The sequence below is a fragment of the Sinohyriopsis cumingii genome, chromosome 17 (assembly GCF_028554795.1).
Source record: "Sinohyriopsis cumingii isolate HCF-2022 chromosome 17, ASM2855479v2, whole genome shotgun sequence".
In the NCBI taxonomy this organism is placed as follows: Eukaryota; Metazoa; Mollusca; class Bivalvia; order Unionida; family Unionidae; genus Sinohyriopsis; species Sinohyriopsis cumingii.
Genome location: NC_142977.1, coordinates 43,787,782 through 43,856,540, shown reverse-complemented (window position 1 = coordinate 43,856,540; position 68,759 = coordinate 43,787,782). Strand labels below are relative to the sequence as shown.

Here is a 68,759-nt window from a genome sequence, read left to right as displayed (position 1 = left end):
ATGGTCTTGATCACCGCGATGATGTTGCGGATACAGGAAATGATATGTAGGTACCGGGATAATGGAAATTTTGGTAGGAAAAAATGTCAAAAATATATTAACTTATTGACAAAGATACTTTCAAGAATGAGAAACTGTTAATAGAAATATGAAATCCAGATTTGAATGGGGGTGGGGCTTTATATGGAAAAGATGGGCAAATATAATGTCGACAACAATACAATGTAGGATCTATCTGTATCTGCACGATGTCTTGCTAACTGGGGAAATAGCTTTCAAGAAACATTTAATGCAATCGGATCCACCGCGTCACATGTGCGGAAATTACACGGATAAAAAACATATTATTTTGAGATGAACTAAAACAGCAACTGACTGATATAGAATAACCGATCATTTAAGTGATAAAGATAAGAGGTGCAAAAAATAAGTTATACACAAATAAAGTAACAGATAGAGAAATCTATTTTGAATTAATTAATTTCATATCAATGATCATGAAATGTAAAACATAACCTGTATTGAGCTTAGAGGTCCTCAAGAAATTAGGAAAATTCTGGACTGTTCCCTCTGCCCTGGAACCGGAGGGGGATCTGGAGGAGGGCTGGGAGATAGTACCCTGGGAGGGATGCCATAATGGGAGCCTCCGCATCGGGGCCTATCCTGCCTCAGCCTCTTTGGGGTTCCGGGGGAGGGGTTTATTTTTTTCTTCTTTTGTTTCCTCTTTTTATTTGAAACAGAAGGCATTGCAGACATATACTTTAAAATGAACTAATAAAATAACAAACTAATCAAAACATTAGTTAATACGTAGATATGAACTCATTAAGAAGCAAATAATGGTTTGATTCCTATGCACATGGCTCACGCGAGGTCGTATGAATCACACCTGATCTCTACAAAGAAACGACCAAGTTATAGAATATTACGAAAACACGAACAAGGGTTGCATATGCATATCATAAAAGCACGAGGTAGTCAAATATGCATTACAGTCATACCTACAACAAAATAAGATGCAAACTGTATGAAATACAAATGTTGGTACAATATTTTCTCTTTATGTAGACCACCAGCCTCATTACGCTGCCTTATTGTATCTAAATTCCCGATGTCACCAGAAGGACAAAATGTAATTTATCCAGTCCGGTGTTGAAATGGTATACCCCTCCCCCTTCCCAAATAATTAGTTATCACAAATACATTTTTAAAAATGTCACTAAATCACCACTAATAGGCACATTCATAATAATACATATAAGTGTAAACCGTTTTCTTATACGTGGCCCATTCGACACATCGAACAATCTAATGTAGAAAATCATATCGATGTTTACATGAATAAATGTCTTATTCACTGTCCTTCTACATGTCTCGCTATTCTTCGTTTGACCGATTAGTGACAATCATGATAGCGACCCGAACTGAACGAAGTGCTGTCTTGTAAAGTATGCACCTGCTGATATATCTTACGTGATCAGTTTGTAACTTTGTTTAAATTGGTCTTTTTCTTAAATTATTTCACTCTTGTTTTGTGTCTTGAAGGATGATATAATAGTTGCTGGATTTGGGAGATCTGAACAAGAAGCGAAACTAGACAATGAGAGAAAATTGCAAAACTTGTAGAAACGATGCATCGAACGGAATATTATGTTAAATGATGACAAGAAAGAAGTAGGATTGACTGAAATGATTTTCCATGGTCACACAATAACTAATGAAAGAGTCAAAACAGACAAGAGAAAGGCCAAGGCCATACACGAAATGTCCACACCAACGAATGTATATGACGTGAAGAGGCTATGTGGCATGGTGCAGTATATGGCAAAATTTCTTCCACACCATGCAAATGAACTGGAGCCGATTCATCAAATCACACGTAAAGGTTCTGTCAGGAATTGGTCTGAATAATGCGAGGCTGCTTTCCAGAGCATTATTAAGAAAAGGTTGACCGAAGCACCTGTGCTGACATATTTCGACGTAAACAAAGAAGTCGTACTACAAGTAGATAGTGGCAAGAATGGACTGGATGTTGTCTTACTTCAGCATAGTAGACCAGTTGAATTTGTGTCGAGGGCACTGAAATCATCCGAAAAAAGTGAGCGGAAATTGCAAAGGAAGCTCTTTCGATGCTTTATGGTTTAGAACGTTTTGACCAATACACATATGGAAGAAAAGTCATAATACAAAATGACCACAAACCGTTAGCTGCAATACTTAAGAAGCCTTAGAGCAAGCCCCAAAACAGTTACAAGGTATTATTATGAAATTGTTTCGATACGACATCTAATTTAGATTTGTGAGAGGAATAAATCTTGTTATCGCTGATGCCTTAAGCCGAGCGTATCTAGAGACTGTGGACATAGAAACTGGACGAACAAGGATCCTGAACGTTATGTTCGACAACTTCCCAGATGCGAGACTACAAGAAGTCAAGAAAGTAACTTATGCAACAGAATACTGAAGTCTAGCCTGAAGCTAGAGACAAAGTGCCATACTCAGCGTCACCATATTTTGATATGCGGGATGTCCTTAGCGTTCAAGATGGAATAAGTGTCAAAGGAGAGGCAGTTATAATTCCCGAATAATTGAGAAAGGATATGAAGACTCGTCTTCATAGTGCTTATTTCGACCACGATAGCATGATGAGGCGAGCTAGAGAAAATATATGCTGGCCTTGAATGGCAGGAGATATTAAACAAATGGTTGAATCATGTGACTCATTTGAGGAATGCATATATAGAAACCAAAGAGAGCCGCTTTTACAGCACAGTGACGAAGACGCATCTTTGAATAAGGTAGGCATGGATCTATTTGAAATCAAGGGTAGACAGTATCTTGGTGTGACCGACCATTTTTCAAATTTCATAGAAGTGGACTACTTAAGTATGGCAAGTTGTAGTCAAATTGTAACCGTACTGAAGAAACAATTCTCATGATTTGGAATTTTTACCAAAATTATTTCAGATGATGGACCCCAGTTTGCAGGAAAGGAGTTCGCACATTTCATTCGAAAATGGAACATTAACCACAGACCATCAGCCCCAAATTATCAGCAAGCAAACGAAGAGGCTGCATCTGCTGTTAAAGTCATTCGGAATATGTAGAAGGAGACATTCATATATGGTAGAGATCAATATGAAGCCTTGATAGTTCTCAGAAACACTCCGCTACTGGACTTAGTCCGACTCAAGTGTTTTTCGGAAGAAACACCCGATCAGTGATCCCATCAACAAGTGATCTGAATAAGGAACCAATAATTAACTACCGATTAGCGCGAAAACGCTCGATAAAGAAGTGGTATGATAAGAGATCTCGATCCTTACCACCAATGAATATAGGAGAGTCCATATGCTTTAAACACAAGGAAGGAGAAATTGGAAACTTGGTAAAAACAAGGAAAACAAGGAAAGACTAAGTGAACGCTCATACATCGTTGAAAGTCAGGATGAAGGAATATATATAGACTGAATCTGGCGCACATATGACCCACAAAGATAAAAGCATACATCCGGGAGACTTCACCTTTATGTGAACCCGAGAACACTGATGTAGCGACAAATAGCCACAAAGATCAGACAATTGCAACACCAAGTGAATCAAGTAGTTCCGGAATGTCACCTTCAGAGAATGTTAAAGATGAAGTATTGCCAAATTCAGATATAATGACAACGACAGCACCAAGAGTAAGCCCCAAGATAAACATCAGGGAGTACGCTTATCTGAAAGCCTTTGTGTGCTTCAAGTGAATTATTAACTCTTAAAATACAGACCCTAGTTAGTTAATTTGACATTGTCTTGGTTAGCGAATGTGAAGTGATGATCTGATAATAGATTCAGACAGCAATGATTTAAAGTTCAGCTTTCCATATACACTATATGTCTAGCATGTCCAAAGTTTTTGTATTAATCAATTAATAAAGTAGAGATAATTAGTTCTGTAAAGGAAAGGGGATGTTGGATAAAATTAATGTAGCATAATTTCAAACAGAGCATAGTATATTCATTCCGTTTCTCAGTGTATTCACATGACTGATATACGTTACTAGCCTACGATGGAATGTGTAGTATGTATATGATGACCTAATACAAGTTGTATTGCTCTGCGAACAACGTCTGGATTTATCTGCCTGTTAAGGAGATGAATGGTATGTCCCCTATTAGTGGACAATATATCAACATTGCGGGAAGTGCCTTCTCACACTCTAGCTGAAATGCATACCGCAACTAGAATAGTTCTCTTATTTGAAAATAAATTCATCATACATCCCATTTATGCATACATAAATGGTTTATTTAAGATAAGTAGGCAAATACAACTGTTTTTTCGTTATCATAAGACGAGTATTAAAACGAAAGACTGATGTTACCCTAAGATACAAACTTTGGCGAATTAATAATTACAGAAATACATGCCGTAAAAGTTGTGATGAACAGAAGTAAATAATGTACTTTTCGATATGGAAGCTTGTGTATTCTTATAATATGACTGTCAGTCAAGGGACCGAGAAGACAAATATGGCAGCCCCCGTCATTTGGCATCGTGATGTTTGCCAGCAGCATTGTACGGAAGGCTATATATGAAAAATTTAACGCTCGTTGCATTTTGATTAGTCTTCAAGCGATAAGATAATTACCGTACAGTAGCTGAATACTATCCCAATGCCGTGATCTATTGCGCGTAAAATATAATAACTTATCGTTTATTTTAGCTCAGGTAAATACATGTTCCGAAAAACAGAGTGTACCTGAACTTTTAAATAACGCTTTTAATAATATATAACTTTATTCTCAGTACGTATTATTTGACCTTACAACATTCACCCACCCTTAAGCCAATTCGTATTACCAGTAGCTCTTAAATGATAAAGTAGGTTTATTTATTTTAAGTTTTCTATTGTAGATAGCACGGCTTTGAGAGAGAGAGAGAGAGAGAGAGAGAGAGAGAGAGAGAGAGAGAGAGAGATGTGATGAAGGGAGTGGGTGAGTGAGATGTTTGCCAGTTCTTTTGATTTTCTAGCTGCAGTTATGCTGGATGTGCTGAGATAACTAATGTTTTCAGTTACAAGTAATCGAGTCGAAAACATTAATTGTGGAGACAGGAGATATTCATTATCAAGCAATATAACTTCAACTATGATGGTGTGAGACAGACATACATGAAAACAGTGAAATTGAAGTTTCAATAATGAAGATAAATAATACGTATTAGAAAGTATACAATCATACAATGAAGTCTTTTTGGTGCATTTTATTTCCCTTCCACCATGAATTGTTCTGCTTCGTGGTAATTGTGAGGTAAACATCTCGACAGTTGGGTTTCAAATGGTGTGACCATGTGACATCTGGCCAGCTGTGCTTCATTAATGAACGTTTGATACAACTGATGAAACAAACGTGTCAGTAAAATTGATTGCATTAGTATACTGTCCGATCTAAAATGAGAGTTATGACCTGAGCAACATCTGGTAAAGTAGACAGACTTCGTTGCACTGTTGGTGAACAAGTCAGTCGGTGACTCAAATATATAATTAATAAACAGCTCCATGGAATACGACGTCCAGGACCTGAACTAAGCACACATGCTCCTAGTAGTGATACTAACATTTCTTAGACTACTACAACTACTAATATCACTAACAGTTATCTAATGATAATATTTGTCATTCTCACCAATATGATCGATTAATATAGCTGCAAACACCCATATAGCAACTTAAGGTCTCTCCAACTTTGAGAATACACTATATAAATCATTCTGAGAGAGAGAGAGAGAGAGAGAGAGAGACAGAGAGAATAGAGCTATTTTGGTATATGCTAGCATCAACATGTCCTTCCAAACAACATGATGAATTTTATCCTATCTGTCGGCCTAACTCGCTAAAATTTCAGGTTAGCGCCATTAAATGTAGTTAAAAGTACACTATTAGTTTTAAATAATTCGTGTGAAACGAATTACATACTGTTAGCTACATTTCATGACGCTGACCTGACTTTTACTGAGCTAAAGATATGACAAAATCTGCAATGTTGCGTGGAATGAACTGTGTCAGAAAACACTGTTCCAGGCACACAGATTATATACATCACTGACTATAAAAATAACAAAATCCACACCCTCTCGAGCTACCGCAAAGAATTCGTGTTATATGAGCCCTGCTTTCTTCAAACTTTGCCAAACACCCCAAACAGCGGCGTTTGAATCAAACATTGTACACAAATGAAAATTCCAGCACCTACCAATAAGAGTCATTTATTAATCAGCCCAAACGCTATTCCACAATAAGACTTCCATGTAGCGTATTGAACCAGTAATAGCAACACTTGCCATATTTCCCCGAAAGAAAATGATAATTTCCAAGAATATCATGAATTAGGTATCACCTCCATCACTACACAGTTATAACTGTACGGTAGTTTGTACCCAGTAATCCAATGTACCTTACCTATTACTGATACTAAAGTTTCTTAGACTATCACAACTACTACTACCACTAAGAGTTATTTTATTAAAAAACTTGGCATTCCCACCTATATGACCGAGATTATTATTATTATTATTATTAGTAGTAGTAGTAGTAGTAGTAGTAGTATTGTTATTATTATTATTATTATTATTGTATATGTACCAAATATTCTGTTCACACTTAATAAGAAAAAAGGTAAATAGAAAACAATAAAGAACAACTAATATCTGGATAAGCCAGTTCGTGAACTCGCCATAATACAATAGACAGTCGGATTGTGTAAGATTATTTGGATAAACAGGAAAAAGAAGTTGCATATGGCTGCTTTTAATGACCCATGATAAGATTCTTTTCCGACTTATATAGACTCAATTTCATATTGCATGAACATCTACTTCTATCTAAATCCGGGGATATAATTCATAGCTCTTCTCATTGATTTCTTGGCCATAATGTTAAGGCGGATTGTCAAATTATTTGAATCCGTGAACTAAAACTAAACTTCTGCATCCAAATATTGTTTTACCGCGTTTTACTTTTCCTTTCGTCTTCCTTTTTCGTTTGTTTACTTACTCGTTCTCTCTTCTATTGCATGTATATCTTTTGGATATGAACAACCTTTATTACTAAAAAAAATGCCCATTATTCACATTTGAAAAGTACCAAAATCATACTTAAGGTTTCAAGTGAGTTGACTCCTAGAACAGAATGGTATTTATGGCTTGGAACAATATCACAACATGCTTGCACTGACAAGCGTTATCGCAACTAGTGCGTGCTATTCTTCGACAGCATCTAGGACATACACAAACCCTCAAACGAATTCAAATGTACACGTGTTGGACAGAATTTGGATAGCTAGTTATATTTATGGCACAGATTAGCTTCCACGTTTGAATAACTGAAAAGAAATATTTCATTTTCTACCTTTTAAAAAAAGAACAATGATTTGACAACATCCCCAATAGGATCACTCTATGAATTGTTTATCTCTTCTTCTTTGTACCAACCTACTGATCAACTTACGTATCAACGTTTATCTTTCACTTTCACTCTTGATCCTAGTCATGAATGTTCATGTACCTTTAGTCGGCATGAACCTTCATCGACCATGGAAAAGATGATACAGTGAGAAATGTGGGGAACGCTAAAGAAAATTGACTTGATCGAGTATTTTTGCTGATTATTGCGATTTCATTTGACCCATTGGTACCAAACTCATGGAACTTAAAAAATCAGGACAATATTGGTCGACTTTGGCTCAAACCTTCACAATAATATAATCCAAAATGTTATTGAATGTATTTACTATGATTCCAAAAGTAGTGATTTAGTCCGATATTAATAACGAGCACTTTTTAATTCCAGTGAATGATTTAAATATATATTTTCTCTGAAATTAAAACTGTACACAATAAGACTGATTTTACTTCGCATGGAAAAGGTAAGAATGCGTCTTTCCTAATTAATCAACCGTAATATAAAACCTAAAACACAAGATGAGGACCAGGATGTGGGTTCAAATTTCATTTCCAAAAAATTCAAAGTTATAAACAATCTTATATAGATCTCTACTACTCTATCATCTTAGGAACATTTTTATAAAGGTTACACAATATTTATTTTTAGAACATTGAAAGGTTTCAAGGCTGTATTGAGAACACGAACTTAGTATAAAAAATATCATGCGTGACATTAGACATGTAGGCTTAACTCCTATCCTGAATTAACGATATAGGTCAATCGCACAATAGAAATTAAATTTCTATAACATTTAATCAATAACAGAATCCAATACACAATACAAATTAAATATACATAACATTATCAGGACAAACGGATTTCACTTAATTGTCGATCTTCGCAAGGAGTCTTATGCTCTGTAGCAGAAATTACGTGGGTTCTAGTACAATCAAGTGAACTCAGTTTGCGATCAACGTATGCCATCCAGAGTGATTGAAATGAGTCCTTTCCTGGTTTGTAGCAATGTGTTGGGCATATATATATATGGTAAATGATTGACCTTCTGGTGTGAAGTCATTCGTCTCTTTTCTGCAAAGCTCCAGTAACAGCATTACAGCCTTACTCGCATTTTCAGATACATGTTTAATTTGTCACTTTTGAAAGTAAATGTTCCGAAATTTATTTGAACTTTCCCTTGTTTACTTATTATCCTTGCTGAAGCGCATCTGATACTTTACTTTCAAAATTTGCTTGTATATTCAAAACATTCGCTCCATGTCTCATATGCTAATATTTTATCGTGCATTTCATATAGCTCTGGGCTAAAGTCAACCTGTTGTTCTCAATTCATCGACTTACGTGGCAATGGGCTTTCAAGGCCAAATAAAATCACCTTGATGACCTTCTGTTTATAAAATCAAACTTTAAAGCAATCAGCAATACAATATATTGAAGTCATTTTGATTTAGGGTAACCGACTTTACAGTGTGTCGTCTTTTTCATGTACCGTGAAAATTCAGACTGACAGAGGTGATATGTAATTTCAAGACAAGGATCATGAAAGAAAGAAGGAGAAGCAGATATTCAAGATGGTTGGAAAGTTGGTATATACAAAGAAGAAGATATCACTATTACATAGATATGTCGTATTGGTTGCGTTGTTATAAAATAATTGTTCTTTTAAAAGGTATACAAGGAAATCCATGTTTTCAGTGATTCACTCGTGAAAGCTAAATTTTGCCAATGTAACTAGCTGTCCCTACTCCATTAAACACGTGTACATTGGAAGTCTTTTGACTGTTTACATATGTCCTAAATTTCTGCAACGAAGAGCAAGGACTCATATATCGTTTACTGTGATGCACAGCTCTAAATACTAATCTGTTCCAGAAGGAAATCGTTGACTTGAAACCTTAAAGTATGATGTTGGTATTTTTCAAGTGTGGATAATGGTTAAAGTAATAATGGGTTCTTTATGCACACACCTGACCAAATAGTATACATAGATAAAAAGAAAGAAAATGTCAGTAAAAGAAGAGAAAGCAGAAGAAACGAAAAGTTTAAACTCATGAAGGCAATATGTGGATGCAGACGTTTCGTTTTAGGTTCAAATATTCAAATAATTTGACAATTCGTGCTAACATTATGGTAGAGACATAAGCGTACATCCATACATTGTGGTCTAATGACAACATAAAAACCTAGTGAAGCCATATAAGTTCATTCATATCAACTGTTTATTAGTACAAAGTAGGCCCAGAAGAAGACGGTATGGTTTAAACAATATTTACTTCGAGCATAGCGTTATTTACAATATACGTGTTGAGCCAGGTCTGTATTAATACTTTTGACCCATGAAACCAGGAAGACCAGGAGAACCAGGAGGACAAGGATGACATAGAAGACCTTGTACATCATTTTTACCAGTACGACCATGTGTGTTTTATACTTTTAAACCATATATGCTTAAAAGACGAAGGCTTTTGTTGTTGTTGTTGTTGTTGTAGGGTTTAACGCCATTTTTCAGCACACGATAGGCTATACATGGCGGCCAGTATTAATGGTGGAGGAAGAACCCGGGAAAACCCCGGAAAGAACCACCGACCCACGAGAAGCTACTGGCAAGCTTTCTCACATACCCACATTGGCCGAATCCGAGACTCGAACCTACGCAGACAGAGGTCAGATGGCAGTGATCCGTAACGAAGAACGCTTTAGACCACTCGGCCACTCGGGGCCCCCCAAAGACGAAGGCAAAAACATGAATATATAACTATATGTATACACGGACACTAGTGTATGCTGTCCTTTCTAATTCTAATCAAATAATAACACTTATATTCTTAGTGTGGTGGGTGACATCTTTCTCAAGTTTTCTTTGGCACAGAACTACCTTTTAATCAGGCCAGGATCAATAGCTGTGAAATGCATTTGACGGAATTTATTTTACTCATATTATATTAAAGATGTCATTGCAGTTTTCTTATTGATGATGAAGGAAACATTAAAATCCACCGACTTGTATCTGTGTCACAGTCTGCTAGATTGTAATTGTCATTTACATTTCAAATGATAACTACATCAAAACAAGTTATTACTTTAGCTAGAGATAGGTAACCATAGATGCCATAACTATCACATCCGTCTGTCTGCCCTCAAATTTCGCACTTATTTATACTCTTCGGAAAAGAGTTATGTGCCGTAATTCCGACTAATCATTATTTGCCCGGCAACCCCAAGAGGGCGACTTGAGCCGAGCAGATACTGTACCGCCAATGATACAAACATGGACATCTCGCACAATTTAATTAACATTGCTTGCTCGTTTACGCTCTCTTGTCCGTCAAACATAACCGTTGAAACCATAACCAAGGTATCTAGCCATTAGTTAAAAGGTGAACATATACTTGTGAACCTATATAACACTGCAAATATATTGGCTAGCATCAAAGCGAAGATTTAAATACTATGTGTTCAAAACATAATCATATTTATATACAAGAAGGCCAGAATCTACATCGAATAAGGAAAATATCATCCACATTTGAAATTGTACGAATTTAGCGTGCGGAATGGGTCATGTAAGGTAGCGACGGCCGTAGTGGCTGCAGACGAAATGGTAAGTGTCAGTTGATTGAGACATCAAGCTTACTATTCACATGCTAATATGGCATGGAACTTAAGTGTGATAAACGTATTTCTGAATATGAAACAGTCATATAAAGTAAGATTCTAAAGCATTTTATGACGTGGAAGACTGAACTTGACAAACGAAGAATTTGCTACGCACTTTACTGACGACCAAAAATGGAGATACAACATGCAAAAGTACATCTAATAGAGTAAGTCACGCATTTTACATTTCCAATAACCTTCGAATGTTCAAATGTTAATATTTCAGTGAGGCCCAGGGTACTCGTCCTAATAGTTCATGCCATCTCAGCTCTGCTTGCGTGGATTTGAGTCTCTGGTTTAGATTCACTTGGGTCGGTGATTCTTCCCAAAATATTCCGCTTTTCTTCCGCTACTACATATATTGTCAGCAGTATATAAGCATTGATCTTAACAACATGTTTAGTGTACGAAATGGAATAAAGCGAAAATATGTTGCTTGTGTCTCACCATGCTGATACATGCAGTGACAGGATTAAAAGTATTTGAATCTGATTTACCTTTCCAAGAGAAAAGTTGTATTGAGCATGATGAATGTAGAATTCATGTTTATATTTCTATATACACTATGGTCGCAATTCTCTGATGTACGGTTAGATAAATCATTGTAAATGTACGATGAATGATGTATTCTAAACGTCACACGTTTGTTTTTATCTATCAGCAACCTTCCCAGTACAATAAAGTAAGACATTATACAACAACATAGGAAACAAATCTATGTTGATGAATCTTTATTTATTAATAATGTTACATGTTACATTTCCAATCACCTTCACGTGTTCAAATTTCAATATTTCAGCGAGGCCGCAGTTGGCCAAGTGCTCGAAGGCACTCGTCCTAATAGTTCATGTATCTCTTGCGTGGGTAGGCGGAAACGATTGCCACTGTGGCTTCACTGTGGTTGGTGGTTCTTCCCGAAATATTCCTCTTTTCTTCCGCTTCCACATATACTGTCAGCCATGTATATCCTATCATGTGCTAAAAATGGCTCTGTACCCATAACAAGAGCAACAACATGCCTTTAGCAGTTTATAATTATTTATATTAACAACATATTTAGTGTACAAAATAGAATGAAACGAAAGCATGTTACTTGTATCTCGTCATGCTGACACGTGCATACAGGATGTGTTATCTGACTTATTAAATGTCTGCCAATCTGATCTACATTTCCATGAGAGAAGTTGTATTAAGCATGATGAATGTAGAGTTCATGTTTATAGTTGTATATACATTATGTTCGCAATTCTCTGATGTACTGTTAGAAAATATCATTATAAATATACGGTGAGTAATGTATTCTAAACGTCACACGTTTGTTTTTATCTATTAGCAACCTTCCCAGTTCCCTAAAGTAAAGCACATTACACAAACGTAGGAAATAAATATGCTTTGATGTATCTTCGTTAATTAATAATGTTTCAAATGCTGCTCCCTAAACTTAAATGTTCTGGGTGTGCAGAAAAACGTACCAGTGGCTGCATGCCGGTTGAATGTTCTTCCCGGGTTCTTCCTCCACCAAATATACAGGCATCCATATATAGCCTATCATGTGCTGAAAAAGTGGCATTAAACTCATAACAAGAACAACTTATCTGAGAATCAATTTCGCGGTTTGCGAACTTAATGTATTCGCCAAGTAAAGATGTTCTACAGGATCTGCTAAAGTGGCGGTTATTATGGATGTGTAAAGCAGCTTTAATTATTTCAACGGTTGCAGAAGTTTGATTTGTTCAGATTTGGAAACGAATGTTTAAAACATTGGCTCACTATCAACTCGCAGCGATGTTTTCCCATTCATTCTATGCATGACCTATGCTATTTACAATATCTTCGTGAACAACATTTCTAACTGTCAAAATCTCTACCAAACACTAGTGACAGCAATTAGCATTATATGTCATATCATCAATTTGATCTAGATATATGCACACAAGTTTTGGTCTCAAAACCCAACAAACTGAAGCTATCTGCTGCTGGCTATTGAATTATTGTAATTTGCCCCTACAATTAGTATATGATCTATGTTTAGAAAAGATTCAACAGACATGCAACATAATATAACAAACCTCACACAAGTTTACATTATCTATTCAGGTCATCAGTAAACATACATAAATACATACATACATACATAGCTGTTGCATGTTTGTCGAGCAATGAACGCAGGCAGTTATCGAGTTGTTCTTCTGTAGGAGGTAAGCAAGTTGTTAGGTTAGCTTGGATGTCATGCATTAGTTTAGTTATATTTATCATACAGAGGTTTCTCTTAGTAGCATATAAAGGTGGAGGGTTAGGCACTAATACGTCAAGATGGCATATAATACAAAGGTGATCTGATGGTCAAGTTCATGGGATACCAGGGAGGACCGTAGAATGTTATAATCAGGTCTATGAAGAATCCAGTCAAAAATGTGACCATGTTTAAGGGTGGGTTGGTTAACTGACTGTTTGAGGTTGAAAACATTAATGGAATCTATGAGTTTTGATGTGTTTGGGTTTCCGGGACAGTCTAAGTGAAAGTTGAAATCTCCAAGAATAATCAGGTTGCCACCTATCGAATTTCCATAGTCCAGGAGATTCGGAAACTGCTCCAAAAAGAGAGGTTCAGTCAGCTTGTTTTTTCTACTAGGAGGAGGGCGGTATAGGCAGAATAAATGAACTGACCTTTGCTCCAGTGTGAGTGTGGCTTGGACTAGTTCAAGCGCTGCGTGGTCGAAATTGAATGTTGCGGTGTGGTTAAGACGTTTTATCATGGAGTTCTTTGTGATGACAGCAATTCCACCTCCAAGAGAATTACGGGGGAACGACGTGATGGAGTAACCAGTGGGTGTTAGATCCGCACACTTGGGCTCATCGCCTGATGTTTTTAGCCATGTTTCTGTCAAGAAAAATATGTCAACATTTTGGTCATTGATAAAATAAACTATTTATGTGCGCTTTTCCGGTGGTCCTACTGACTGGGCATTGAATAATGCAATGCGCAGAGGTATTTCTTGGATAGTTGACACAAAGGTTAACGAATTAATTGGGATTTGAATTAGGTTATCTAAATTAACATTCGAAATTTTTTTAAATGGTTGTGCCGAAATAAGGGAGATATCTGGAATTCTTCTTCCTGTTCTATGCCGGCCAGCATTGAAACAACGTTTCTTTTTTCGCTTCTGTTTACATTTAGGTAATGATGAATGTAGTCCAGTTCGTTTAGTCTAGAGCACAATGTAGTGTGGAGAGCCAAGGAGTGACCATTTAAAGCAATTAATGAGGGTCCATCGTAGCATAAACCGGTTGATTGGCGAGTATCACGTGATGGCGGTTTGTTCAAAAACAGTGGAGGAAGACAGCTGAGAAAAAGTCTAATTATTCTCGTTTCCAAAACAAGGAGATGAAGAAACACATACGAATTTAACAGCCAATAAATAATGAACACAATAACGAAGATGAAAACAGGCAACAAGCACAAATATCATGAAAACGGCACTAAAAAACGGAACAGCTGCTTCAAGCCGGTTAAGCGATAGCGGCCATATTGTATTCCTTGTACATGCTACTAAGTACCGCATTGCAGCAGAATAAAATGTTATTATTATTCGTAATAGTTCAGTATTTGATAAATGTTAATCTATTAAAGTTTTCTAGATTGATTCATTTCTTTATTCATGGTTAAATTTAAATATATTATTTAGAATTCAAGAATTCAACTAGGATTAATATTCTCACGGCACAATAGGGGATATCTTTTTCGTGACTATGGTTTGTTTGCTGTGGTAAAATTGACACATATTGTGAAACAGAATAGTTCTTTTTATATCAAATTGCCAAATACCTTGTAAAAGTAAATTTAGTTCCTATTTCTAATCGTACATTATAGTATTTGATATCTCTTCTGGACTTTAGTTTGAGGACCATTTCATTGACGCACTATGGTCTTGTTTATGTAATCAGAGTCAGCTAAAGTTGTGCTAAGCACAAGTACATTGCGTTGTCTTGGTACATTTATAATTGATTTACCTTTCTTTGTTAGGTAAATTTAGTTCTTTGTTTTTTTCATTCTCATCTTAAGCATCAGTAGTTGATCTTTATTTGATAAAATGCAGTCAGTAATGTTTAATTTACATATTACGGTGTTTTCATAGATTAAATATCCAACTCATGACCAGTAGAGATATATGTGCTTATTTCGGATTGGATCTGGCACAGTGGTATTTCCCATCGATAAACCTATAGTATCTGATGCTTACCATTCGTAGGTCAGCGAGCGAAAATTACTATTTTGACATAAACATGACAAGTCCATAGTAGAAAATCCATATTTTGTCTCCTCTTGAGAAGGGATTTGTGTTTATAAGTAAACATCATGTTTAAATGATATAAATCGGTGTTTCTATAAAGACTTCAGCTTGTATTTAGTAGTATTATCTGTATGCACCTTATGTACGTTTAGATCATCGGATTTGCCAACAAGAAATGGGCATGTCTGGATGCACATTGCGTAGTTTATCCTTTCAGCAACCTTCTCTTACTCTTTCTGTCTCTTTGTAGATTTGTGGGGGGTAAAAATTGGTAACAAGGTATTTGGGAAAATTTTTAATGTCACATTTAGGGACCTGATCAGACCTGTTAGTTGCTATCTCTCACAGATAATCTGGAAATTCCTTGAAAATATTGCGCAGAATTCCTTAAACAAAATGTTTCATACGTAAATGTAAATTCTCTTGTGACATGTAAAGAAAAGAAAATTTACAGAATACCATGAAGAATTTTCTGTACAGTATGTTTATAAAAGTAAACAGACCTATGTCAGGAGTGTCAATAAAATGTGAAAATGTCTGCGGTACGATGCCCTAGTGCTAGGCATCACTAGAAACTGCCACAGTGTAGACATGGTAGCGATTTGACTAAAAAATTGCTCAAGCTATGTTAAAAAACGAAATAACACACATTCAATATCTTGCAGACTTCCAAATGTTATTGATTGACTCCTACACATGTGTATATATATATATATATATATATATATATATATATATATATATATATATATATATATATATATATATATATATATATATATATATATATATATATATATATATATTGGACCCAGATCTCATTCCCATTTACCCTAGCAAAATACTTGACACATCTGCGTAATATTGTAGTCCATAGCATCAATTCAATCCGAAAATAAATATTTTAGATATTTTCTCATTCACCATTTGCTAATATCAAATGTTGAAACTTCACACACAATGACACACACAGTGATGTGTGTAATATCAAAATTAGTTTCAATCAAATCGTATTAATTTAGCATAGCAGTTGGCTGGCTACGTTGCATCTGTTACACAAAAGCTATGCTTGGTAAGGCATCGTTTTGGTGATAAATAACGTATCAAAATTATTTAATATAATGATTATTTAAAAATCTAATTTTAGTACCTGCAGATTTGAATTTATTCAAGCAAATATTTTAAATGAAACAAAATCGAAATCATGGAACTAGCAAGAAACAGTCAATTCTTGTGAGTCTACTATCATGTGACCACAATGAGAAATTTAGGGGTTAAACATAATAAAGAAACATTATTACAAAGTTCATATTTGTTAGAAAGTTTGCCTCGGAATTTACACGTGAACGTTATAACGGAGGAATTGAATGAAAAATATTTACTCTCTTTTGCTAGCGGAAAAAACGAATATAGATTAAGTACAGAAATACTAATAAAGTCAAGATGATATTTTTTAAAGAAACATCATTTAACTTATAACTGTCTTCTTTCTAGCTGCATGATATGCGTTTTCGAAAGTAACTATTAAACAAAATGTAAGAACTTGTAAACAAATGTTTCAGTGTTAGAATAAAATGCTATATAAAGTTCTCAATCAGGGCAGTTTTAAATCTCGAAATCCGGATCTATATTTTTAGAATTCCCCCAAAAACTAATATTTCAGAGATTTTAAAGTTTAGAATCAACATATGAGATTCTCTTCTTTCACATGTTGATTCCCAAATGTCACAGAAACAGTATTTGCACTTCTGAAGATAAAGAAAATTTCCCTGATTTACTTCTTTCTTCATATAGAACATGTATTTGCTATCATGTTTATGTATTGTAACAGTACATTTAAATGCTAGTTGATGCCATATTTCTCCGGTTCAGTCGGAAGCTCATAGAGAAGTGCAAATTATCTGTCCGAATGATGTGCCAGCTAAGTTGATAATTCTAACACTTGCACAGTATATCCTAATTATTTCTCTCAACCGTAACGGTTTCAGAACACTTTTGCATTGAAGGAGAGAGAGAACTTTCACATAAATCGTGGAGTGTTTTTTTCTGAGATACCAATAATTTACTGCTATGCATCATCGTCACAACCCTTAATCGTGCAATTACCTAATTATGGTGAAAGAAATCATATCGTTTCTAAATACGATCATTGCCGCAAGCATAGAATGTGTGTAAGATTATTAACATTTGAAGGACATGAAAATATTATGCTTTACAAAACTAACGGGCAACTGTCTGTCAGGTGACTGATCTGTTTAGCAGCGTCAGTAATTCATCCTATGAAATGCATTTTTTATTTCTTACATAATACATTTTTGTTACAAACGTATTGCTTTATAGGTTGTCGTCATCATTTAGACCAAATGATTTGAAGCAATCAGGTGACAGATATATAATCGCATCTGATATGAGTAGAACAGCTTTTGGGCCATAACTTAAATAGGGCAAATGGAATTTTGAACAACCGTTTTTGCTATTTACAAAAATAGTTTAAAGTAACCAAAAGACACTTGATATCAATTATTTTTGGATCTGATGGTTTGTACCTTAGAATGTTAATATGTTATCATTTTCTCTGCATTCTGTTTCAATACAGCGAAGTGGGTTATAAAGTCGTCTGTTGTGGTAAATTTGCATCGTCTACAAATTGCAAAACAGATCTTTAAAGGAAACCTTACCCTCACTAAGATATTTATTATTACAGGCAAGTTAATTGTTACAATTGAGAGATCAGTATTCAAAATATTTTGGCTCGAAAATTTCAAAAGCCTTTGTATTGAAAATGGTAGATTAAATTTTGCCAGACTCGCAATGGAAAATATTTATTAAAGCAACTTTTCAAACAAATAGATTTTGTTTCTAGTTTCTAATAATTGAACAAAGTTATCTTCGGGCTGTTTCATTCAAGCATACATAATATATAGAAAAGGCAGTATATATATATATATATATATATATATATATATATATATATATATATATATATATATATATATATATATATATATGCCAAAGTACATTTACTTTGATTCCTCAGAATTCATATGATTCCACATTAAAAGTGCCTTCCTTGTGTCTCGAGTATGTTTTTTATAGAAACGACCGTTGGTCTAAGCAGGTGGAGACTAGTTGTCTTCCCTAATTAAACAACGTCTGAAAAAGCTAACACCTTTTGGGAGATGGAATTATGGACTACTTGCTCCTCCACAATTAACACTGTTAGATTATTCAACTCTTGTCAAGTGTCGAGTTGCACCTTTCATTTAATGTGTTATCACCAATAACAATAAAAGCAGTGGTTTAAGGTTATTGCAATTTATCAATCAAAGCGTGAAAACTCTAACACAGATGGATTAATTGCTCCCTAATTCAGCTACACCCACACACAACAGCGATTTTGTTCTTTGTGTTTTGTTTTTTGTTTCTTTGGTGGGTATTGTTTGCTTGTTTAGTTTTTTTTGAGGTTTGTTTTTTTGTTTTTGTGTTGTTTTTGTTTATTTTCATTTCATTATTTCAGAAATAGCATTAAAACCTTAAAGTGCAGGTAATTCGTCAGTGTCTGAATCGCCATTTAGTGTTTTATTCAGTTTGCACCTTTTCAGGAGGATCAGTATTTGCGCATCTTGCTGAATGTTCATCTGCCACAATCTTAACAGTTTAGGCAGTAACGCGACCGTTACCTCTGGGTCTCTTTTTGAAACGAATAAGTTATTCACCTACCTCCAGAAATGGATAAGGCTGTTCTGATTGAAGGGAATAGTAATACAGTAATGTCTTGAAAACCGTTGCTGTGAGACATCACCTATCTTGAATGACCAAGTTCCCAACCCACATATTTCTTTATTATACAATGTTATGACCTCTCATGAGAGACCACCTTTCCTGAGGGACTATATATTTAGGGCAGAAGGAGTGGCCTAACAGGACAGGTTCTGGAATACATATATTATTTATAATAACAGAAGTAGCGGTACAGCTGCAGTATTCTAAGTACCGGTAATTTGGATGCAATAATAGCGATGAAAACTGAGTAGCAGAAATGTTAATTTGACAACTTTCAGAGCAATTAAATGTAACATCGTTAATGTGATTTTTGACAACTTTAATAGCTATGAAAACCAAGTTATGATAATATTAATTTGTTAACTTTAATAGCGATGAGATGTAGCAACGATAATGTTATTAAGCCAACTTTAATAGTTATGAAACATGGTACTTGTGATGTTAATCTCCGTCACCAACTCGTATCCTTTTAAAATATTCCTTAACTTCATTCTTGCCACTTTATGTCATACCGACAGAGAAATGTAAAGTTCACAAGCTTTGGCGGTAAGTACATATTTAATAAAACGTTTGAATACTCTCATTAACATTTTAAATTTTGAGCAGTTTACTCAAAATGAAGAAATGATTTATGAACCTTTTCTCTGAATGATGGCAATACTAGTCCTTATAGTAACATCAAAACCTGAATATCTGTGTAAATGGGTGAGTAAGATCCGACTTCTTTTCTTATTTCTATAATCTCTATAGCATCTCCATTTCTTCTCTCTCTCTCTCTCTCTCTCCCTCTTTATTCGTAGACCTTTTTCTTTCTGTTTTTATATTTCACTCTCTTACATCTGTATTTTCCTCGTTATATTACTCCATTTTCATAACGCGATGTCTCTCTTCATCTCTCTGCATGCGCATTTGTCGCACTTTTCCACGTTCTGAATTAGTATTGCCGACATATATTTCTGAAGCATAAGCTTTGTTAAGTCCAGTGCCAACTGGTTCACTTTTAAGTCTATTGCTTTAATTTTTCATCAAACCCAGACACAGACCTACTAGTCAAACGCAAAGCTTTATCATCCAAAATTTAATTTCCCACAAAATACTGAACCATATTATATTTACCATATTGTTTTGTAAACGAAGCCTTCGATTTAGGAAGATTATTATGTACATCATGCTCAAGCATCTTCTACTTTTTCATAGACAATAACCTTATTTGGTTAGGACTTAAAATAAAGTTTTCGACATTGTGAAAGCTTGCAAGTTTCACTAAAGATTTCTCAAATATATGAAATTAAAAAATCCAAACCAGGTACATTGATAATTAGAAACAAAGACAATTTATATTTATTTTTGAAGACAATTTTTCAAATATCTTAAAAATATTTTGAAGAAATTAATGGTCTTAAACTAACAAAAAGCAAGCGAAATCAACACGTTTAGTAAAATCAACAAATAAGTTTATTTTTCTAAATTGCTTTTAGAAAATTGTAGAGGATCGTACGCTATTGTGAATTACATTTCATATTATCCTAAACGTGTAGAATGATCCGAATGTACTTAAATGATCTTCGATGTTTTAATGTACCAATACTATTGTACAATCACAATGATATAATCCAGGATGACAACGAATGATTTCAAAATAATCCCAAAGTAGTGTTTTTGTCGAAAATATACATGAGCACTTTGTAAACCAACAAATAGTCTTCAAATGACCGATTATTCTCAAATCATATCTTAATCCAACTATATCATATATAGATACAAGTGGACAAGTTTCGCATGTGTATAACCCCACTCACTTCTCAAAAGACATCGGATTGACCATTTCCCGATATACCAGAGAATAACTCACAAGCGACAAGTGAAACAAGAGGCAAAAATTATTCGCAGTGATGCAATGATTCAAAATGTTTCAGCAGCTCTAACCTCTACAAAGTTTTCATTCGTCTTGATTGGTTTCTCCAAGTTTTTTTCCACTTGGTTTCAGTCAATTGTTTGCCTCCTATGTTCTTTCCCTGTTTATACACGTTCAGCTCTGGAAAATGTATGTTATCAATCCCACATTGAAAGAGCAGAAAACGTCAGTGAATGTGGAGTGATTAATGAGAGTGGAGTAATAAATGAGCAAGCAAACGTGGTTCAAACCTGTTAAATTAGCCGGACAAAAGAGATGATGCATTTAACCTTTCTGTTGACACCATATATATAGGCCCCACCGATGAGGATACACTGCTCTATTGTCCAATGGAACCTCCTATTTTACAAAGACAACGATTTGAAGTTGAAACAATGTTACAAAAACTCGGGAATTCACTTCTTTTTGGAGAGTATTTTATGAGTACGTCGCTCCAGAAATTTTTTATTTTTTCTTGAAATTATTTATCCTTTTTGAAGCGTATGTGGTACTCCATTTTCCAATTTTCGTAATATATAACAAATGCAACACAAAGCCTCAGATATAACACTTGTATAGTTTTGAACCAATTTCGACCAGTAATGTCTTACCTTTCTCAATTTAACTACGTACGTAAGTAGGTGGGTAAGTTTGTTGATTGAAGAAACTATGGATAAACGAAATATAGAGAATCTCATTTTGGCATGTTATTTTAAAAAATCGGTTATCATTGAAACGGTATAAAATCAAATGCTTCTTTTAAATTATTGGCACATAAAAGCTAAACTTTGCATTAAATCCAAACTATGTTAGATACATCAATATCTGAATTCGTTTGATTGTTTACATATGTCCTAGAAGAGCAGTGACAAGTGATAACTCTTGTCGGTGCATATCTCAGTTATGTTGTACTGTTGTGCACAACTCTTAATATCACTCTGTTCCAGAAGGAGATATCTGGCTTCAAACCTTAAAGTAGGACTTTAGTACTTTGTAAATGTGAATAATACTTTTAGTATTGGAGACCCTAACCTGTGCTATTGGGATACATGGAATAAAACTGAAAAAGATAAAAAAATACAAACGAATACAAATGAAACGTTGAAACGCATAAACGCAAACTTTGGATGCAGACGTTTATTTTTAATTCCATCATGAAGATAATTTAGTCAATTTTTCACAGCAATACAATATGTAGATAAGCCTTTGTCTATACATTATTGCATTAATGATTGCCTGAAAGCATAGTCAAGATGAAGACGTCCCTTCAGATCAATTTTATATTACAATAAAGTAAGCCCAGTAGAGGTCGGTTTGATTAAAACACTTGTTTCAACGCAAGCATAATATACCATACATATAGAGCATTTCAAACTATGATTGAGAATCAAGTCAGAAGAAGAAAAATACTAAATGCAGTTATATTTTCTAAAATCACTTCTATTATTCTAATGAGGGTAATAAGTGTAATAGTAATTGTATCAGTAGGAATTGTAACAGTCCTAATCAAGAACTATTGAAAGAGGACTAAGGAGGACCAGGAGGACCAGGAGGACCAGGAGGGCCTATAGGACCACGTGCACCACGTTCACCAGGGGGACCGGTATCACCCTTATCACCTTGTTCACCGCGAGGACCGTCACTGCCTTTATCACCCATATCCCCTTGAGGTCCAGGTGGACCTGCAATGCAATTTTAAAACCACATACCATCAACGTTCTAAGAATTTAGTCATCACATCATCATGGTCATTATCAGCATCGCCTGCTTTTAATATTACTTTCGGATATATATAATCCAACATGTTACAGAGTAAACGTTCGCTGGAAGCATCATTCAACCCGTGTTTAGAATACATATATAATTCGTTCTGAGCAAGAATCAAACCTTTGACATTGTGAATTTATGATTCGGTGTTATTCATACTTCCACTGTAATGTTATTTAGAAATGCAATGCACACCCTTTAAATTACAATTATAAATTGATGCCTATATACGGAACAAATACCAAAGCAACTATACATGGATACACATATCCAAACAGATAACGTAAATTAGGGTGCCGATGGAGGCTACATAAGTGAAAAAGGCTGTCATCATTATTTCTCGGTCACCTGTTCATAACAGACATTCAAATTCAGCTCCCCGGGAAATGTCCTATATTAATGTATAAAACGGATACATGCCTTCCATTTCCAGGTGTTTCCCAACCAGACAGTGGCATATAAACACAGCGACTGCTAGTCTATGCAAAGTAAACGTTTTGCTTCATGGAGAAAGCATTGTTTAGATTAAGGAATATCATGAATCCGTGTGCAAGCATTTCTGACCTCTCTTGTGTCAGTTCTCCGACCACGCTGACAATTTAACTCAAAGGTGTCGGTATGTCTAATTCGAAATCGAGGCAGTGGTTTTATCATTTGGGTAAAGGGTTTAAGTAATTCGTTTGCTTACATAGTGGGAAAATTGTAGTGTTATCGCAACAGAAATGCAAATAGCGTTTTTCTTCCAGTGATATAAATATAGTTCGATGTCCTTATCTATATGCCTCTGACGTTAGGAAAGAGAACGTCAGTGTAAAGATATGACACTTGCATCCTTTTAATTAGGGCCATGGGTCATATTATATCCAACATCTGACTGTAAAGTCATAGGTTCATTTGTCACAAGGAATAGCAATCCATGTCTTTATTTAATTTCCTGGGGGCCCCGAGTGGCCGAGTGGTCTAAAGCGTTCTTCGTTACGGATCACTGCCATCTCACCGCTGTCTGCGTGGGTTCGAGTCTCGGATTCGGCTAATGTGGGTATGTGGGAAAGCTTGCCAGTAGCTTCTCGTGGGTCGGTGGTTCTTTCCCAGGTTTTCCCGGGTTCTTCCTCCACCATTAATACTGGCCGCCATGTATAGCCAATCGCGTGCTGAAAAATGGCGTTAAACCCAACAACAACAACAACAACATTTAATTTCCTGTGCATCACAGGGTTCTCACATAAGACAACTGTTTTATCTTTGCAAGTTGAGAAACTATCCACATCAATAATTTTTTGCTTTATTTAAAATTGTTTTATTTATGTTATTTTAACTGTCAACAGCTCTTGAAAAACCGCACTTATAAAAGCTGGTCGACCAAAGAGTTAGTATGTTTTACAGTCATATGTAGGCTCACTACCAGTGGTGAATTTAATTTTTTCTCATGGTGAACATAACAATGATAGGTAAACAAATGAAGTCAGTGATGATTTTATAGAATAGATAAAAGTGTGCAGAATACAATAATCTTGTGTGAATATAAATCTCAGAGATAACAAAATTATTGTAATAATAGAAATTGTAAGGATATTTAGACCATGGTATTTGTACAAAAATATAATATTTAAGTTGAACCTGTGTAAATGCGTAAAATAATATGAATACATGTCCGGTTTTGTTCTTCCCAATCAGTGACTCCTTTTGATGTACGTATATAGCAAGAGACTTTTATCTTTCAAAACGTTATAATTTGTCTACTGGCAATATTCAATAGCATGTTAACTCATCTCGGAAATATAATACATTCATAATTACTTACCGTGAATTCGTTCGTCTCATATTTGGGTCATCCTTTGCGTAACAAATATATGAGAAGAAATTATTACATGAAAACTGATATGATTTGAAGTGGTGCGTATGCCTCGACAACTAAAATGATTTGAAAGGAAAGGACCTTTCTCTACGGTCATATTTTGTAATTTGATATGCTATTTCGGTCAGTAATAATACAATGGAAGGTTGACCAAAAACTATGGCAGACATATGTTTTCAGCTGACTTCTGCTAATAAATAGAGGCGGATTTATATACAAACCACCGAAGGGAAAAGAGAAATGGCATAGTGCAGAACTTACCACGTTGTGCCAGAATTAAACCAAACAATGCCACAAGGAGAAGAGGAACAAAAAGTTTCTTCATTTTTATTTTTCAGCCTGGAAATAAAATTAAAGCTATGGTTTATATTATTTATATAATACTACATACTTTCTAAAACTTAGTTCCGTTCAAACATACTCTCATATGACTCCGAAGGATGTACGCCGAGCGAAAGTCTGGGAAAGTCTATGAGAACATTCACAATTGATTCTTGTTCTTTTCATTTTACTTGAATTATTTTTTTTTCTGATAAATACACTCTTTATACCGCAAAGTCCATTAGTACAAGTGAGGATTCTAAAAATATTTATATTATTTTTTCTTTAAAGGTATTAGAATGTTTTGACACATAAGCAGGAATGGGTGCCCCGCTCAATTAGTCATCTAGTTAGTATCACATTCTATATGAGTTGCAAACTTTCACGCAGAAGCAACAGCTTGAATTATCCATCTGATGTGGCCGGTCCCCAAGAAAAAAATGTAAAGGTTGTGTATTTGTAATCTGCATTTTCTCAGGAGCTCTGATTGACATGTAAACCAATGAGCGATATTACCAAATTAGGGGTTTTACTATTGTCTACAGAACCCTATACTATAATGCAGATCTCATGGATTCACGATTTTAATCTACCCATGGCAAATGTTAAACTCTTTGGCATGCAGTGTTCTTTCCTTGGTTTTGTCTACTCTAAACTAAAGTTTGGATGGGCTGTGTACCGTTGCAAATTCGTTTCCTACTCATTAATTATTTTGTTTGCTTGCACGTTGCGAGAGCGTAATGGCGTAGTCACAATAGTTAATTTATATATTACCTCCCCTGCCAGTCGAGTGTGTAAACCTCGATTGATTCCCCGAGTATGCACGACTTTGATATACATATATGAGATTTTTTTAAAACTATTCTGCATTCTCAAGAATTTATCAGAATTTACAATATTTTGCAGCTCTAAATGATACAAGAAATTTAGTTTCTGAAATTTTATATGTCGGATTTCACGTCCTAGAGACAGAACGGGGGGGGGGGGCTGTCAGTTATTTTGCTATTCACTGAATTTACTTCAATTTGCTGAGATAAATTATGCTTTTGGTCGGAAATGGGAGTCGATAAAGGAACTATAGGCGACATTTCGGATATTTGTTATAAAGCAAAATACCTTAAGACATGACGGTCTGAAACATGGGTTAAAACAGTGAAATTGCAGTTTCATAGTTGAAGATACAAATAAATATTAAAAATATGTACATGCATAAAGTGAAAAAGTCTACCTTTCGTGCCCTTAGTAGATATAGTTTGATTTCTCTTCAGCTAGCAATAGCTCAGCTTCGTGGTATCAGTAAGGTAAACTGCTCGGGCAGGAGGGTTTCATACATGGTGACAATCTTGCCAACTTTGCCACGTTACTGAACTTTTGATTCCGATGATAATCAAACTATATCAATCATGAAATGTGATTGGAAAAGTACACTATCCGATCAAAAACAGAGGTATGCGACGTGCAATTTCTGGTAAAGAAGAACAAAAATGACAGGGCTCGAAATCTTTGACGCAAATGTAGAATTAATAAACACTCTTAATGGAATACAATGACAATCATCAATGAAAATACTACTGAGACTAACATTGCTTGGACTTATTGATACGTATCAGAAACTGTTCATTCAGAGAGTTAATTGTTTTTATCTTACTATGGTACCCACCATTAACCTACCTTGATTTCCCTTCTGCTATCAACAGTTCAGCTTCGTGTTATCAGTGAGGTAAACTGCTTGGATAGTTGGGTTTATATGCTGTGACCATGTGACATCTGGCCAGCTGTGATTCGTTACTGAACTTTTGATACTAGTCATAATCAAAATATATCAATCAAATTGATGGATTCTTACAGAAATATACGACATGAGCAACATCTTGCAAAGTAGACAGACACCAATGTATGGTTGGTTCGAAGTCAGTCTGTAACGACAATGTAAAATTAATGAATACCCTCAATGGAATACAATGAAAACTACATCAACTAATGGTAATAACATTGCTTAGACTATTACAACTAACACTATCACTAACATCTATCTTATAATAATACGTGACAACCTCTCACGTAATTATAAATGTTTTCCAATTGTTCTTATGTAATATGGGAGAGGAAAGATTTGCATAAGTTTGAAGCATCGACCAGAGAGTGAAGTATGATAGTGTCTTCAAATCCACTAAATGTTTTGATTCTTATATATCCTCTGACAGTATATCCAGTAGCTCTGTGTGTGTGTGTGTGTGTGTGTGTGTGTGTGTGTGTGTGTTGGTGTGTGTTGTGTGTGATTTGGATTTTTAACGTCGCTTTTAAAAAAAATCAGTCATATTGCTACGATGTCTGCTGTGTGGCAGTTTATAGTGATGTCTAGCACTGAGGCATCATGCCGCAGATATGTATCGTGGTGTCCCACCCAGTCTCACATTATACTGACACCAGGACGACCAGTCCTAGCACTAACCTTTTTATGCTAATGTGGTAGGCGACAAGAGAGACAGCTGTTAGTACCATTTTTGTACTTTTTGCCTTTGGTATGACTCAGCCACTAGGCCACCGGAGCCGTCATCCAGAGCTGATATATAAGATCACATCACATTAGTTTCTTTACAGAATTTAAACTTGAACATTACATATTTTGTTATGTCAACACATAACCTATGTTAAGTTTCTAAAATAACACTCGAAATTATAGTAAATATCACATGATTCTTGGAGCAGTATCTTGTAGGATTCACAGGAAACGTTATTGTTATAATAGTGCAAATGTTTGTTGCTTGTTTACTCGTGGAGTATATCCTTTTCGGATGTTTTTTTTCAAAGAAACATCGTTAACTGACAGGCAGATATTTACCATCACAATTCTCTCTCACTCTCTCTCTTTATATATATATATATATATATATATATATATATATATATATATATATATATATATATATATATATATATATATATATATATATATATACACATACATACATACATATATATATGGTGTTTATTTTACGTTTTAATACATAATGTCGGCACGAATAATATTAGTAGTAGTCTCAAAAATAAAGACAAATGCTTCAACGACAACGACGATAAATATATCTAAATAGGAGGAATGTGAATTGTGACAATAAGAAGGAAACGCGACAGAATAAATAAAGAGAAGGACTGAGGATAAGAGTATTAGTATTGAAGATGATTAAAAAGAAAATAATGAAATATGATGGTGAGGAGTGATGCAGCTGGATATGTTCACAGACAATGAAGCAGATGTTAACTCGCTTTGTCTGGCTATTATTTGAATTTCGTATTTTTACATTATTGTAATTTTAAAATATATAAAATAAAACAGGATCTTAAGGGTAGTTTCAGCTATATTGGTAATTTAATGTATGAACAATAACGCTCTCTCCCCCCCCCCATTAAAGATGAAACATAGAAAAATACTTTAAAATCTGACTAACTCAAGCAAACATATGGTTACTGACATTGTTAGATGTTAATATTGATCCCCACGTAGACTTAGTGTTATGACTTGCACTACAACAAAGGATTTTATGAATTAAACATTTATATGCTGCTAATATAAACTGGTGAAAGTACGTCATGGTTTAATGAATACCCTCAATGGAATACAATGAAAACTACATCAACTAATGGTAATATTTTTTTGATTGATGAAGATGCTATACCGGCAACATTACCAACAGCACATATACCTTTATCCTGAATAGCGTCAATAGCTTTCATCCCTAATTGTTTTGCAATCGGTATTGCTTTAGGAGCTATTCTCTTAAATAAACCTTGAAAAACATCACCAAGTCCATTTCCATAAATCGCTTTGTACTTTGGCCATCGTGAAATTACTACCCTAACTATTACAGGCCTTTGTTGAGCATTGTGTATAATCATTTTTAAATTACATGTTGAAGAATTGTTTTCAGTCGCTGTAATAATCATCAACAATTTCATTAATGAGAGAATTATAAATAATACGATCCATAACACCTCCTGTAAAAAATCTATGGCAAATAATATAAATTTATTTAATAATTATTGGATAATTATTTCCTGCACGTTTTTCTCCGATCAGAACTGCTAAACTATCAACATCGGCAAGAGCACTGTCAGGACAGATTCCTAATCCACTTCCGGTGTTTGGTTGAGGTTTTCCAAACAGTTCAGTAAGAACATCTATTCGTCTTCTTTTTCCTCCCCCTTATGTTGTCGTCTTTGTTCTTCTCTCTTTTCTTTATATTCGTTTATTGCTTTTTGAAATTGTATTAGATTTGGGTCAATCCAAATTGATTTTATGTAAATCACCGGCACCTCCATATAACTCAGCAAACCATTTTCTGGAATTCTGTTTTGAAAAAATTGAGGCATTATATGTTTTCTTTTTCATCATATCCATATGCAGCTGTATCAATTAATTTAGCGGGGACTTTAAGTTCTTTAATAATTTCAGGTTTAAACATTTTCCTAAGAGGACTTAGTTGACCGTCAAATTTTCTTAAAAACTCTGATGCCATCCGAGCTTGTTTCTTTGTTGAAAATCCTCGCATATTTTTTTTTAAGTTCATATATATTGGTTATATATTTTATAAAATCAGGATTATTATATCTAGCCTGGCTAGAACCTTTATATGCTAAATGTACCCATTTTTCTCATTTTTGTAATCTAAATTTTCACACCCGCTTTTTAAGTATTTTTCTCTGTGAGAATATAATCCAAATTTAGCTAATTCAAAGTCATTAAGATTTTTATTATTTTATCAATAATACGTGGGGGTAAATTTTTCACCTTTATTAGTTTTCTCTTTTTCTTGTTTTCTTAGGAAGCTTTATTTTTTCAAAAATTACTTTCTAGCAAAAGGTCTGTTCACCCTCTCTGTTGTTTATCTCATGTATCCCTAATGCTATATCCAACAACGACAAATTAAATTAATGTAAGTTAAGTCATCCCACTTTAGCTACAGTTTAAGATTATAACTTTTACAACAGTCAAGATACACATAGGAAATTCATCGACTAAATAATACCGGCAATTAAATTATGTCCAGAGTGCATGCACTCTTCGTTTAAGCTATTTAATTTTCTTTTATCGGAAGACAATTATGTTTTGAAAATAATATAATGAATATAATATGGCAATAGTTCGCTATAAATCGACAGGATATTGCTCAAGCTACTAACAAACGTAAATGTAAAAATATTAGCCCGATTAGTAAGAAGAAAACCACAGCCAGTAAAATTACCCAGCACTGAAGTTCTGCCTGCAAATATCAGTAAAATAATAAATCAAGCTGAGTTGGCTAATATACCCCAGTTAGAAAAAGAAAAAAATATAACTGCTAGTCTGATAGCAGGAAGTTATCTTCGTGTTGGACGATAATAATTATAATAAAATGTTCAAAGGAGTGTACGATCCAGTGTTTGATACAGACGCACCGCTTCTTAAAGATGAATCTATACGCGATTTTCAGTATTATTTGTACGACGTGCGACATCCAAATCAGCGTGGCCAAAATGAGCTGCAAGTCAGGATACAAGCAGATATTTCTGACCAGCTGAAGTGTTTACTGAAGTAGAAGGAGAAATTATAAAAGCAGATGTTACTAAATATGCAACTGATGTTAGAGTTGCTTTTGTTAATATTGGTATTATGGCGTTGGTTGACAGCGGAAGAAATATTGAAACAAATACAAAAAGATATTGATGTTGCATCAACGGTATTGGGTCGAGCAAGATACTCAGATGAGTATTCAAGATCAGCTGGTCCGTCAATTATTTTTTCCAAAGACACTTCAAACCACCGTGATAACAGATAGTATAATATAAGATGACCAAGAAACTTTAATGACAACAATATCGCCGATGAGTGGCCGGTGGTTCATGGTGCTAATCCAGAATTTAACTTAAGATTTGCCGCACGTAAATCAATGTTAAAAGGTGATCATAAAAGATTTCATGTATAATTCCACTATCACATATTTTTGGATTTTGTAGAAATGTCAGAAAAGTTATTGTTGGGGCTAAATATAAAATTGTACTTGTGAGAAAAGGTACTGATGATATTGAAATAAGGCGTCCTGTCGGTCACGCTGATGAAGAACTAATAACAAAACTTTCGTTGTGGATGCCAGTAACAACCCCATCGCTTGCTGAAGTAGAAAAAATTAATTACTTTTATGACTTCAGGTGGAAAATCACTGTTCTCACTGCTGACAATTACAACAGATAGCGTTCAAAGTAATGTTAATGGTTTATTTGCATGGCATATAGCATCACATCAATGACTTTTTGCATCACGACTAATATGTATTGCTTTACAAGATGCTGCACGAGTAAACACAGATACACAGCCATATGATATTTGATAAATTTAATGTTAGTGAAGTTTCTTTAAGGATAAACGGACATCAAGAACCATCTGAAGATATATTGTTAAATTTTGATCTGAATCATGTAGATCGTGCAAATCATCGTATAATGACGTTTATAAGACGTGATCAAAATATAGATACTGGTTAGCACAAATCACAGTTAGAGTTTACAACACTGAATCAGAAATATTACGTTTATGAGGAGCATATATAACTATTTAAACAAAGCTCGTCTAACTTTGCTGACAACAATGACGCCGATGTGTAAACCCAGCTGGTGGTGTTAATTACAGAGCAATTGCAGTTATACTCAGCGATAAGTCAATGATACTTGAAGATGTTGGTGGACGAATAAGAGCTATTGATGCTCTAGTAGAAAACATATAATTAGATCGCTCACGATATTTATAATGTCATATCATCATGTTAGCGTTACTCTGACTCCTGGTCAGATTAAAACGCTTCAATCAAATTCAGCAAAGAACTGCGGAATAAAATATATCAAAACAAAGATCAGATCACAAGCGGTCAGAATAAACTATCATTGTCAGAACGTCAATTCAGACGTTACAATAAAGCCAAACAATCAAAAACAGGCGTTAAAGACTAAATTAAAACAGGTGGAATCTTTCCACTTCTTGAAGCTATACCAGCGTTAATAGCTTCTGTATCCTCACATTTTGCAAACGCCTCTGCGCATATTGTGCTAGTAGCCGCTAATCGTTTCAAACAGACCAAACATTATAATGGTAGATATTTACGGAAGATCTTCTCTGAGTAAGACTCAAGACAAACCTCAAGGTGACTTATCTAAATATGCAACCCTTGACCAGGTCAAGGATGAAATCGTTTGAGTCTTGCAAATGTAGATCAAAATTAAGTCGTTATTTTTCAGGATAAACAAGGACGATTGCATACGAGTGCTATGATGTTGACAGATATTATTCTATGGGTTCCTGATGCAACAGATGATAACTTAGTGGTGTTTAATAAAAACGGTAAAATTAAAAAATCTGGTCAATCAATTCTATCAATAAAGGGAGAAATTCCTGGATGTATCAGTAGAATTTGATATATTATGTATGGCGATCTCAATATAATTACCAATTCAATTATTCATGAGAAAGAACCAAAATCAGACGATGATGTGGTAACAAAACGATATATAGACAGCAAGAACAACATGATCAGAACTGAAATCAATGATCATTTATTAGGCGCAGATGATACAATGACTGGTTCTCTCAATATGAATAATATTAAAATTACTGGTCTTGAAGAACGAGAATCAAGCGATGACGTTGCAAGGAAGAAACATTTCGATGATAGCAACACTCCGAAGAACTCGTTAATGTGATTCAACGATGGAATGACCACATTTAGATCTGACTACTCTAATGTACAAACGTTATTAAATTTTCGTAGAAATATAAATAGAGCCATTATTGAACTTTTTGGAAATCCACCAGACATCGACATTAAGCTCTCTGACATACACAGAATTACCGACAGTGCAGTGTATACAGTAGCATCTAGATCAGTATTATTGTCACTACTCAATAAATCCATTAAACATCGCGCTGAGGTTACCGCTATTTGTAGATTTTCAATACTCGGGACTACAACATATACAATATATACGACAATTTCACGGCGTTTTCAACTAACTGGATCCTCTGGATCTATGTTAGGAGTACGAGATCAAAACGACGAAGAAACATTCGTGTTGGAACCCGAAGAAAAAGGTAACTCCGTGTTGTATCATTGGTGACTTGAATTACTAGCTAGAATACCACCTAATTCAAAATATAATGAGCTACCCATTCAACGTTCAACGTTTTAGATACAATCAAGCACGTGAATGGCAACAAAAAACCCTAAAACATATCGTTGACGAATATAAGTAAAAGTAAAAATATATCGCAGACGTGTAGTTGTCGTTGTCATTGTTGTATATTCGGCGTCTGCTGTTATTGCTGAAGCCGGCGTATTGTTATCAACAATAATACTCACATCACCAGAAGTTGTAAAAATGTGTGTTTCAGCTGCATCAGCAATTCCTGGTATTCTTACCATCATCGCAAAACAAACAATTGCACGTGTACAAAGACAAAATTGCATGATTATATAATAAAATTACATACAGCGTAGTTAGCATGCTCCAAATTATCCTCGTTATTATTAACAAGCATTAGTGATGGGAAAATATCAGATTTTCAATTTATGGAGATGATTAAAATCCACAAGGAATTAATGCCTTTGATATAATCCACGCCTGTTTTAGAAAATCAGGATTTAAATAAGAATGTCAACTCCGAATGAGCTACTTCAGCAGATTGCCGTTAATACAGCTCCGTCAAAACCTACGATGATATCCATGAGCTTAACTAGTCCAAACTTTAATGTTAACATTCCAACTGCAATTCCAGGGAAATAAATAGCTCTAGCACAATTGCGAGTATATTACAGCCGGCCAAATATCATATCAAATTATAATTCACTTGTATTCACTTGCATTTGCAAATTAAAAAAATGATGATGGAACTCCCGATTTGCAAAAGTCGGAATTACCACAGGTAATTATCCAATCGAACAAATCAACGATGAATTTCAGAGAAGAAACAAATCTATAACAGAAAAATAACCAAAAATAACTATTACGGTTTATGAACCAACTTTATCAGCTGCGATAGAAATAAACTCTCTAGATTATGTTGTAGATATTTATCAATCATCGATCAGAAGTGTGGTAGGGTACCCTAATATAGCACCAGAGTATGAAAGACTAACATAACCTCAACGAGATGATATCTCTATTAATGAAATTTATTTATAAATCCTCCAGAATTTGAAAAGGATATCCACGGAATCACAACCCCCATTTACCTGATCGTCTACACACACGTTATCCAATAAACTTTGATAACATTGTTGTTGATGAAGAAGAATTTAGATCAATTGCTAATAAAATTAAAGATGAGCATATACTTATGTCAACCAAATTAGTAATTTTATTTGAAAACTATATTTTGGAATATCCTAATAGCGATCTAAAAAGAAAAATCATTGAACCAATAAAACATTTAAATCAAACTGTATTAGATGGTTTGCATGCTAACCAAATTATTAATGAGCTTATAAATGTTGGCATTGTTCTGTTAGGAAACGTAGGAAAATAATATATTTTAAGCAACTATTTGCTAATCATTACAAAATATTTGAAGCATATTTGCTAAATTTTATATTACCAGGATTTAATACGGACGAGCTAAAAATATGGGAAATGATATTATCATTGAATATTTTTCACAATTCGTTTAGTCATGGATAAAAATAACCCCGTCATCAAATATTTTCAAATATAATACGTACGGTGGCAGCAGACATATTTAACCAGGAATTATTAATATCACATCAACAATCGCAGTCAATCTTGTATGTGATGCAATTGATGGCAGCTATCAAATAGATATTGAAAAATCTAGTCAGGCTCAGCAGGGATATAATGTACACACATTTACGCCTCAACTAAATCCTGGATATTTGATCGTACAAGAACCGATTAGTCCTGTCTATTTGCGATATCATAATCAGCTAATATATATGATACATTTCAAACTTACCGACCAATCCGGCAATTACTTGATTTAAGAAATACAATTTTGAATATAAATCTCTACGTAAAATCTTAACGATTTCAATGGTATATGTAAATTACCAAACAATATCAGTAAGATGGGATATATCAAAATAATATCATCGAAAACAATTGTATAATAATAATTTCATTAACAAATATATATTTGTAACATAATTTACTTTTTACTGAATTTTCGTTAAAGAGATGGGGTAAATAGTGCTAAAATAACGAAGATCAGTTAGATTTTATAATTTTGATTTTGTAAATAGTAATAATATAATGAAAATCAGTTAGATTTTATAATTTTGATGGGGCAAATAGTACTAGTATAATAAAAATCAGTTAGATTTTATAATTTTGATGAGGTAAATAGTATTGAAATAATGAAAATCTCATCAAAAACAGAAAACATAAAAATACATAATAATAATCATGTAGAATTTAAAAAAGTCTGAATCCCTTGACAAAGTCAAGGATAAATATTACAATGTTAATAAACATTAACTTTCATTTTCGTCATTGCTTTTTAAATCTATATTCAGCTGGTTGTGCATATCTATCTTCAAATTTGCATTCTTGTAATAATTCAAAATCACAAATTATTTTTCTGGATCTTGCTGAATTTTTATGCCGTCTTTTTTAATTGCAGAAATAAAATTAATATTTTAATAATTCATTATATATATATATATATATATATATATATATATATATATATATATATATATATATATATATATATATATATATATATATATATATATATATATATATATATATATATATACATTTTACACATTTACCTGTAAGTGCAGGCTTTTATTTTTTGGTTGTTATTATTGTTGTTAATCCACTTTTGGGCTGGATACTCTGCATCGAACAATATAAATCCATATTATTTATTATATTTGCATTGCATGGAAGTCAATGATTTCTCAGCGACAAGACAGCAAGAGCCAATCAAACATAATTCAGCATTACCGAATTCCATTAGAATGATAATAAAAGGTCCATCGAGTAAAACACAATTGCTCCTTAATTTGATAATGAGATGGCTCAAGTGGGATAAGTTGTATTTAGTAGCTCCGTCAGTTGATGATGAGATGTTACGATGTGCTTAAATATTTTAATGAAAACGCAAAATTGTTGGACGAAGATGGCAATGATATTATTGATTTTATCTCCGATGTTGATGAAGCCCCATCTGTAGATGAACTCGATGGATTTATTAATAATTAAGTAGTATATGACAACGTAATGATGGACAAAAAATCAAATCCACCTCGGATATTTTCTCGAGGAAGACATAAACACACTGATATGATTCATGTTACTCAGTGATATACACAAATACCTAAAGTGATCAGAGATAATTGTAATATTTTCGTTGTGTTTAATGGAGCTGATACACATACCCTGGGAAATATTTATCAGACTTGGTGTAGTGGGGATATGGACATGATTAGGTTCAAAAACTTCTTTTCAAGAGGACAATCTACCCCACACAGATTTATCACGATAAATTTGCATGGTCCTCGATCACGATATTGTATAGGTTTTCAAAAAATATTTGGTTGAAAGATTTATTTAATTACTCTCACATTTATAGAGCAGAAAGGGCGCGACCACAAATCATTGTCCCTACAGATAAAACAAATATTGAAACACACAAACGACAAGAACGAAAGAATTACCCATTTATAGCAACTCTCCGTGAGTTAGAGTCTTTGGTTTGGTGTTATTGTCCTATTTGTTTGTTTTCGTATGAATCTTTATTTTTTCAAAAATGGCATTCTATTAAAAGGTCTGTTCAACAACTCTGCTGCTAGATATAAAATAAAATTACAAATCATATTTTTATTTATACAACAAATTCAATACTTTGGGCACATCTACGGTTGAGGATTGGTGCAATATAATATTATAAAGTATTTATTATTTATTCTTTATTATGCACATAGCCAAAGACAGGTTTAAATCGGATTGCACATATGTGTCTCGCACAGGTCAGACAGTACGCATGTATTTACGTATCGTCGACTGACCCACGTAAAGGGAGGTCACTCTCTGGCATAACTGAAATAAATTCAGAAAATTGTACCATAAAACAGATTTTGATGCGGTTTGGTGGGAATCAAAAGGAATATACTTTCAGGGGTCGAGATCACATTTTTTCAATTTTTTTCTTGCTTATTTGTTATTACGCCTTTCAGCAGATATTATCTAAGCAGCAAATAATAAACGGTATAAAACATTTTACTAATATTATAGATTCAGTTATTGCTGTTGTGGATTTAACTCCATTTTTAGCATATGATAGAAAGTACATATGGCCTGTATAACTGATGGAAGAAGATCCCGGGATGAACTTCCAACCCATCCGATCTAAATTGCTGGCGTTCTCACATACCCAGATCGTCCGAGATTTAAATGTACAAATGTAGTCAAGATGTCAATTTTAGCGAAACGCTGTGATTGAATTCTTACCAACATTCTAAAATTAGCAAGAAGTATTCATAAAAGTGGCAGTTTGATTGACCAACGTTTAAGACTCTAGCGCTGCATAAAAGTCACGTGACTTTTTGTTGACCAATTTAGAACACTAAACATACAACATGAGTGTATGCTCGTAATGCTGTAGGGAATATGAATTTCTGAAGATTTTTTGCAGGTTATTTATGTTCATGGGCAACTCATCGCTTGTCCTCATTTCACAATTCCAGTAAGATTAAAACTGACACCAACACTAATGGTAACACCATTATTACTTCAAACAGCACACGTTGACAACGAGAAACCAATGTATTACTAAGATTATTATTACAACAGTTATTAGACTACGTATGACACTGATGCTTACAAAATTAAGCACATTTCTTATCTTAAGTATGTATAATTGCTATTATATTACATATTTACAAATATACTGCTTTCTTTATCAGTTTATTTCTGTAACATTTTTCAGATTTTACAATGGATTATACCTTTTCCATTCAGCTCTCTTAATCTAGGATATTAAAAATCTATATCAATACCCTTTGGAAGGAGTTCTGGTTTTCTCTCATTCAAGTGGTGACTAAAATCTTTCCAATTCAACTGAGTCTGGTTGCAAATGTCTTAAATATTTGTGTTTGGTTGCATTTTGGTGTTCTATTTGTAAAATATGGTTGTTTACTAACAATTTTCATCTAATAATAACTGGGGTTAAGGCAGCATATACAGGATAGTTGTGTGTGCTTTCGGGATCATAGGTTGGCCAATACGGAAAACATTGGTATTGGCCGAGTTTCTTTTATAAGGGAGAAAAACCAGTTTGTAATATAATGTATAAGGTAGACCTCTGAGCTAGTAGCCTTGTCGCGTAAGACATCTGTGCAAGAATTTAAGACCTCAGGGTACTAATTCAGTTCCCATAGCAAACCTATGCAAACAAAATGATCTTAAAAATTCAATTAATTTAAATTTCTGAGTGCTCATGATCACTCGGATGTAAGCTTCTGTGTTGAGAAAAGGATATGAGCCATAGCCTTTTCTCGACCTACATGTGTTTGAGTCATGTGTTTCAATTCCGCACCCAAGGTTTAGGTGCTAATTTCAGTAATGAGTGGTCCACACACAAGATTTAAGGGGCTTAAATTCCATCTATCAAACAGTGTCATTATTATTTCAGTTACAACTAGGATAAGCTCTTAAAAGATTTCTTTTCATAAAAAGATAACTCACATTATTAACCAATCCTGGCCAGCCAAGCCAATATATACTAACTTTTTTGTCCACCGTTTTCTAGAACAGTTTACACTTTTCCATACATTTTGTACCGTGTGTCCTTAACAGTGCCCATGCTTAATTAATTCAAACCATCCAGAAGCCCTAACCCACTCACCCAACCATAAAAGTATAAACACTTTCAATGTTTCTGTGAAACCTTGTCTGCTGTTTGTTTTTATTAAATATTTCTACCGCCTTTCACACAATTTGATGAGTAGTTTGCAGCCTGGACCTGCATACCGTTACGCAGCAGATTAATTTTAAGGGATAATTTCCCATCCTCTAATTCGTTTTGTTGCGCGTTATATACATGGGTATACAGTCTCAAATTCATTTTACGCCTTCAAAAAGCAAACTCTTAAGTAATACATGTTGTAGTTGACTGTAATAGGATACAGTTGAACGCATTTGATATTAAATATTGATATATCTCCATAATTCCTACCAGAACGTCATGTCAGAATCGTTAGCAGTGTGAACAATCATTGGTTTGATTCCTGATGCTCTGCTATTACTTATATTAATTAATAATTTGTCGCAGCTCAAGGGCCTCGGATGCTGAAAGGCGTAAATCCACTGGGTTGATTTGATCCAGGGAGACGACTATGGATCTTGTAACTGAAGTGGCTTGTGTCTGCATAAATAACCCTACCTAATATGCATTAGAAGCGGGGGGGGGGGGAATGTGTGGTAAACTTGTATACTTCATGTCACCAGATGGGCCTACTCTACCTAACTATCTCTGTACGTCTTAACAGAAAGTAATAGAGGAGGCAGATGTTTGGGCAAGCATGAGCAATCAGTTGTATAATCTACATCAGATCCTGCCCGGTCTTTGTGGCCTAAGTGAATTGGTCACCTTTGTCACCAAATGGACACTGGCATGCCAGGTTACCTTAGACGGTTCGTTCACTGGGATATACGGAATTGAACTACTTGTGTTCCATAACATATTTATCCACTATTAGTGGCTGTGTTGCTAGTTCAGAATTAATACTGGTAGTGAACTTGTCCTGGTCTCCTGTCAATTACCTTCTGTCCTCAGTAAAATTAGGAAGATATATGCAAATATTGATTTGTTTTCCAAATGTATCAAGTATCAGACAACCTATAGATTCAAATCTACTTTTCGGATGGTATTGTTGGTGTTGTTGTTCTTTTATCATGCTAGCTTCACTGGATTCGTGCCTTTTGACGTGTGATGAGTGTTTTTGTAATGAAAAGTCAACATAGTGTCTGGTTTCCTTTTAAGTGAAACTCATATGCTTCATATTCCTTATAATCTTAAGGCTCTTGTTAATGCTTTCCAGCTCTAGACCCCAAAATAAATAGGTGCTTTTCTTGTCTGAAATGCAGCAAAATCACAAACTTTGGTCATGTTTTACGGCATGCTGACTCTACTTATTTTTGCGGAAAAATTTACAATTCTGGTTGTCCACAATACTTTTTCCTTTCTCCTTTAACCGCCAAATCAAATGTTTGTTCCTGGTCTCCATTCAATTTATCTTCAAAGCTTATTCCAGCCATACAATACAGTACTTAAGTGTGCTCATACAGCTTTATGAATTCAGGATAACTATTGGTCTAAACTTGTTGCAAATCGGTGCCTATTGTCTATGGGAAACATAGAGTTTATTATAGATCATAAAGTCCCCTACTTTAGTATTGCCTTCACCTCAAGAGACTGTTTCCCGAGCCGTGTCCGATCGGGTACCAAGTCCCACCGGGCAACACGGTCGCACAACAAGTCACAAGGGAGAAGGCAATGGTAAGTTTACTATTTCACATCACATAGTGTAACCTCTTACAACGTTAGACTGTGTGTGCATGAACACGTATAATAGCCTTAAACAGGCATACTATTCCGTAGTTAACGGGAAATACACATTGTCCTAAAATAATCCATGTTGCTAGTTAGTCCGAACTCAATATTTCATCATTGCATGTCCTAAAGCTATACAGGAATGAGCCTTTTGAGACTAGAATCCTATTACTCACCATTGTAATGCATGTACATACAAATCATAAAATACCGGTCTACACTTATCGAAAGACTTCAAATAAAAGACCACACATACACCAATTGCCAGGCTAACTTAAATTAGAAGAAATTTAGAATTACACCAATCTCAGGATAATCCAAACATCGTTTAGAAAAACATCCATGGTAAATTTCAATGGCACAGGCTGTCATATCTGAGATTTGGATTTCGATACTGAGATTATGAATATTGCTTGTTAGATTTTGAATTACTAGACTTTAATTTGCATTATAATGTGCTCACAATCTGATGGATTACCTACCCGCCTAGATACTTAACGTGACAATGCATAAAGACAAAAAAGAAAAACAAATTCAGTTATTTTCCATCTTTTCAAAAGTAGAGTTACTATAACAAATTGATAAAAAGCTGACTATTCTTAATATTACTGTCCAGACCTAGATATCAGACGTTGTTCTATTAAAGTCAACATTGAGTAACTCGGGAGTGAAAGCCGGTATGTATAAGCATATACAATTTATCAATAATTACCTTGATAATTCAATAGAGATGAGGGCACACGTAAGTAGTAAGCACCATGCAGGTCATAGGTAACAGGTATTAAAAAGAAAATATTAAGTGTCACCGAACGTATGCGCTGTTTCAACGTCTGTGCAATTTCAAAATTAATTTAAGGTTTTACGAAAGTAGCCAATAGTATTTTCTCTTTGGTTTCCTATACCTGTTAAATCTGCAGATTTTGTATCATGTAAATCACTCTCAACTGATCTTTACTACAGTTTGCAAGACAATGATGTGAAAAAGTATTGTTCACTGTTGTTAATTTAATAGACCGAACAGCTGTGAATTGGATTTAACTATGCCTCTAAACGTTTGACATGGATGAACATACATTTTCTTTCATAAATATTTAAACGTATGCCTTGGAAGAAAACCAAATTTTACGTACCAATTTGTGTGTAGGTTTCCTTGAAAAATTCACATGTATCCATTTTCTTTCCTTTTACCATTATAGATTAATATGTCAAAGAAATGGATACTTTTCATATCATCTTTAGCTCTAAATGTATTGGTTATTCGTTTAATTATGACACCTTCTTAGGTCATCTTCCAAATTGGTCCAAATCTTGAAATATCCACAAAGAATCTACCACATAACAATGGTACCTGAAATCTTCTAGTTTAGAGATATTTCGAACATTTAGAAGATAAAGAAGTTTTGTATATCCATTGTCTATTCATACAAGAAATGTTTGGGTTATAATTCACGATTCAAAGCAGATTTCTGCATTGTGAAATGAGGATTAGTGCCAAAGTAACTCAAAGTTTCAGAACTTCTTCATCAATATTCTGATCACCATCCTATTCAGATAATTATTCTCGTTGCCAACAACTAGCTTGTTCATGTTTCTTTACGGTGAAGATTTAATTGTCAGATCTCTCATGTACTGTATCTTAGCACCAGTAAAATGGTCTCTCTCAGCGTTCGTGAATACGTGATAAATATGACGTGTTAATTACTACCATTTTTTTCCACACTTGAGGCAGGGACAGTAATCAAATATCCTCAACGTGGTTTTGTTGCGACCTCGAATTCAAGTGAATATGGGTATCCTAAAGAGAGCTCGTAAGTTAATTGAAACTGGTGCTCCGGTACCCACATAATCTGTAAGAGAGTTGTCAGATGTTGTCGAGTTAGAAAGGTGGCAGGGGACAGTTTCGTAAATTCGCCCCAGGCAAATTTCCTAACTTTAGGCTGTGGTGTGATTTATTGAGCTATTATTGTGTAATAGTTAAATATATGGATATATTTGTGAATTTGGTTTCGTGTTGTTCTTGAAATTGATGTCAGCCATGACACCTCATGTAGTCACTGTACTGTAAATAACCAGTGAAATACCAATAGTCGGTTAGGAAGCAGAGCTAGCCACGTATAGCGATAGACACGTTGGTTCAAGGTAGGTAATAGAGCTCAAAAACTGCCTGGATGACAACTATTTTGAATTGCATCAAGCTATTAAGTACACAATGTTTTTCAAAATTATCACCTAGGGAATTGGCTTGTGTTTGCACTGTGAGCATCACATCTTCTCAAAAATGGCCTTTGAACATGAAAAATGCATACATTTGAGTGTTGGGTGCATCAACATTTTGTTCTATGAATTTAGAGGGACGTTTCAGGTCAAGTGAATGATCTTCTTCTGTTTTGCTTGATTATGCCTATCCAATATATGGACCTTACATTCTATTTCTCGTGAACTTTATTTAATATGAATTTTTATATTAGGTAGGTGTATGCAACATCACATTTGTGCATGAAATGCGTCCCCTGCCCCCTTAAGAACAACTGCTATTTTTTGGTGCAGTGAACCGTATCTGTTATTATTTTCTTGTTCTTTATCCATATGCAAGTAATTGTCATGCATTAGTCTCATTATATTTCCCTCCTTTGTCTTTTTTGCCTAATTACTAAGTTAGATAGGCAATGGGTAAACCACCACCAACCCCATTTTATATCAGCATCACTAGAACAACAAAACCAGGTTAGGATTTGTGTGTGTGTCCAGCTAAAATTACTTTTAAAGAACATTAGAAATGTAAATATCTGGTGACATTTTTCTTACTTTGTTGACTTTTTTTTATAAAAAAATACATTTTCTTCCAAATTAGAGAAGTTCTATGATTTATATCTAAGAACGTGTCTCATAGTCACCTGTTTCAACTGTAAAATCCATTCTTAACATCCAGTCAACATTGACAAGAAATTTGGAAAGAAAAGAAAGAAAACACCTTTCATTGCACACAGTTTTAATTCTTTTCAAGAAGGCAATATTAGCACCTATTGTACAAAATGCTATGCGTTTCTAAAAGAGTAATTACTTATTATTTTCAGAAAATATAATTTCCTTCATACAGTTTTGCTAGATACTGTCCAAATATGTGATATGTACAAAACTTTGACAGAAAGAATATTGCACAAACTGTTTAAGGTGGCAGGGGGACAGTTTCGTAAATTGGAACCTGGCAAATTTCCTAACTTAAGACTATGGTGTGACTTTTTGCGCTATTAGTGTGTAATAATTAAAGATATGAATCTATTTTTGAATTTAGTCTTTCCGGCTTGTGTTTTTCTTGAAATTGATGTGAGGCATGTACACCTCATGTCGTCACTTCACACCATGTAATCACTGCACTACTTATAGTCGGTTAGAAAGCAGAGCTAGCCACGTATAGAGATAGACACGTTGGTTCAAGGTAGGTACAATATCTAAAAAACTGTCTGGATGACAACTATTTTGAATTGCATCAAGCTATTAAGTACACACTATGTTTCAAAATTATCACCTAGGGAATTGGCTTGTGTTTGTACTGTGAGCATCACATTTTATAATATAAGTTTCCACTGACCTTTCAGGTCAAGTTAATGGTATTCTTATGTTTTGGTTTATTATACCTATCCAAAATATGGACCTTTTGACCTATATTTTTATATTACCTTTTATGGTAGGCGGGTGTATGCAACATTAAATATGTGCATCAAAACTGTCATAATAATAGGGTTCGATTCTACGAATTAGGAGGGACCATAACAACAAACAGTTGCACGTTGGGCGAAAAGCTCCTTTCACTTGTTCTTCCAACTTAGTTGTTAGAGACGGCTTCTTTGTTAGGAGGCTGAGGCATGAAAAGGTCGAGTAATGTTCGTTAAAGGAAAACGTGTGTGTGTGTGTGTCTGTGCTAGAAAGTTGTTAGGAACGTGCATTCTTATAATGTCGTTACATCGATTTATTCATGTCCGATTGTTAAGGAAAGAATGTTACACCAATTCCGGAGTTCAGTTCCTTTCGGAGACTTTTAGATGATAGGACGTCATTCAGGAAAATATATTTCAGGAAATTCGAATTTTTTCGTGACAAATATTATCCTTTTTAAAAAACTATGTGACACTCCATTATCCAAAATTCGTTATATATCACAAGATACCACACAAAGCCTCAGCTATAAACTTTGTATAGTGCTTTTCATATAGTTTTGAACCGAAGTCGACCAGTAGTTTCCTGCTTTTCTCAATTCAAAGACTATTGTGATAATGGGCTGACAGGGCTGAATGAAATGACGGAGGTGACGTTCGTTTCCTCCGATTAAAATTCAAAGTAGTCAGAGATAAAATCTATACAAATCAAGTTTATTTCTAACTTTATCAACTTCTTCATGGTCGATGAGGATTCAGACCAACTAGTGTTATATGCACTTCATGGCTATGGTCAATTGAGAAAGATAAAAGTACATACGTAAGTAGATAGGTAAGTTGGTTGATTGAAAGAAGAGATAAAGAAAATATAGATAAATCTTATTTGGCATTTTGTTATAAAAAGGTCCTTATTCATAGGAAAGGTATAACGTGAAATGCTTCTTTTGAGTTATTTCCACGTAAAAGCTTGCCATTCATTACTCAGCGATCACCTGTTCACAACCGACATTCATATTTTCCCTCCCCGAGAAATGTCCTGTATAAATGTATGTAACGGACAAATGCCTTACACTTTCAGGTGTTTCCTAACGAGATAATGGGGTTAAATTCAGCGACCGTTTGTCTATGTAACTTAAACGTTTTGATTCATGGGGAAAGCATTTAAGAAAAGGAATATCATAGGAATAGATGTGCAAGCATTTCTTACCTCAGTACTCGGCTCATGAGCACAATTTAACTCAAAGGCGTCGATATGCCTAATTCGAAAGCGAGGCAGTGATTTTATCACGGGTCCAACCAATTCGTTGCCAGATGGTGGGAAACGTTATCGTGTTACCGCAAAAGAAATAGAAATAGCTTTTTTCTCTGCCAGTGAGACAAGTATAGATGGATATCTTCATCTATTTGTTTGCGACTTAAATCTCTCTGTTAATAAAAAAGATTGTCAGTGAGAAGAGAAAACATTTACATCCCTTTTCGTTAGAGCTATGCGTCATTCAATATCCAACATTTGACTGTAAAGACAGGCGAAGTATAGGTTCATTTGTCACCAATCATAGCAATACACGTCTTTTTTAAGTTCCTGTTCAGCACAGGCTTCTCACATAAGCCAACTATTTTATCTTTGCAAGATGATAAACTATATAATTAAAAAAATATTTAGGTTTTGTTTTATTTTTAATTGTTTTATTTATTTGCTTATTAACCGTGAACAGCTCTTCTAAAACTAAATTTATACAAGCTGTTCTATTATAGGGTCAGTCTTTTGATTTATAGACATATGTAAACTCAATATCAATGGTAAATTTACGTTTTTCTTAAGGTGAACATAATAAAATCGGTGATAGTTTTACGTCAGTGATTATTTGATTTATAGGATGAATAAAAGTGAGCAGAATATAGTAACCACTACATCATAATAATAATAATAATAATAATAATAATAATAATAAGTTATTCAGTGTCGGTTAATTGTTTAAAAATAAATTATATAACTTGAACCTGTGTACAGGCGTCAAATGATGTGAATAAAAGGCAGGTTTGCTTTTTCCCAGCAATGGAATACAATGACAATCACCTCAACTACATTCTCGTGGGTCAGTGGTTCTTTCCGGGTTTTTTCCGGGTTCTTCCTCCACCAATAATACTGGCCGCCATGTATATCCTATCTTGTGCTGAAAAATGGCGTTAAACACTATAACAACAACAACAACAACATCCTCAACTACACCACATATCCTACTACTACTAATAGTAACATTGCTCAGACTATTACAACTATACTAACACTAACAACTATTTTATAAAAATACGTGACAATTTCGTATGTAAACACAAACAATTGATGTTATTGTTTTGGTGGGGGTGATTTTGATTTTTTTTTCCCACCTAGCTTTAGCAAATTATCAGTTTTATCGCTAAAACATTATAACTTTAATTTATGGAAAAAAACTCGATATATGGTGCCAAGTGTGTAAGATATTCCTGAAATTTGACTTCTCGCTCCGACGTTAGTCTTCTTAGTCGCTTCAGAGCGCCATTATGTGACCTCGAGCAACAAAACATGAATTTCATGGTCGATGTCTAACACTGTCGGACTACTACAATCGCATGCTAGAAAACAAATCAGGTTTTAAAGCAGTTTGGTGGCGATGTAATGCAATAAACGTTTGGTGTTGTGAGTACGTTCGTCTTCCATTGTTCCTTTTATTTATTTTTACGCGTTTCAGTAGATATTGTTTAAGTAGGAATTACAATTCAGCGGTGTCAAATATTTTAATGAAATGATTGATTCAATTGTTGCTGTTATTATTATTATTATTATTGGGGGTGGTGATTTAAGGCCATTTCTTATCACATGATAAGAACTAAATATTACTGAAACTCTTGAATTCTTATAAACATTCTAAAAACAGCATTGATTATTCAAAACAGCAGTATGTTTGATCGATCATCATACGTAACTAAAGCGCTGCATGGGAGTCACGTGTCAGGTGAACCGTTTAAAGCACACAACATCAAGCACGAGTGTTTACTCGTCTTGCTGTAGGGATACGAATTTCTGCCGATTATTGCAGAATCTTGTTGTTTATATAATCGTTCTTACAGTTAAATGTATCCTACACCAAAATACGTCCTTTGAAGCTATTAACATAAGAAATGTTTCGTCATTTGCAAATCCTTCTTAAAGATCATGTGATTATCACTTTTAGAAATAAGCTGTCATGTCCAGGAAAATAACTTTCTTTGCATCAAATTCACATTGTAGTACATATAAATATTTGAAATGATTGCATTTCTTTTATGATGCCAGTGTATATTAATGAAAAAGGTGGGTACACAAAACATTATTCTGTGCCATGACAAACTGATGTGGACTCTACGATTTACACATTATTCCAACGATTTTTAAATCAACTGCTCTAACTGCTGTCATAAAAGGCCTTTTTCCTTCTATGGAAATAAAATACTCTCGACATCATCTCTCATTTATTTTATCTACTCCATAGTTTTGTATTTTAAACAGTGACGCATTGTAGAATCCAGATGACCCTGTGGTATAAACTGATAGCCATTACAGATAACTCCCATTTAACTTTTCTCCGAGTTGGATCGAATCTCGGACTCGGTTAATGCAAGTATGTGAGAAACTTTGCCAGTAGCTTCTGGTGGGTCGTTAGTTCTTACAAGGGGTTTTTGTGTCCTGTTGACCACGTAGGACTTGAACCACAGTAAGGCTGTATCATGAATGCCAAATACATGCTGGAGTCGGTGAAGTAATATATCACGGTCTATTGTGTCAAATGCTGCAGACAAATCAAGGAGGGTGAGGACTGTAATCTTTCCGCTATCCAAAGCAGAGATAATGTCATTAACTACTTTTAGAAGAGTAGTTTCAGTACTGTGGCAATTGCGATTTGCGGATTGTACATTGCTAAAAGATTGTTTGAATTCAGATGAGATACAAGCTGGGATAGAACAACCTTTTCTAAGATTTTTTATATGAATCGGAGATTAGAAACTGGGCGGTAGTTCTTTAAATCGGTATGGTCTAGTATTGGTTTCTTCAGCAGAGGCTTTACAATGGCAGTTTTGAAAAATGATGGGAATTCCTCGGATGAGAGTGAGGTATTAATAACATCAGTTAGTGAATGCAATACTGGATCTAAGCACTCAAGCAGCAGTGATTTGGAATTTGATCATATTCAGATGACTTTGGTACACTCTTCGTCACGATTGTACGTACGAAATCCATAGAGACAGGTTCAAATGCTGCTAATGGTTGCCGCTCAAATTCTGCATCCCAACTGTATGGTGACGACGAGTCAATTGAAATTGTGGTGTCAAGCTTATCTCTAATGGTTTGTACTTTGTCACGGAAGAAATTTGCAAACATGTCCGGAAGGTCGACTGGAGAGAAGGTAGTTGGAAGTGGTGTAGATTTGTTTAAAGAGCTATTTGCAGCTGAGACTTTTTATGATCTTAGTAGTGTAGTGGACTGATTTCGCTGCATGAACTATATTTGTAACATTTGTCTTAGCGGCTTCATAGATTTCCTTATGAATAGTGAGTCTGGTGGAAAGCCAAAGCCTCTGAGCTTTACGGCGGTCTCTTTTAGCAGTGCGAAGCCGGTCCCTAACACTACTATACCATGGGAACACTTTTGAATTGATACTCTGCACTTGGTAGCTGGGGCATGTTTGTCGAGCAATGAACGCAGGCAGTTATCGAGTTGTTCTGCTGTAGGAGGTAAGCAAGTTGTAAAGATTGTTTGGATGTCATGGACTAGTTTGGTTCTATTTATCATACAGAGGTTTCTCTTAGTAGCAGATAAAGGTGGATGGTTAGGGACTGATTCGTGAAGATGGCATATAATGCAGAGGTGATCTGATGCAAGTTCATGGGATATCAGGGAGGACCGTAGAATGATTATCAATTATTTCAATGTTAATGAAAAATACAAGGTATTGATTCAAATGCATACCTTTATTATGTCTGACTTAAATATATCCATAATTTTATTGGTTTTGAAACTGCTACCATTAAAGATTTTGATGAGTGTCTTTTCATTATTTATCAATCTTAGTGGAGGATCATTATATCAATTCGAAGCTAATGACCTTATTAACCGAATGCCTGGTTTATTGACAGATTGTCTGATGTTTTGAGTGTGGAATCGCTTCATTGATTGTTCGATTTATTGATTCGTTTATTGATTTCCTGATCAATTAACGTAAGTATAGAATTTATGATTAAGCTTGATTGCATAGCATCTCAACTTCCAAATTTAAGCTCCTTTAGCCCAGTTAGCATCGTGAGTATCACTTGATCTCGAAAGTATTCTTTAACTCATCCGCTAAGACTGTCATGTGCTACGATTTTGAACCAAAACGAAAACGAAACGATAATATGAATAAATACGAAAGAAAATTGATTCTATTGTGTTTTTGAACCTTCACTCTGCAAGTTTACTGAGCTTTGTTTAAAAGTCCCTCGTACATTAAGGATCCAATTTGAGCAGAATCATTGCCTAATTATACTGAATCATATTTCAAGAAAAAGCCGATTTATTAAAACACTTTGCTTCCCAAAAAAAAGCCCTACCTCTCAGAACTGTTTTTTAATTTGTGTTTCTCCATTAGACAGTGAATGCAGACTTAACAGAGCTTTCACTGTATTATTTGAAATGCACACATTTTATTGTAATTTGGTATTGTTGGTGGCGATAGCCTTGCATAATGGAATAAGACTGGTCTGCGTCTTACACTGTAGGACTAAAATACACGAGTCTTTCAAATTCTCAACTGTAAATTCCTCACGGAAAGTGTGGAGATAATTGCACGCGATGTGTACCGGAGGAAACTTACTTCGGAGGCAACTTACTTTGGAGGCAACATGTGAGATATCATTAATTAAAAATGATTCATAAACTCATCTTTATTTCCTGTGTTCAAGTGTTGTTACTTAAATGAGTGACCCGATCACATGGTGAAATGTAAAAATAAACATGTAGCTTTTAGAAAACATTAATATTCATGTATTTACGATGATATCGCATGAGAGTCGATTCGAACATTGCAGATAATGTTATACAAGTATGAAACTTACATCATGCATTCATCAGGCGCACTATACCTGATCGCGTGGAGAACTGGGTCAGATATATGTGCCTTTTTATGGTCCAGATTCATCATTCAGGCTCTTCAGGACACACGGTACTAATTATACGGAAGAACTGTGAACCAGTCTAGAAATGGGTGAAGAAATGATAGAGTATTTACAGGTTTGGTGGTCCATAATTGGTTAATAATGAAAATTAAAATTTTTGGAAAAATATCTTTTGAGAGCTTGTCCTATATGTAATGTAAAAGAATATTGACAAATTTCTATTGATGCAATTTTAGCATTTTTACAGGCTTGACTCAGGAGTACTCAATACTGAAAGTAGCACCTGATTCATTTGGTGCACAATCAATAACACGTGTTTCATGCACATGTATGTAAACAAATTGCCGCGGGTCATATGGTGTTCTCCACACATAAACTTGCACCAAGGTTAGATGTGCACGAAAAATTATAGGTGTCATTATCAGCACCCATAAATTTTAAGTTATTGAATTTTGAATATGACAGTGTTTCCATATGTTTACCATTGGAGTGGAATTAGTACCGTGAGTCCTTCATCTGCATGTGTCAGCATGGCGAGATACTAGTAGCAAGCGTCAGCATAGCGAGATACAAGTAGCAAGCGTCAGCATGGCGAGATAAAAGTATCAAGCGTCAGCATGGCGAGATACTAGTAGCAAGCGTCAGCATGGCGAGATACTAGTAGCATGCGTCAGCATGGCGAGATACAAGTAGCAAGCGTCAGCATGGCGAGATACTAGTAGCAAGCGTCAGCATGTCATGATAAAAGTAGCATGACGAGATGCAAGTAGTATGTTTTTCGCCCATTATAATTAACTTTAAGATTCTACGTTACATATTTATGATCAAGTTTTTGGCAGGTCAGAATCGGATGAGGGAAGGTGGGGTTGTTGTCTCTGATGTCATCATTCACATTTATTCCCAAGAAGATTTCATAAGATCATAAGTCTTATCGTGAAAACCTCTTTCAATTATGACAATCCATTCAGGAGTAGTAATTACAAGATTTTTAAGACAGCTATCATGGTGACCATATTCAACGTCCAGTACAATTTTAATTCAGGACCATCTAGGCCAGTAAGAAGTCTTTTAGTTTAAATCTGAACTAAAAATGACCATCGCTTCAGGAGGGAGGAGTAGCAATAAGAGAGTTATAAAGATACCTGCCATATTTTATGTCAGACTGGCTGTGTTTTTATTTGGTTCCTGATATGACGTCTTTTAATGAAAATACAATGTCAATGCATCCAACCGTTCAAGATTAAACATGATTTTCACGTTGGCCACCCGCCATAGTTAATGTCAAAGAAAATGTCCAAAAGCCACCATTTTCATTTGGGAGTAACTAGATAGACCTTATGCGAAGTGCTTTAGTGAAAATCCCCTTCGATTAGACTTCAAGAGGGTTAGAAATTAAACAGAGTTCAAACTGGATGTTTAGTATTCAAAATGAATATCGCGTTAGCCATATTTGATGTTAAATTGACACCATTTCGATTTGGAATCTTATAGCAAACCCTCTATGTCACTATGGCCATTCTGGAGAAGTATCAATAACAAGATTTTCAAGCTCGTCACAGTGGCAAACATACCGCATGTCTAAGGACAAAGTTTTATTTTCAGACAAGCTGTAGAATAACAAATATTTTAGCTGCAGCCGCATGGTGATGGTGACCATCTGGAGTAAAAATAGCAAGACTTTATAGATAGTCATGATACTGGATGATCGGATCAGAAACATATTCATTGATGTGCAACTGGACATTATGCAAAATATTGTAGTGAAACCATTTGTCAGTGTGACCATACATTCATGCAGACTAGCACTAACATGATGTTTAAGAAGACTGTCATATTGTCCATAATGGAACATTGATTTTTCAATATTTTCATATCAGACCAGCTGGACATCACATTGTATACCTCATGTTGATTTAGTTACATGGATACAACACAATCCATTCAGGGGGAGTAGCAGTGATAATAGTATCAAGATGGGCACCATGATTGCCATATTGGATGTCTGGATGGCATTAACTTTCCATTAAGTACAGCTTGAGATCATAAGAATCCGTACTGAGAGATCACGTTGCATATTTAAGTATCTATTCAGGAGGAGTTATGATAAAAAATACTTTCAAGATGGCCACTGAATGGACCTATTTTATTTGGAAACAACTGGACATGATAAGAAGTCTAGTCATGAAAACTCTATGACATTATAATCATCCATTCAGAAAAGTAGCAATAACAATATTTTCAAGATGGCTGTCATGGCTGCAGTGTTGGATGTCAAATTCTTACCATTTTGATTTATGACTAAATTAAGTTGTTCAGTGAAAAATCCATGTCGATATTACTATCTGTTAAGGATGAGTCTTTATAATAAGATTTTATACCTGGACACTGGCCATATTCGATGATTAAGGTATGTAAGAAATACACCGTCTTCGTTTGCGACCATCTAGATGGACGCAGTTGTATTCAGTTGTATTGGCAATCTGAATTAGGAATCAACCAAAGGTCATAAGACGTCATTTAGCAAACATCCATACGTCCGTATGAGCATTAATTCATGAGAAGAAGCAGCTACAATATTTTCAAGCTGGTCACAGTGGATTCCAAACTGAATGTTTATGGGACACCGTTTTCATTTATAACAATTAAAGGATATAACAGTTTTCAGCTAAAAGACCATCTCGAAATGATTATATTGTCATGAGGATTTTACTGTAACAATAAAACCATTTTCAAGATGGCAGTAACTTCCTATTTTTAGAACTAAATGTTAATCGATACTTAGTATTTGACATTGTCTGAGATAGTTTCAGTAGTCTTCATCATATTAAAGGTCAAAGACGAAGATAGAGTTTTGTATTGAGTTTACATGTCACATGTGAACATAAAATAGTTATGTTACCAAATCTGATATGATGAAAAATCCAAAGAATATCAGAGATTTTTTAATATTTGGCAGTTAAAGAGGTAAGCACTGTTTTATTTTCGAATCATGGAAATTCCTCTTTCCCAGTGGAACATCAGTTCCTTCAAGGGTTCATGTTACATTATATCTTTAGTTCAAGACCACACACATTCCTTAACGTTTGAGGTGGGTTTGCACTTTAGTTGAGAAAGATGTTAATTGGTTTTTGGAGGGGTCAAAAGATCATATGTCATGGGCATCGTGATTTAAAGTAGAATATGTTGTGCTCAATATCATTTGTTCTGCGGTAAGCTCTTGACCAACCATAGTTGATGTATTGAGCTTTGGATATTACGAACACCAAGAGATTATGTGGGTCTAAACGTCAAAGGTCACTGTCATGTTAGGTCTATTTAACAAATAATGGTTTCTTCATAGTAAATGTAGTTCAAGACTACATAATCATATCGGGCCTAACAGTTGATAAAAATGTCTATGCAGCAAAAAAGCCTAGTAGATTCAAACATTTACTAGTTCTACTGAATCTTCACTAGTCGTCCCCAATATTCGTTACAAGTTCATTAGAAAACGTTCACCATTTATGAAGAAATTAACAGTAAGAATGATAGTTCTGAACATTTTGAGAGCCTTTTCATTCAAAAGAGAGACAAAGTCAATAACATTTAAGTGAAATAGACACGGAACCCAATCACACACAGGAAATGTACTTGTAACTCCACAAACTGACGTGCTGTGTTTCTGTGAAAGCATGGCGAGAAGTCGTATCATGATAGCTCTATAGTCATTGTGAAAGTCTTCATAACGGAAACAAACCATTGAACAAACTATGTATTTCGATGATATTAATCACTTAAAGACGGAATAGTTACTCATAATTATGATTGTGATGACCATTGTTCTACATGTACAAATTTGGTTTGGCATGTTCATGATTATGTTTGACTGTCTTTCAGTCCATGTTAGTCCTGACCTTTACTGCTCCAGTTTTGACAAGTGGCAAAACAAAATCTTAGTAGTAAGTAGCTATTGTATGCTAACATATTGTGGTTTTGACGAATTCCAACGTTTCGATAGCAGTGTACTCTTACCTCACACCCATCATAAATGAGATACGGGATATGAAAGGTCAGCAGAAATCGCACTAACCGTCTTAGAAATGCAGCTTTACCTTACAAATATACCAAAACCATTCTTGACATATGCTGCCTTGTTTTTAAATACGATTTGCAAAATCCTAATTTATTTAGCCCTTTTGTCAAACTTTTGAATCTTGGTGCTTTACGTGATTAGTGTCGATAGCACGTGGACATCGTCGAATAGTTCACATAATCGAAAATTATGAAAGATAACATAAAAAATGCTGTCTGGCGGCAACTAAAACTTTCCTAGAAATCAGATTATCCAAATGATGAAAACTAGCTGTCTGACAAGAATTTACTAGCCTCGGGCTATTGGACTACCGCTAATTTTGAGCCCTGCATGTCCTGCTTATGCCTACACAGAAGATTGTGAGTTACCCAGCAGGCGTTTAACGTACCCATTTATGTTACTAAAATATCATACCAGTGTTTTCTCCAGTCTATTTTTGACCTTTTCTTGATTAAGATATTTAGAAATGATGATTCAGAAAGCGTTATCTGTTTCGATCACCCATCAACTTTACATGTTTAACTGTGTTGTTTACTATGAAATACATTCAATAAATGACCTTGTTCTCTCCATGTGCTAAATAGGTAGAAATAGGTAGAAAAATTCATTATATAATCTGTATTTTCTTCATGAATTTCTATATAAGTCACATTAGAGAAGAGTGCAAAAAGAAAGGTTTTGATACGTTTCTTTATAATTTTGATTTAAGATGGAATTCCATTGGAATTTCCCATAATCATAATATACTGATCACTAACATAAGCGACATACAAATTGCTCACTGTGTAATGCCCCACAGATGCTTAAGGACAAGTTATCATTACAGTGTAAAATGGTCAGGGCTATTTTACTATAGTGACGAATTACAAGCTTCATGGAGACAGCCACTTGGGTCACCCCAGTCCCCTTGGTGTGTTTTCAATGCAGAAATTATTTTTAAAAGGTCCATGGGGGCTGCAAATAGACCACACTCCCAAGGGGCCCATTTCATATCAGACATAACCTGGACCAAGTTTCAATATATGCACACAGTATATGTGGTGTATTGTGTCTAAATAAGAGAAACTTTGTTATACTAAATTAAATTATATACATATTGGGTCATTCTTACAGCGTGCATTTAATAAATTTGTTACGGTATCATATTTTCATGAAAGAAGAAAACCTACAACATTAATGCAGCTAGAACTATGAAATTGTTATAAAGTTCAATCAAATAGCTAGTCTTACCGTCTGAGGAAGTCCCAAAGATATACTGGACAAAATGTATGGGAGCAGATCAAATCTGTTTAGCACCATATTATGTCAAAAACTAATTTTGTGCAAACATTAAGATTTTTTTAAAAAGAATATGTGCTAGTGGCATTTGTTAAATAGCTTTACTACACAAATTAAATACTTTTAAAAAGATTCAAAAGTTCAAATACTTCACTTAGCTGATGCACATGTCAATCCCGGAATTGGAAAAATATTTCCTAGCAAACTTAAGTGCCATTAACTCTCAAAGATTTCTGTATGCTTTATGCCTTTTCCAAATCTAAATAAATGGACGTATAGTGTTACCCATGTCGGTCTGATTAGTTACAGTTTGTCACAGTTACTATAAATTCTGTTTCTGCTTAATACCCTTTCAAGGATTTAAGGAACCAAGTTTGGCATGAAGATTTACGTTGAGATGACTTTGGTTAAGTTTGTTTGTTCAAAATGAAGAACTCTGTGGAGTTATGCCCCCTGTTCGACAAATAACATTATCATTCATTCGTGTCCTACTGGTGTGGCAATACATGCAATTGGGATATACGTCTACGTGTTTTTGTTGCTATTTACCCTGTCAACTCATTTATTCTTAAATTTAAGGTCCTTTCTATCAATGACGTTTCAACTTCCATGACCTAAAGTTATCCCTAGCTCTTGTTTGCTTTTGAAAGTGAGACAGAAATAGTAACAACAACCATAACACGTGCAATAGTTTCACCACATTTAATTTTTGTGCCTCTGACATTTTCACCTCACATAAATGATTACAGTTACAACTTGTTTTCCAGGAACTTAATCTGTGGATTAGCTTGCCAGACTGAATATTTGAAATATTTGGGTGTGTGTTTATAATAAGAAAGCAAACTATTACATCATTGCATATTAGGAGTAACGCGTGATGTCTGCTTTGCTCCTTGTTATATATTTTCATCAACTAATTTGTTTAAAATGACTGCATTGCTTTGGACCTTCACCCAGTAATTAGCAGCATTTACAGAATGGCATTCATATCATGCTTTATTAAAAATAGGCTAAGATCTAACATCAAGGTCACAGGTGGCCAAATTATTAAACGTTCAGGCTGCAAGGGACACAACTGTTTGTAGGTGAGATAGATATTTATACCCTCATTAATGTATTGGGTATATATGATTATGTAACTCTGTCAATAGACTAGCATAAATAACAGTATACATGTATATCTCTAGAATGAATGGTACTAGCTATGTGTGTCTATCCACTAATATGAATAGTATTATCTGAGTCGGTCTATCCCCTCACACAAATAGTATTATCCGTGTTTGTCTATCCCCTAAAATCAACAGCATTATCCATATTTGTCTGTCCCTAACATGAATAGCATTATCCATATCAGTCTATACCTTAATATGAATAACATTATCCTTATCAGTCTGGTCCCTAACATCAACAGCGTTAATCATGTCTTTCTCCACCCTACATCAATAGCATTATCCATGTCTGTCTGTCCCCTAACATGGTTAGTATTATCCATATCAGTCTATACCTTAATATGAGTAACATTATCCTTATCAGTCTGGCCCCTAACATCAATAGCGTTAATCATGTCTTTCTCCACCTTAACATAAATAGCATTATCCATGTCTGTCTATGCCCTAACATCACATCATGTCAAGTTTCATCCTATCCAATTACGTCCATCATAAATAACACATCTACTCAATCACGTTTGCAGGCCTTAATGGATTGAAATGAGATTTGTATGAGGTTTTAGATAATCAAGAACATATCGAACGTCATTTAAGAACTGTTGATGAGTATGCTACCAAAGTGACCGACTATGGTCACACACAAAAACGGAGCAAACTTATCAATATTTTCAGACGTATTATATCACAGACAATTTATATGGCAAAAGTGTGGTTTTCGACTTTCTGTGTAAAACACTGGGTGCATGTTATACATCGGTACGCGCTATATACACACCAACATAGATCAAAGTCAGGTTTTACTTTCCTGGCATTATATGTTTAATATAATAGCCTTTTCTGTTTGGTTTTAAACTTTTGTTTTTTACTTTAATTTCTGCTCAGTATCTTTGTAAGGACTTCATCGATCAAATTCAGAAATTATTTGAGGCTTGCATTAAAGTTCACCTCCAGAGTTATGGAGCACCATTGAATGTGGGGAATGCAAACGAAAAAGTTGTTTCCTCAAGAACTATAACATAAAAAAGTTAACACGCATATGTCTTTCATCTACTCAGACTGACATTTCTTGTTATCATGATTAGGAACATTCCGTATTGCCCAAAGTAGACAGCTGTTGAAAGTGAACGTTTCTGTATGCTGGGTAAAGTACTTCAAAGAGCACATAGTACATACTTTGGACTGTTCTTGAAGTACAGAAATTGACTTTAACTGTATGCATAAATATGTACACACTTTTAAAATCTAATAAAGTGCACATCAGAGTTATTGGTAAGTACTTTCAAATCCAAATCAACTACAACAAATCGGATATTACAATCAAGAAAATAAATTGTCTCTTTGCACCCCACCCCAAATGGGACATTTCTCTTTTTAAAACAACAAATGCAGGATAGGAATATCAGGGTATATCATTTATTTAAATTTTGACCTTTTTAATTTTGAATCCAGTGTAAATTTGCAAAACTATGGAGGTCAATTACAATGTTTGCCGATTTCTGTCAAAAATTTAATGGATTTATGGCCCCTGTTACATTGAACATTTTGCATTTCTATTTTGTTTCTGTTGAAGAACTTTTGAAGGACTTTGTGTGGGATTAAAATCAAATTTAGCATCAGGACCGACGAAATATAAACGAGCGAGTGAGTATCTCCTTAGGTCAGAAGTCAGCATTCAACAATGAGTATAATTCCAGGTCAAAGACACACACAAATATTCGTATGAATGAGATATAGTCTGTAAATGTTCACACACTGCGCCAACATTAAAAAAACCTCTCATAACACAACAGAAGTTATATTTGTTATAATCCGATTGATTCTAGCTGGGTAACAAATATATATGTAAATGTGTTCTTTGAATGCCCAGTTCTAGGATCAATACCACTAATTCCTCAAGCAGGAGTTACTGATATAAGAGCTTGAGATCTTGCTCTACGTGAACATCTTCAAAGTCGTCAAAACACAAATGTTCCCTCCTATTCATGTTCACAAGCTCTGTACCACTGTAGTCTCATTATCTGATTTTCACAAAAGAGAACATCGTCCACCCTCGCTAGTCGCGCGGGGAAACAAACAGTGCACCGGCTGGCCTGCAACGGATCGGTTCTGATAAGTGTTTAATGCTGTCAAAAGTGAAAACTGTGAAGGTGCCACATGAACGAAAGCATTTTCTATGTATTGAGGCATTAACTGTCAGAACACTACTAGAATGTGACACTGCAGTTATGCAGACATGAGCATTACAATAATGACGTCGCAGGAGATGCAGTGTCAGATTTCGGTCCTAATAGTCTGTGAGGATGGCAGTCGGGCAACAACATCATAATGTGAGTCAATTTTAGGTAAAAATATAAAGCATGAACCTAATTGTGTCATATGTGCAAACCATCGAAGCCTTCTTACATGGAGACAGACAGTTCCTATCAGATATTGGAGGTCACAATGCATATGGTGTAACTAAACAAGCTTATTTTATGCCTTGGAGTCTTTAATGCAGTTTCCAGCACAAGACGGACGCCATTACGACACATGATTCGACAAAATAGGTGTGGAAAACTACACAGACTACTTGAATGTTGTCCGCCGAAAACTTTGTGGCTCCTAGTAAGGGCTACCAGACATAATTTATGAATTTCTAATGACGGATGGATATGCGAGAAAATGGATCATATCATTGTAGACGTCAAGTTTAAGACAGTCTCTGTTGTCCAACTTCGAATAATCCGGTGCATGCGCATATCTCCCATAAGAATTGGATTTATTAATCCAGTAGAGCTGCCAGTCTTCAGGATGACAACAACTTATTCCAGTCTCATCAAATTTATCAACCAAGTTAGCATTCGATGAATAAAATTTAACTGCTAACAAAGTGTGCCGGAGGCAGGGGAGGCCTTAGCCAGAGGTTATAACAGAAACATATTTGCTGGTTATAGGAATCTCAGTAAGTCATTTTCTGGATTATTATATAGCCCTGTTGAAGATTCGGCTGATTTAATGTTACAGAAAAAGCTAAAGCGATGGAGGGATCACTACTTCTGGCTGAAAGGCAGTCGCACAGCCACCCCAGTTCACAAACATGACGACGCTGTCAATCTAGCTGCATCATCCCATAGATTGGTAGGCCAATTATGATCGAAGCTGATTTAGTACTAAAGAAATTAAAAATTCGGAAGAACAACGTGATCTGTGGCATCACCGACATATTGACGAAAGCCTGGCAAACCAAGTTTTTGTATTTAATTCTGTGTAGGAGACTGACGACATCCCTGATGATTGGAAACAGGGTATTATCCTGCTCTTCTACTAAGGCAAGGGCAGCTAACCAGTCTTCACTTACACTGGCATTACCTTATGTACTGTTCGGAAAAGACCTTCGCCACTATCCTCCTAACCAGAGTGTAGTACCGTTTACTGGAACTTTGGAGGAAAGAAAATAATGATTTTACATCAGGAAGGTCAACATTAACCAGATCTACGTGCTCAACACACTGGTATAAATCCAAAAGAGATTCAATTGAACAACTCTGAAAACAAACAGTAATCTAAAACTGTCTTTTGCTTGGTTGACCGAGCCACCCACTGGTTTCCACTGAAGATCATACGATTCCTTGCAATAGTGGTCAGTCTAATGAAAGCGGTTTGGACGTATATTTAATTTGTATTGTGTACTGGCTTTTGTTGATTATTATATGTATGTATATTTAATTATTGTGTGATTGAAACTTATCCATAATTGAGGGCAGAAGTTGGTCGTACATGTCTAATCTTATGTAGGATCAATCAACATGCTTACTATGTTCAAGTTCTAGATACAGCCTTAACTCTGATCTTAGGATTTCGTAAGGAAAAATCCCATTTGGCTACATTTTGATGAAGATGACTATTAAGATGACAGAGTAGTGGAGATTTATTAAAATTGTTTATAACTAGGAATATTCTGGAAATGTACTTATCTCACTCATCCTGTTTCTCAAATTGTGTTGTAGTTTTTATACTAAGGTTGATTAAATTGGAATTACTTATTTTTACCTTAACATCTGAAATAGAACCAGTCATAGTTTTTTGTTTAGTTTAGTTTGAGAGGATTTATTTATTTCAATTGTTCACTGGAATTACAAAGTGTTCATTATTAACAGCGGACTAGATCACTATTTTTGGCATTATGGCGAATTAATTTAAGGATATTTTGGATTATATAATTGTGATACATTAAACATATTCGTGACATTAGCATTAGCATTTTCAAGATTAGAATTCATTCGAAAAACTCTATACTTTTTGGATTTGTGATAGAGTTTCTGGATATGTGATAAACATGAAGTACCAGTTAGGAACACCTCTTCAACAATTTTGGCACGAACCAGCAGTCTTATTTCCCTTCGGTTTTAGTGTGGTTCTCACTCTGGTTTTGTTGCGTAATAGAATTCTAGCGGGTGGAGTAGTCTAGTGAAAGATCGCAAGTTAATTGAAACTGGTTATCAGGTGTTTACATAATATGCAATGGATTTCGCAGATGTTGTGGTGTGACAAAAAACGAAGACCACAGTGCTAAGACGTTTGGGTAAACAAAAAACAGACAGACCAGATAAATCCGCGTACCCTTCAGGTTTGTTGCTGAAGACTTTTTTTATTAACACAGAACAGGCTGTAGAACAGAAAAGCGAGTGATGTTCGTTAGCAAAAATGTATGTTTTAACCTATTAGTAATTGTAATTTATGACAAGGTTACCGCGCTTGCGTGTGTGTCTCTGTGTTCATCTGTGCGTGCGTGCGTGCGTGTGTGCGTGTGTGTTTTAGAAAGTTGTGAGGATCATGGATTCCTTGAACATCTTTACATCTATGTCTGCCAGTCCAATTCAGGAGGAGAGAATATTCCGGCTATTCCAGAAAGCAGATATGTTTGGAGAGTTTATGAATGCTGATATTTTTCTCCTGAAAAACCTCTTGCCGAAATTTATTTTGAACATATTCTTGGTAATTATTATATTTAAATCGTATCTAACACTCAATTATCCAACATTTGGTTCAAATAAACAAATTTCACTTCACACCTTTGATATCAAAAACAATTTCAGGTGCATTTCATAGCTTTGATCTGAAGTCGACCAATTGTTTCCCACATTTCTCAGGTCGTTGTGTTTGGTGCCAATCGATATACATGTTCAAATGACATCACATAAGTGACGTTGTTTTTCTCAGATGAAAACGTAAAGCAATCTGCAATAATACTGAGTTTACGTAGTTTGGTTTAGGGTTCCCGACCTTACACAGTGTATCATCTTCATAGTTGATGAGAAAAGACCGAATAAAGTTACATGTATTTTCATAAGTAGAGAGAGCGAGAGAAATAGTATTGCATATTGTTATAAAATCATTGTTCCTTTAAATGGTGGAAGGGATATGCTTCTTAAAATGTATTCAGAAGTGAAACCTAGACTGTGCCCTAAATAAACTAGTATTCCAAACTCTGTGAATACGTATGCGGTCGTTTGATTGTTTGTATATGTCATAAAGTTCCTGGAAGAATTGATCGCAGGGACGAGTGATATTGCTTGCCAGGGTATGTCTATAGGATGGTGTACTATTTTATTCACAGCTCTTAATACCAATCTGTTCCAGAAGAAAACTGACTTGAAACCATAAAGTATGATTTTAGTACTTTTTAGATACAAATAATGTTTCTAGTAATAATCATTTTTACAAAATTTTACTTTTAACCAAACGATAAACATGGAACAGAATGTAGAAAGGATAAAACGAAAAAAGGCAAAAGAAAGAAAAGATAATACGGACGAACACAATATTGAGATCCAGAAGTTTAGTTCTATTCAAATATTCCAAATATTTTGACAATCGATTTTTAATGTTATGATAGGGACATAAGCGTGGAGGTATACATTATTGCAGTAATGAAAGCTTAAAATCGTGGTCCAGATGTATTCGCTCTTTCATATCAATTGTTTATTTGTACAAAATAGATCCAGTGGAAGTTGATTAGGTTTAAACACTATTTACATCAACACAGGCATGATAAACCGTGTAAAAATAACTTTTCTAATTATTATTGACAATCTACTCACAAGATCAAAAAATATGTCATTTTCATTTATCTCTTCTAAAGTCAGTTTCATTATTCTGATGAGTGTAGTAGGTGGAATAGTAATTGTATCAGTATCAATTGTTACAGTAGAAGATCAAGGAGTTGGAGGAATCTGTCTTGAGCCAGGTCTAGGATTAAACACTTTGAACAAGGGACCCACGAAGAACAGGTGCACCTGGAGGTCCATGAAGACCTGGATCACCCTTTTGACCAGAAGGACCAGGAATACCTGGGTCACCCTTTTGACCAGAAGGACCAGGAAGACCTCTGTCACCCTTTTGACCAAAAGGACCAGGAAGACCTGGGTCACCCTTTTGACCAGAAGGACCAGGAAGACCTGGGTCACCCTTTTGACCAGAAGGACCAGGAAGACCTCTGTCACCCTTTTGACCAGAAGGACCAGGAATACCTGGGTCACCCTTTTGACCAGAAGGACCAGGAAGACCTCTGTCACCCTTTTGACCAGAAGGACCAGGAAGACCTCTGTCACCCTTTTGACCAGAAGGACCAGGAAGACCTGGGTCACCCTTTTGACCAGAAGGACCAGGAAGACCTGGGTCACCCTTTTGACCAGAAGGACCAGGAAGACCTCTGTCACCCTTTTGACCAGAAGGACCAGGAAGACCTGGGTCACCCTTTTGACCAGAAGGACCAGGAAGACCTCTGTCACCCTTTTGACCAGAAGGACCAGGAAGACCTGGGTCAACCTTTGGACCAGAAGGACCAGGAGCACCCGTGAAACCTTAAAAACATTTTTACCCTGTCAACTTGATGGAAGTGGAATATAACAATTATTATATACGGTAACTATCGACGTTCTCGACATATAGTCATCATCGCATCATCATCGTCATTATCATCATCATTTGGTTTAACACAAATCTCTATAACATATAATCAAACAGGTTACGGAGTTATAACTCATTAGAAACAGGATTCAAAACGTGTTTATGTCCATATATAATTCAATCAAAGCTAGAATCGAAGTCCCCATGCAAACTTAATTTAGCACATTGCATAATCCCAATGCATTCTTTTCTCAAAATGCAACATTTATTCCTCAAATTATAATTATAAACTGATGCCTATATAGCACACGGTGAAATAAGCACATATCCTTGGATCATCATCATCTGTATTTTCTTCAATAGAAGATTGCATGCTATAACAATAAATCATCTGATTACAATCAATAAATAAGTACAAACAATGAATATTAGAATACAAAATTCTTACAGCTTATAAATAACTAAAGTGTTCCTCAACTGCATAAGTTGCAAGTTTAAGTACTATATTTGCAGAAGATAGCCACACACTGCAAGACAAGGTATTTTGCATACAAGGCGAACAGTTTGGAGTTTGTTTTCTTTGTCGATTACACCTGATGGTAACCTTTTACCTGGAAGATATTGTAGTTGCAGCTCATCTTCTGCATTAAATAACATAATGTACAGGCTTCGTGGAAATTTCTCAGTAAGGAAATCCAAGAATGAGTTTCTGAAATTCGACATATAAGGACAGGCAATCACACAATGAAGTATCAAGTCTGTATAAACATTCCCACATCTAATACATGCATCGAGCTGTGTTAAAGGAACAGCAACCCATAGTGTAGCTTTATGTTTATATACCTCCATGTGCTGTCTGGTTTTAGCCGACCGCCGTAAATATTCGTGTATCAGAAGAGAATCTATCAAAATCTGCTTGATTAGACTCTCCAGATATTATTTTCAAGACCAGCAAGTTTTGGCCTTACAATTTCTTTCCAGTTTTGTTTATCTGGAATTTTGGTATGTACGTTATAAGGCATCAAACACAATCTCTGAAAAAACATCAATTTTCTTCTATCAATTTCAGACTGAGGTTAAAAGGCATCAAATACAATCTCTGTAAAAACATCAATTTTCTTCTATCAATTTCAGACTGAGCTGATGTCCATCCTAGCATGTCCGATCTTGTACATGTTGGGAAACCTTGAACATTTTGGCAAAATGACTCAGAGTTTCATCCCATTGAGAGAGGTCAGTTTTTGAAATATTACACCATAATTAACTTCCATAAAACATTGAAGGAAAATTACCTTTTTGATACGTTTGCGGCAACCAACGGAATTAAACCATTCATTTTAATGCCAAAACAAAACAGGTGGTGAAAAGACTTTTTTCCTTTCTTGCATTCATCGAGTATTGCGTAATGCGACGGCAGCGTTGAGTTAATCAAGTATCCCAGAAGCGTTGCCGAATCAGTAACGGGAAAACATGATGGCCCAAGAAACCATTTCATATTGACATAATTATTGTCTTGGGGTCCAAAAATGATAATGTATGATTTCGTGACACTAAGATCTAATCGCCACTTATTACTGTAGGCTTATGCTATATCTAATAGCATTTACAGATTGCTAGGATATATAGCCAAAAGTGAAATGTCATCAGCTAGGGGTGATTTCCCACAGTTATGGATCCAATCTTTGCTCCAAATCCACGACTTTCTAACTGTAACAGCAAGTCATTTATAAATATTGAGTACATCATGGTTGACAAAACACTTATATATCAAGAAACATTTAATTCAATCGGTTTTCCATGTCACTTGTGCGGGAATTACACTGATTAAAAACATTATTATACTGAGATGCACTAAAACAATAACTGTTTAACCAATCAATGGCATGATAAATATGAGGGGATGCAAAAAATGTATTACACACAAATAAAATAAACATGACTTGCAATGAGCTTAGAGGTCCTCAAGAAATGAGGAAAATTCTGTACTGACACCTACGCCCTGGAAACCGGAGGGGGATCTTTAGGAGGGCCGGGAGGTAGAACCCTTGTGGGGGATGCAATAATGGGAACATCCGCGTAGGGCCTCTCCTGATTCTGCCTCTTTGGGGTTCCGGTATTTTTTCTTTCTTTTTTTCTTCTTCTGTTCTACTGGAAACAGAATACAGTACTGAAATATGCTTTAAATTTAACTAATTAAATAACAAACTGATCAAAACATTAGATGCCTCGTAGATATTAACACATTCTTACACTATTAGGTACAACAACAAAATAGTGGGACAGAGATTAACTCCATTAAGGAGATAATAATGGTGTGATACCTGCGAGGTCGTAAGAATCATGCCTGATCTCCCCAAAAGGAAGGCCAAGTTACAGTACATTACGAAAACACGAACAAGGGGTTACAGCTACATATCATAAAAACACGAGGTACTCAAGTATGCATATTTACAACAGAATACTATGTAAAATGTATGAATTCCATGATTTTGGTGCAACATTTTCTCTTTATGTAGACAAACAGCCACAATAAGCTGCCTCATTGTATCCTGGTTTATACATCCCCGATGTCTCTACAAGGACAAAAGGTAATTTCTTCAGTCCAGTGTTAAAATGGCATATCCCTCTCCCTCCCCGAATAATTAGTCATCACAATGCATATTTGAAAAAAAATTCATTATACGTCCCATTTATGCAACATAAAAGGTTTATTTTTCATTATCATAAGACGGGTATTAAAACGAAAGACTGCTGAGACCCGAAGATACAAACTTTGGCGAATTAAGGCTTGCAGAAGCAAATGCCGAAAAAGGTGTGACGAATAGAAGCAAAATGTAAACAATCGAATCAGCCATTTTACAATATGCATTTCAGGTGGGTTTGTTGTTGTTGTTGTTGTGCGGTTTAACGCCATTTTTCAGCACAGGATAGGCTAGTATTAATGGTGGAGGAAGAACCCGGTAAAACCCCGGGAAGAACCACCGACCCACGAGAAGCTGCTGGCAAGCTTTCTCACTTAACCACATTGGCCGAATCCTGGACTCGAACCCACGCAGACAGAGGTGAGATGGCAGTGATCCGTAACGGAGAGCGCTTTAGACCATTCGGCCACTCGGGGCCCCCAGATGGGTTTGTATTTCTCCTTGCTATTAGCAGTGCCTATCATAGCAGTACTTTCAATATGGAAAGCTTGCTAGCCATCGAGTAACGTGTTTTCTGATAATATGACTGTCAATTAAGGGGCCCGGTTGACTGGAAGAAGATAAATATGGCAGCCACCATTACTTGGAATCGATATGTTTGCCAGCTGCGTTGTACGGAAGAACCAATGTATATAAAGCGGTAACGCTCGTTGCGTCTTTTTCAGTCTTCAAACAACAGGATAATTTCAATGCAGAAGACAATACTATCAAAATGCCGTGATCTATGGCGCATAAAATATAATATCTTAATGCCTATTTTAGCTCAAATAAATACATTTTCAGAAAACACAAAGTACCCTAACGTTTAAATGACGTTTTCAATAATATTCAACTTTAAACATTACCTACACTACGTAATATTTAACCATATTACACTCGCCCACCCATTAATTCAGCTCGTATTACAAAAAGCTCTTAAATCATAAAGTAGATTTAAGTATTAGAGGTTTTCAATTGTAGGTAGCACGGAGAGAGAGTGAGAGAGGTGATGGAGGTAGTTGTTGAGGTATATTTGCAGTTATTTTTCGTCTAACTGCAGTTATGCTGGATTTGCTGAGATTACTAATGTTTTGAGTCAGTAATAATAGAGTCGAACAATTTCCTTGTGGAGACACGAGATACTCATTATCAAGCAGTATAACTTAAGACATGACGGTTAAGACAGACATACATGAAAACAGTGAAATTACAGTTTCAATAATGAAGATAACTAAAACTTGTTAGAAAATAGAAAAGTGTAAAGTGAAGTCTTTCTTGGTGCCTTTTATTTCCCTTCCACCATGGATTATTCAGCTTCGTGGTATCTGTGAAGTAAGCAGATCGGATAGTTGGGTTTTATATGGTGCAGCCATTTGACATCTGGCCAGCTGTGCTTCGTTAATGAACTTCTGATACAGATGATGAACAAAATGTGTCAGTAAAATTGATTGGATTAGCACACTGTCCGATCTAAAATGAGGGTTATGACACGAGCAACATCTGGTAAAGTAGACAGACTTCCATGCACCGTTGGCTCAAATATAGAATTAACAAACAGCTCCTTGTAATACGACGTCCAGGACCTGAACCAAACCACACATGCTCCTAGTACTGATACTAATATTTCTTAGACTATTACAACTACTAATATAACTAACAGTTATTTAATGATAATAGTTGTCATTCTCACCCACATGACCGAGAAATATAGCTGCATTGCTCATCCTATTTTTCTACCTCAGTCTGGCTGTCCGAGGTCATTACAGTCATGGTGTCCACGCGTTGAGAACTACTTTTATAAAGAAGAAACCTTCGAAGTCTTCTTAAATGCCCGATGGAGTGTTTTACAATTAAGCAACAATATATATATATATATATATATATATATATATATATATATATATATATATATATATATATATATATATATATATATATATATATATATATATATATATATATATATATATATATATATATATATATATATAATACCACTTGGTAGAGATCTTAAATTAGCCAGCGCGCAACAATGCATCCTCTCTCAAATCAATGGATACTAAAATGTTGACCCACAGGATATAAAATTATTTTGTTAGATGGTCAAGTTGACATTGAAAACAATCGACTCAAAATTATTCTCTTTAGGAGATACGACACAATTATCTTTAGTAAATCTAACAGTTTGTACGATTTTTTGATACTTGAAATTAAGGTAACTGAGCCACATGG

The 68,759-nt window shown here is 35.0% G+C and overlaps 1 protein-coding gene across 1 annotated transcript; it reads right to left on the bottom strand.

Annotated features, from left to right (window-relative positions):
- Nucleotides 1-22,209: 22,209 nt before the first annotated feature.
- Nucleotides 22,210-68,251, bottom strand: LOC149778521 (uncharacterized). The gene is made up of 4 exons (XM_089938352.1): nt 68,218-68,251; nt 63,201-63,800; nt 24,958-25,029; nt 22,210-22,756 (listed from the first exon to the last, which is right to left on the bottom strand). Exons 1-4 carry the CDS (start codon nt 68,249-68,251, stop codon nt 22,602-22,604), a joined length of 861 nt encoding a protein of 286 aa, XP_089794478.1. The 3' UTR covers nt 22,210-22,601.
- Between the last annotated feature and the right edge of the window lie 508 nt (nt 68,252-68,759).

Coding starts and splice junctions, on each gene's coding strand:
- LOC149778521 (XM_089938352.1), bottom strand. CDS start 68,251: ATGAGCAATGCAGCTATATTTCTCGGTCATGTGG. Junction 63,801..68,217: donor TATATTTCTCGGTCATGTGG/GTGAGAATGACA, acceptor AATGTTTTTAAG/GTTTCACGGGTGCTCCTGGT. Junction 22,757..24,957: donor TTTAATTCTGGCACAACGTG/GTAAGTTCTGCA, acceptor ATTGCATTGCAG/GTCCACCTGGACCTCAAGGG.